The sequence below is a fragment of the Lynx canadensis genome, chromosome A2 (genome assembly GCF_007474595.2).
Source record: "Lynx canadensis isolate LIC74 chromosome A2, mLynCan4.pri.v2, whole genome shotgun sequence".
NCBI lineage: Eukaryota > Metazoa > Chordata > Mammalia > Carnivora > Felidae > Lynx > Lynx canadensis.
Window position 1 is genome coordinate 166,116,690 of NC_044304.2, and position 69,775 is coordinate 166,186,464.

Consider the following 69,775-nt stretch of genomic DNA (forward strand, 5'->3'; position numbering starts at 1 on the left):
CTGGATTTCCCCGAAAACAATGTTCGAAACGCCTGAAGTGTCACCATTATTGGGAGAACTGGTTGAGGAACACAGAGACAATCATTCCAGACGTTTCCGTGGAAGGACGAGCTCCAGGGCATTCACGGCTCTGACAGGTCGCCACAGGACAAGGCTGGCTCGCGCCAGCTCGCTGGGCTCCTTCCTCACCTCGCCCTGCTTCCTGTGCCAGGCCCAGGCCACGGGGCAGAACGCTCCAGGCCACGGTGGTGCCACGTCTCCGACCAGCCGCACGCCTCGGTGATTTGGGCCCGGAACTAGGGAACAGGGCTGTTGCCAAGGGCTCGAGGGGCTGCAGGGAACAGAAGGGAAAGGGAAACCGACAAGACCCGAAGTGGCCCCAGATGCATTGGCAAGACCCTTGGTGGACACCGGCCCAGTGCCGGACACAGAGCCAGGAGCCGGGGGGTGGGGCGGTGTTCACACGTGGGGCCCGGGTGCAGACGATGGCCTGAAATCCTGGAAGGCAGAGCAGCCATAGTGGCGGGCGGCCCGTGCAACAGAACTTCCCGCAACGATGGGAATGTTCTAGATCCACAACGTCCAGGGTGGCAGCCACATGCGGCCCGAGCACCCGAGCAGCGTCCGGGGCGAGTCAGGCTCCTCGACAATCCTGGACTGGGTTGCCCGGTACATTCCATGTCCGTTAACGCAGATCTGAACAGCCACACGTGGCCGGTTGCTCTGTACCCAGCAGGGTCTGGAACGAGGGCGGCACGGGCCCCACAGCCCTTTCCTGGCCGTGGCCCTGAGAGACACATCCCCCCCCCCCACCCTGGACTTGTTCGTCTGCGGCGCGAGGGGATTGGACGAGCTGATCCCTGGGGTCCGCCTGCTTCCTCCCTCAAATATCTGAACACGCTGCTCTGTTCACATTTTAGCATCACCCAAAGCCTCCGAGGGGTCTCCGCTGCTTACCAAACCCTCCTCCCCAGGGGCCCCCTCGTGTTGTCACCCCACCCAGTCCTGGCGGGAGACCCGCCTTGACTCCGAGCCCCGCGGCCTCCTCTGACCCAGAGCGAGCCCCGCTCAGCCGCTGGCGGTGGGGCCCGTGCGTAGCCCCGGCTTGTTGATCCCCGGTGCTGTTTCCGTGCAGCGACGTTGCCACATCGTGGTGGCAGCAAATGACACGCTAGAGCTCCTGTGCGTGCGTGACCCCAGGCAGCAGGGGCAGGTGAGGTGTGGGGCCCCGTCCTCCCCCCGCCCCCCGGCAGAGGCACGGCCCCGGGAAGCTGCCAGGCTTCTCCAAGTCTGGGTCCCGCGGGTCCGGACGAGCAATGCCCCCCCCCCACCCCGGGCTGGATGGGAGCCGAATCCAAGCCGGGCGGGAGCGCCCAGCGGGGGCCAGGGCTCAGCAGGTCCTCAGCCCGTGGGGGCCTCCGTTTCACCCCTAGACGGCGTCCGTTCCTCCGCCCTCCAGCAGCTCACAGCGGATGATGGGAAACCGTTGCCCATCACGGGGGCGGGTAACCCACAAGAAGCGGTATCGCGGATGGTTTTCGTCCCGGGCTCATTTAGTGAACTGGAACCGCGCTTGTGGCGGAATAAAATTGTAAGGATGCTTTCCCCACTATCTCTTCTCTGGATTATCTGTGCCTAATCACCTCTCTTTGCTTTTGTCATCCTTCTCATCGAAGAAAGAGGACAAGGAGGAGGAGGGGGAGGAAGGGGAGGAGGGCGGAGAGAAGGGGGAGGAAGGGGAGGGGAGGAGAGGAGGAAGAGGGGGAGGAGGGGAGGAGCCAGAGGGGAAGAGAGGGGAAGGGGAGAAGGGGGAGGAGAGGAGCAGGGGGAGGACGAAGAGGATGGGAGGAGCCAGAGGGGGAGAGAGGGGAAAGGGAGAAGGGGGAGGGGAGAAGGGGGAAGGGAGAAGGGGGAGGGGAGGAGCAGGGGGAGGATGGGGAGGAGTCAGAGGGGGAGAGAGGGGAAGGAGAGAAGGGGGAGGGGAGAAGGGGGAGGGGAGGAGCAGGGGGAGGATAGGGAAGAGGGGAGGAACCAGAGGGGGAGAGAGGGGAAGGGGAGAAGGGGGAAGGGAGAAGGGGGAGGGGAGAAGGGGGAGGGGAGGAGCAGGGGGAGGATGGGGAGGAGGGGAGGAGTCAGAGGGGGAGAGAGGGGAAGGAGAGAAGGGGGAGGGGAGAAGGGGGAGGGGAGAAGGGGAGGGGAGGAGCAGGGGGAGGATGGGGAGGAGGGGAGGAGTCAGAGGGGGAGAGAGGGGAAGGAGAGAAGGGGGAGGGGAGAAGGGGGAGGGGAGGAGCAGGGGGAGGATAGGGAAGAGGGGAGGAACCAGAGGGGGAGAGAGGGGAAGGGGAGAAGGGGAAAGGGAGAAGGGGGAGGGGAGAAGGGGGAGGGGAGGAGCAGGGGAGGGGACAAGAGGAATGGGGAGGGGAGAGGAGGAAGAGGCGGAGGGGGAAGAGATATGGGGAGGGGACGGGAGCAGGAGGGGGAGGAGGAGAGAGAGGACAAGATGCATGTGGAGGGAGGGGTCCTGGAATAGCCCGTGCGTGCTCCAATTCTGGGGGCAGTGAGACTGGCCGCCGGGGGACACGTGTGGTCCCCGATCCCGTCCCCCGGCCCCAGGCTCCAATAGTCCGCCTGACTGGCTGTTAATGGACGGAAAGTTGCGTCCTCTGTGCCCTCACCCGAAGTTCACGTGTGGAAGCCCTAACCCTGATGTGTGGGTGTTGGGGGGGGCGGTCGTTGGGAGGCAGGTAGGTTTAGGTGAGGTCCTGAGGGTGGGGCCCCCATGACGGCGTCAGTGCCCTTACAACGAGACCCCGGAGAGCCCTCAGCGTCGATCTCTCTCTCTCTCTCTCTCTCTCTCTCTCTCTCTCCCCCTGCCGTGTGAGGACACAGCGAGAAGGGCCTTCTGGAAGCCAGGAGCGAGCCGGAGCCAGAACCCCAGCACGCTGGCACCGGTCTCAGGCTCGCAGCCTCCACGGCTGAGAGAAGCTGCACCGTTCTGTCGGGCCAGCCCCAGCTGACCGAGGCACGCGTTCTGCAGGACGAAGGTCCCCAGATGGAGGGCGGCACGGAGCTCTGCCTCGGGGGGCTGGGGCAAGAGCGGCCAGCACACGGAGCGGGAGGCTGCAGACCCTGGAGGCCCGTGCGGCTCGTCCTGGGGCCTCGGGACGCTCCGGGGGAGCCCCTGCACGGGGGTGTCTCGGGCAGAGAATGACACTTCCGGGGTCTGAGTGCCGGAGGCTCACGGTTCAGTGGGGAGATAGTCTGATAACTCTCCGTCCCGGCCTGGTTTACTGTGCGACCCGCGGCAGTTGGGTGAGAAGTGACCAGAGATCCGCGAGGGAGGCGTGAGTGACAGAGATGGGAACGGGTCCAGGGAGTCCAGACGGAAGCGGAATTATTTAGGGACCAGGCAGGAGGACTCCACCGTGTCCCTTCCCCGCTGCTGGCAGCCCAGGAGGTTGGTTGTTGCCTTTGGGAGGATTTACCAGCCCAAACGAGGCCTGTGTCCCAGGCACACGAGCGCATTCCCGCGTCTGCGGGTGCGTCTAATGGGACTCTACCTGTACCGCTGTTTCGGGCCACGCACCCCGGGCCACGTACTAATTCTTCAGATGCTGTGTTTCCCCACTAATGAAACATAAAGTAATGAAAGAAAAAAAAATAAAGATGCAAAGGTCCTGGAACCATCAAGAAAATTAATTGCTGTTTTGGCCTACGTGACAGAAAAGTCCCACACTTCCTCAAGGTCAGGATTTTAAAAGTATGACAAGGAAACCTGGAGAATTTAGAAAACACGTGCTCCAAATTACCATCAACGGCCGTCACACCAGTGGCTCTCACAGGCCAGGCTGACTCACACCAAGGGACCCCCGTGCTTCTAGACGCATAAAAATATGAGAAGATGATTAACCAGAATAATTAGAAATGCCTGGCAAGGTCAAGGCACCAGGAAAAGTTCTTGTGTGAAAACCCAGGACCCGGGGATTACGGCGAGCGCGATCCGGGACATCTGGCATAGAGTCGTGTGTTTTTGTTGGCACGGGGGGACGGAGAGTGTGAACCCGCGCCCCAGGGAACCACGGCAGAGTGAAATCTGGCACACCCGGGCTCGCCCTCAAAGCCCCGACAAGACGTGAGGCCCTAAGCCACGCTGCCGAGGAAGCAGGCGTCGGCCGATCTGAGCACAGCACACACGCCGGGAGTTCAGAGGAGGAAGAATATCGGGAATTGTGCAACAGGTCCCCTGGGGACTCAGCAGACCATGACGAGGACCCGAACAGCGGGCAGATGTGAAGCGAGCAGGGGACCAGCCAAGAGGCCGTCGTCTGGCACAGGACCGGTGGGGCCACCGCGGGGTCACAGGGACTCCAGCCGTCCCGGGAGAGCCAGGCCGCCTTCCCCACGCGTTCCCAGCACGGCCGGGCTCGGCAGGCTCACCGGGTCCCGCTCCAGCGCTCCCTTTGTGGCCGCGGGCCGGGCCATCTGGGTGTGGGTGGCGGGGAGCCCGGCCGATGCCCTCACCACCTCCCTCTGGGTGCTCTGGGAAAAGTGTCCTCTCCCTGCCCAAGGACTGTGACCATCGTGCGCTTCTCTGCTGTCCCCAGGCCGGTCCTCGCGCCCTCCACGCGCCCCTCTTCACCGGCAGGCACCCCTGCTCTGACATCATCCTCACCCCCACCGGGGTCCAGTCCCCACCCCCGCCGTGGGCCTCTTGGGGAGCCATCCTTCCCGGTAGACAGTAGGGATCTCTTACAGACACGGTGCCTTAATCCAAAAGATGGCCCTCGACGCGGCGAGTCACGGGCACCTAATGGCTCTGCTGGTGGAAACCTACTCTGTGTATTTGCATTATTCTAACTCCGCGTAGTTCCCACGCGGTGTTATAACGGCTTCAGAGGCGCAGCACAGCGACTCTACGCTGCCACGCGTCACGAGGGCGCCCGTGATCCCTTCACCTGCTGAATCGGTTTCAACGTAAGTGGGCTCCTCGGGCTCCTTCGGGTCGCTGGGTCAGACCGGCCCGCCCTCGGCGGTAGACCCGGCTGACCGCAGAATTCGGACAGTTCGCGCTGGAAAACGTCCACCGCGACGGCGCGAGCATTTCATCCTAAGCTTTTCTTCACGCTGTTTTTTTCTGGGTACAAAAGTAATGCGATGGTGTTGTGAGGAATTCAAACACTTGCTATACACTTTTTAAAAAGTTTTTGTGTGGGCGCCTGGGTGGCTCAGTCGGTTGAGCGTCCGACTTCGACTCAGGTCATGATCTCGCGGTTCGCGGGTTCGAGCCCCGCGTCGGGCTCTGTGCTGACGGCTCGGAGCCCGGAGCCCGCTTGGGATTCTGTGTCTCCCGCTCTCTCTGCCCCTCCCCTGCTCGCGCTCTGCCTCTCTCCCAAAAATAAATACACATTTTTAAAACATTGTCCTTTGGATAGATCCTGAGTGCAGTGGTCTCCCCACCAGACTGTACAGAATAATAAAGACGATATATTACAACAACGTCCTCTTTGTAAACCCAGTTTCGATTGTTAGTCTGAGATCATAAATTGTTTTTCATTTTGCAAAACTTCTCAGTATCTGATACAGTAACCATAAACACAAACGCTACTTCTCCAGTTTATTCATCGACGTATAGTTACTTTTTACCCACTTCCTTCAAGCAGGCTTTGATAGATTTTCCAATTCTTAGACCCCCCCCCCCCCAATGGATGGCCTAACATGGGGACTTGTCTGGGAGTTGATAGGCTCCCACACTTTTCCTTTTAGAGGAAAAACCATGGACCCATTTCTAGCCCATGAGATAAAATCGGAAATCTGCTGGTGGCATTTCCAGGAAATCTTTAGTCGTCCTGATGCAAAGGGCCCAATACAGTTCACATAGGCCTTTGACTCCTTGCTTTCCCCAGTTATCACTGCCTTGAACACAGGTGTGATGCCCAGAGCTCTGCAGCCCTGTTGGCACCATGAGGTGACTGACAAGTATCCAGGGGAAAGCGCACGGTCTAAGGACAGCAGAGGGCTGGATGTTCTCCCCTGCCATTCTAGATCATCCACTTAGCTCCACTCAACTCTGTGCCCCAAGACATTAGCCGCTATGGACTGAATCACTGGGCTTCCTTTTCTTCTAGCCTCCAGTTGGGTCCATTCAAAGGGGAAGGTAGGAGTCACCGGCAGAGAGTGGAGGGGGGAGGACATGAGGTCCGTCTCTCGTGCTTCCCCATCCGTGTTGGCAGCGGCTGCTGTTCCCCTTCTGAAGGCCACAGCCTCTCTCCGGGGACCCTCTGAAAGCCGCAGGCCTGTTACAGCTTTCTGCACATTCCGCTGATTACGCCACCAGGCGGGGTGGGCCTCACCCCTTCCTCAAAGTAACTCACCCCTCCATTTAATTCCCCTCCGTCACCCACTTGAGCGTGCCGTCCCTTTCCTGCCGGTGCCCCGAGACAGAGAGACAGAGGATCCAAGCAGGCTCTGAGCTGTCAGCGCAGAGCCCGACGTGGGGCTCAAACTCACAAACCATGAGGTCATGACCAGAGCCGAAGTCAGACGCTTAACCGACTGAACCACCAGGGCGCCCCGTGGCTGGGATGTTTCTTAAAGGAAATTAATGGATCGAAACCTATGAAGCGTCACCAGGAAGTTTGAGAAACTTTGTTGTCTTTCCCTCCCAGACAGACCGTTTCAAGTTTAAGAGTGTTTTCCACTAGTTTTCTTTCCTCTTCTCAAAGCCAGAATGGGCTTTAAATCCGTGAACACCTGGGGAGCATGGGTGGCTCAGTCGGTTGAGCCTCCGACTCTTGATTTCGGCTCAGATCGTGATCCCAGAGGTGTGGGTTCAAGCCCCGTGTTGGGCTTTGCACTGAGCGTGGAGCCTGCTTGGGACTCTCTCCCTCCGCCTCTCCTCTGCTCATGCTCTCACTCTCCCTAAAAGAAAAAAAAATGTAAATCTGTGGACATCAGTTAGAAATGAAATTACAGAAGCTTATCCTATGCCAACAAACATGTTCTGGAACAGCCAGTTTTTGGAAATCAATCAATATTTTCTTTTCCTCAATCAAGAAGACAGTGTGCATCTTAAAAACATGGGTGGTGCCAAAAAACTCAAAATGGATGAAAGACCTAAATGTGAGACAGGAAACCGTCAAAATCCTAGAGGAGAAAACAGGCAACAACCTCTTTGACCTTGGCCACAGCAACTTTTTATTTGACATGTCTCTGAAGGCAAGGGAATTGAAAGCAAAAATGAACTACTGGGACCTCATCAAGATAAACAGTTTCTGCCCAGTGAAAGAAACAATCAACCAGACTAAAAGGCAACTGACCAAATGGGAGAAGATATTTGCAAATGACATCTCAGATAAAGAGTCACTATCCAAAATCTATAAAGAGCTTACCCCACCCAACACCTGAAAAACAAGTAATCCAGTGAAGAAATGGGCAAAAGACATGAATAGACACTTCTCCAAAGAAGACATCCAGATGGCCAACAGACACATGAAAAAATGCTCAATATCACTCATCCTCAGGGAAAGACAAATCAAAACCACAATGAGATACCACCTCACACCTGTCAGAATGGCTAACATTCACATCTCAGGCAACAGCAGCTGTTGGCGAGGATGTGAAGAAACGGGAACCCTCTTGCACTGTTGGTGGGGATGCAGACTGGTGCAGCTGCTCCGGGAAACTGTGGAGGTTCCTCAAAAAATTAAAAATAGATCTGCCCTATGACCCAGCAATAGCACTGCTAGGAATTTACCCAGGGGATACAGGAGTGCTGCGGCATGGGGGCACTTGTACCCCAATGTTTATAGCAGCAATTTCAACAATAGCCAAATCATGGTAAGAGCCTAAATGTCCATCCACTGACACATGGATAAAGAAGATGTGGTTTCTATATACAACGGAATACTACTTGGCGATGAGAAAGAATGAAATATGGCCATTTGCAGCAACGTGGATGGAACTGGAAGGTATTATGCAAAGTGAAATAAGTCAGTCAGAGAAAGACAGATGTGATATGTTTTCACTCACATGCGGATCCTGAGAAACTTAACAGAAGACCATGGGGGAGGGGAAGGGGAAACATAGTCTCAAACAGAGAGGGAGGGAGGCAAACCACAGGAGACTCTTTTCTTTTTTTTAACGTTTATTTATTTTTGAGACAGGGAGAGACAGAGCATGAACAGGGGAGGGGCAGAGAGAGAGGGAGACACAGAATCTGAAACAGGCTCCAGGCTCTGAGCCGTCAGCACAGAGCCCGACGCGGGGCTCGAACTCACAGACCGTGAGATCATGACCTGAGCCGAAGTCGGACGCTCAACCAACCAAGCCACCCAGGCGCCCCGGGAGACTCTTAAATACAGAGAACAAACCGAGGGTGGATGGGGAGGTGGGGGGGAGAGGAAAACGGGTGATGGGCTTTGAGGAGGGCACCTGTTGGGATGAGCACTGGGTATTGTATGGAAGTGATGAACCACGGGAATCTACCCCCAAAACCAAGAGCACCCTGTATACACTGTATGTTAACCAACTTGACAATGAATTATATATATATTTTTTAATGAAATAAAATAAAACAAAGCGTGAGAATCTATGAAGGAATAAAATAAAATCAAATATAAAATAAAATAAAATAATAAAGCATGGGTGTTGCAGCTGAGTCGCTGGCCTCCAGCACCCCCCCGGAAGTCCCCACCCGCCCCTCCTGAGACCGCCAGTCCCCCCCTGCCTGCAACACATCAGCCTGAATCCAAGCGCCCTGCAAGCAGGTGGCACTGAATTTTGAGGTGTCTGTTCACTAATACATCACTGGGTCTCGTACCCTGGGCCTGAAGGCTGCTGGAAGGGGAAGGACAGAAACTCTGTCCCCCATATTGTGGTCCAGCTGGTCCCACCCAACACGGCGGAGGGAAACCCAAGTCCGAGCTCAGGGCGTGGTGGCCATGAGGCACTGGGACGCTTTGAACCTAACTCGCCTGTGTTACGTACTGTGGGGAACCCCTGATGGTGAAGACGCAAACCCAGCTTGCAGAGGGTTTCCAGTGGTGTTGGATAGCACGTGCACGAGAGCCAGGATGGGTGCTGGGGCATCAGGAGAGCCACAAACCGTCTCCTTCTGAGAGCATCACAGTAGGACCGCTGAGCCGAGCCTTAGACAGCAGGGCAATTCTCCCAGCCTTGGTTTAGAAGCACATGCCTTTCATCAATACAAATCAAATCTTAATTTTTGGCTAGTAATCTATTATAGCACGTAGCAAACTGGACATACCCCTATCCTATTTAATAGCTTGTGAGCATTTCTTTTATTATTCTTAACATGATTCCGCTAAGGGGGCTCATTAAGAGCTGGGGCATATCTGCACCCCTGGATGCCTGACGCAGAGTCTGGCCTAGAGGAGGTGCCCCAACATTTGATTACCTTCGATATATAAGCCTATGCTATGTGAGTCATGAGCTGTCCTGACTTCCCACTTCACAAGGAAATAAATTACAGGCAAGGGTTTTTTTATCCTCTCCCAACTTGGTTTACCCACATCTGAGGGAAAAGAGATTCAGGAAAAAGGCAAAGCTGAGAGCAGACAGCACAATGTGTATTTCTGGACGCACATTTTGATTCAAGAGTTTATGCTTACCAAAATAGCACTCAAGTTCACACGGCAGAAGACGATGGAAAAGAAAATGCGAAGGATTATGATGAGGTTTCTCCTAAAAGGTTGCTACTCGAAGTGTGGTCCCCAGACCAGCAACACCAGCTTTGCCTAGGAACTTGCTAGAATGCAGAACCCAAGCCCACCCAGCCCTGTCCGATGAACCCCTGCAGGTCGACGAGGTCCCCAGGTGACGGGAAGGAACACCGAGGTTTAAACAGCCCCATTTTAAAGGACTTCAACTTACAGACTTGCTACCTTATCTTTTTTATTAGTATTATTATAAAGAGAGAGCATGCACGAACAGAAGAGAGAGGCAGAGGGAGAGAGAGAGAGAGAGAGAGAGAGAGAGAGAGAGAGAGAACAGAAGCTGTGGGTATGCATCCACCCCCAAATGTAGCACCCCGGCCATCACGCAAAAGGGTGACGATGCAGACCCCCTTTCTGCCGCCCACTGGCGTCCCCAAGAAAAGCACCTCTGGGACCAAACTCCTGGAAGCTGTCCTGTCTCCAATTGGATGGTCTCCCAGCTTGGAAAGGACAGCACAGGACCAATCGATAATGCTGAGCCGATGATGCAGTAGATTCAGGTCAGGACCAGAGCGGGCAGGAGAGGTAACGCCTGTGGGACACATGCCAGACGCCCGTCCTCCAGCCCCGACTGGAACCATCCAGCGCCTACGAAGCGGCCACACCGGACGGAGTCAATCTGCTTCGCTGTGTTAGAGGAGCTGTGACTTTGCAGCTACATTCTCTTTGGAGAGAAGGCCGTGTGGACGGTGGGGCTGCAGGAGGCGGGCAGGGAGGCGCCGCGGGGGGCTGGGGAGCGGGGAGCCTGCCCCAGACCCCCCACCCCACCCCGGGGGACCATTCGCACCTTCCCCGGGCACGGGGCCAGACGGAGACGGGCTGTCACGAGAGCCGGGGGCCAGACACACTCGCCTCCCCAAAGGGGCTCACCCATGAGCGCGGGGCCCCTCCGGGGACCCGCGTCTGTTTAACACGCTTCACACAGCCCGTGAGAGGAGAGGGCAGTGGGTGATGCAGCAGAGACCCACCTCCGCGGGCGTCGACCTCCGGACACGAACAACACAGTGTTTACTGCTCAAGCACAAGACGAAAAAGTAATTCTCACCCTATTTAGAATCTTTCAATATGTTAGTGTCGTCTAAAGTCACACGTCTCGTTCCTCGAAGCCATTTCTACCTTCTTTTCTCCTGGTGTTGATGCAGAAATGCTTCCAACATCCCAGGCTAGGAATGGGAGGAGAGAGGGAGGGAGGAGAGAGGGAAGCAGACTCCTGGAGCTGGGAGTCGCCTTGGTGTCACCTCGGGATTTCTTGATCATCTCCAGATGTTTGAGGAAGCCGAAGTTCCGGGAAGACCATGACTTCTTCCAGCTCATGTGATGACTGGCTGAGTCAGAACCGGAACTCAGAACCTCTGAGTCAGAGGCCGAACTGCCCTGACACCACACTGCCTGTAAAATCAAACGCGCGCCTGGGTGGCTCAGCCGGTTAAGCGTCCGACTCTCTGTCTCAGCTCAGCTCATGATCTCGAGGTTCGTGAGTTGGAGCCCCGCCTCGGGCTCTGCACTGACGGCACGGAGCCTGCCTGGGATTCTCTCTCTCCCCCTCTCTCTCTGACCCCCCTCTGCTCTCTCTGTCTCTCAAAATAAATACATTTAAAAAATAAATGAATAAATAATACGATTAAATGCGCATGCACACACATACACGCACCCCCTTAGTCATGGACACGTAGAATGTTCTAGGAAGTAAGAGTAACGCACGAACGATGACTCTTGGATGTGTCCAGTGGAGCAACTGAATACAGATAAGTCTTGGTCTTCCTCTGTCTTGCTCTGTTAAATGGGGAAAGTGAGGAGAACTTTAAATTGTATATATCACCCCATTTCCTCTATAAGAATCTCACATCTAGGCACCCGGGTGGCTCAGTCCATTGAGCATCCGACTCCTGATTTCAGCTCAGTTTGTGATCAAGGGTTGTGGGATCATGCCCTGCGTCGGGCTCCATGCTGAGTGTGGAAACTGAGATTCTCTCCCCCACCCATCTCTCTCTCTCTCTCTCTAGAGAGAGAGAGAGAGAGATGGGGGGGCGGGTAGAGAAATCTATGGAAGTAGCAATATTTTAAATAAACAAGCACACTGCATAAGCCGTCATACGACTTTCACTCTCCAAAATAGCATCGAGAGCCTAGAGCTGGTGGTTACAGAACAGTTATGCCGCGTCCCAGGGCGCGACACTCCTGAAACCGTCTAAGACAGTGGCCCCCGCACAGACCCCCAACTGGCCAGGCGAGGGCGGGGATCGTCAGCAACAAAATCAAGCTGTAATAATGTTCTATGAACATGATTTCTTATCGTCGGTCTTACGTATTGAACACCAGGCAAGCACGTGACAAACACAGTCACGAAACGTTGCGTCACTCCACACCAAGAGTTGAAAATTCGGGCTGGCACCATAAACAAGCACCCTGAACTTCTCAGTGTGCCCAAGTAGAGGGCGAGTGGTTGAGTGTGCCAGTAACTGGATGTCCGTTCCCAGGTTACTGCAAGGTACTGCCGGGTCTGTGGCCAACATCGCCGGGGTCATGCGAGGAATGCACGGTCTTGGGCCCCACCCCAGACCCAGGCATCAGAATCTGCACTGTAGCGGGATCCCCTGGGAATCTGCATTCACGTTAAAGCTTGACAGGGAAGGCATTAGATGGGACTTGATAGATATTTGGTGAAAATCTTGTATTTCCTACTCTTTTGCCTTTTCAATGCCACAAGAAAGCAACTGCTGTCAAAAGATGTATATTATCCACAACGGCAATATGAAGCAATTATTAAATGCTTTCTGTATGCATGGCATCGGAGTAGGTTGTTTTTTTTTTTTTTTTTTTTGAGAGGACCTCATTTTATCCCTCCTATGTAGACTGATTGAAATGAACATAACTGGCCGCATGTTCACGCCTGGGAAGGAAATCGTGAAACGTTTCTGGAAGAAGCCTTCACCACATTTCTTTATATTAAAGGGGATTTGAAGCAGAGGAGCCAGCAGAAAGGGAGATTTTTAAAAAAAAATTTTTTTTTAACATTTATTTATTTTTGAGACAGAGAGAGACAGAGCATGAACGGGGGGAGGGCCAGAGAGAGAGGGAGACACAGAATCCGAAGCAGGCTCCAGGCTCTGAGCTGTCAGCACAGAGCCTGATGCGGGGCTCGAACTCACGGACCGTGAGATCGTGACCTGAGCGAAGTCGGACGCTCAACCGACTGAGCCACCCAGGCGCCCCAGGGAGATTTTGAAGGTACAAGTGAAAAAGAGGGTACTGGAGGAATGAGGTGTCTCAAGGAGAGAGAGAGTTTCCACAGCTCCCACCCCAACTCTCAAGTGCGGAGAAACGCTGAGTGGGGAAGTAGGAAAACAGAGGCAAGTAGAGTCAACTACTGCGGTTAATTCGGCAGAGGCGGGGGCGGGACAGGTGGGCGCAGTGGGAGTCCCCCGCCCCCCTCAACCCCCCTCCCCACAGTGGGGGCTGAGCTGTCCTGAGAGCAGGAGTCTGGAGAAGACCCTTGACAGAGAGGTGCTTCCGGAAGATTCAAATCTGCTCCGCGTTGCAAGGACTCAAACCAGACCTGCCTTCTCTGCCTGGAGGGGTTGTGCCCTCTCACGGGAAGCCCATCTACCATATTTCTTCTCGAGACAACTGTCCTCTCCCTCTGCTGCATCATGAACAGCTTTCCTAGAAGCTGGCCTATTGTTCTCATGCCTCTGATGCCTCTATTCTGACGCCATCGGCTGGTACTCGCTGGGTTTTGTGTTAGGCATAACTTCTACAACGGGAACCGTATCCTCACACCTTGCTAATGCATCAAAGGCGTGTGTATGCCTGGCTTCAGATCAAAATTTGTTACCTGTGTTTATTTACAAACCTGCATGTTCACAGTGGAAAGAAAAATTATCGAGGTCAAAAGTGATTCTCAAAAGTGTGATTGCTGCCCTCCAATTTTGTTTGCCTGAATACCTTTAATGCATCAGACCATCAGCCCTCTTGTACACTTGTGAGTGTTCATTTGGGGCGCCTGGGTGGCTCAGTCGGTCAAGCATCCGACTTCAGGCTCAGGTCATGATCTTGCCGTTCGTGGGTTCGAGCCCCGTGTCAGGTTCTGTGCTGACAGCTCAGAGCCTGGAGCCTGCTTCGGATTCTGTGTCTCCTTCTCTACCCCTCCCCTGCTCACTCTCTCTCTCTGTCTCTCTCAAAAATAAATAAACATTAAAAAAAATTTTTTTTAAAAGAGTGTTCATTTAAAAAAATCAGTAAAAAACCTCTTTTCCATTATTTTCAAGTTCTTATAATATTAAAATTAATAAATTTCCCTGGGATTTTGTTGTTAATAGTAATAAATCCACCATGGAGGAGTACAAAAATTATTACCCCAAAAATACAAAACCCCTAATTCAAAGGGGTACATGCACCCCAATGTTAATAGCAGCATTGTTTACAAGAGCGAAACTATAGAAACAGCCCGAGTGTCCACTGACTCATGAATGGATTAAGAAGATGTGGTATAGGGGTGCCTGGGCGGCTCAGTCGGTTAAGCATCCAACACTTGATTTCAGCTCAGGTCATGACCTCACAATTTGTGGTATCGGGCCCCACTTTGGGCTCTGTGTTGAGCATGGAGGCTACTTGGGATTCTCTCTCTTCCCTCTCTCTCTGCTCCTCCCCTGCTTGTACTCTCTCTCTCTCTCTTTCTCAAAATAAATAAATAAACTTAAAAAAATAAAGAATTAAAAAATTAAAAATAAAATGGAATGCTAAAAATCAAGCAACTCTAAAGACAAGAAAGGAAGAAGAGAGGAACAATACCAGCTAAAAAAATTAAGAAAAAGAAACACACGGCAAATAGCAAAATGATAGATCACAAGTCGTATCAATAATTACAATAAATATAGAGGATTAAACTCCCCAAAGAAAAGGCAGAGACCTGCAGAGTGGATTTTAAAAAGGGAGACCCAATGATAAGCTGGGTACAAAAGATGTGTTTTAAATGTGAACACACAGATAGGCTGGAAACAAAAAGGTGGAGAAGGCCCAGACACGATGGGTAAGGCCACAGTCCCTGTACTGACATCATCTCAAAGATGCGGAGGGAGCAGAGAATCACCAGAAAAAGGGGAACATTTCATAATAATAAGAGTCTATTTATCATCAAGCTGTAACAATCATAAAGGCATATGCACCTAATAACAGAGCTTCAAAATACACACGGCAGGGCATAGGACAGAAGACACTTTTCTCGACTCACACCACACACCCTGCAGTTGGCGTGCAAACACACAGCCCCTGCACACATCCTGTACTTAATTGCCCCAAATCAGGAGAAAAACCAGAGATCCTGAGCAGATCAGGCAAACTCAGAAAATCAGAGGAAGCTTTCCATCTCACTGTTCTCACCAGATGCAAAACCTTGCAGGGATCTTAGCCATGCACATTTGGTTGCAAAACATTTTATTGTTTTTTGCTGCTGAGTGGGTCACGTGAGTAAACTGACACCGAGCCCAGGCATAGCCCAGGTCACTCTGAAGGCAGTCCTGTCTCCTTTAGAGGTCGGGGTCATCTGCGGTGAGGTCACAGGGCACCCACACACCCAAATACCTAGTGGCTCTGTTTTCAGTGGGTGTTGCCCTGGGTGTGGGGAAGGGGGAGGCTTATCTCTTTTCTCAACTCTTAATATGTAGAAATTTTACATCCCAATACCTTACAGCAAGAAGGAAATTAGTCCAATACTTAATAATAATTAATAAATTACAATTCATGAAATTCTACTTCTTGCAAAAAGGGAAAAGAATTCCATTAGCTAGATACAATTGTTTGTCATACCGCAAAACTGCATACAGAGCAACAGAAGCTAAATCTTGCACTGATGAAACACAGCTATCCCGTTCATTAATGAACTTGATACACTGTTTTGTCTTCAAAGTGCCAGTAAATATTTCAGATTATAAGCAATTTAAGGGTTTCTTGTGCAACCACAGATTTAAGCTCAGCTCTGATTTAAAACAAAAAAAAATAGGGAAACAGGAAGTGATTGTGAATGAAAAGCAGAACAGGAGCCACGTGACCCATGAGGCACAGAAGATGAACTTCAAAAGACAGTACTGAAGTTTCTCCTAAGGCAGAAGAAGAAAGATGTGCGTACGTATTTAGCTATGAAGGCATTTGTTGAAGCTTTGTTTCTGATGATGAAAACTAGGAGGCTATCTGTGAGTGTCCACTGATAGGATAGGCTAAGAAATTTGTCACACGCACACACACACACACACACACACACACACACACACACCATGTAGCCAGTAAACATCGCGGTGGCCAAATGTTTCTTACCCCAGGTTGATGTTTACCCTGGATTATCGAACCGTCAGGGGCAAGAGGAAAGTGACAAGGCAACAAAGTATTAGGTACAGTACAATCCTAATGATACTTGTCCACAGGTTGACAAGTGTAATTACACGGGTAAAAGATCTGGTCGTGTGCACATACCATGATCATCTCCGAGTCTGGGAACCATAGGTCATTTTTATTTTCTTGTTTTTGCTTCTTCTGACTTGCCTACGTGACCTTCTGGTTACAGTTGGGTCTGCCTGAGATCCCTGCTTTCAACCAAGCGGTACTCTGAAGGGTTGAATTGTGTCCCCCAGAGGATGTGTTCAAGTCCTAACCCCCGGGACCCGTGAACGCGACCTTCTCTGGAAATAGGGTTGTTGCAGGTGGAATTAATAAAGACAAAGTCCTGGGGCACGCGGGTGGGTCCGTCGGTGGAGTGTCCGACTCTTGATAACGGCTCAGGTCGCGATCTCATGGTTCGTGAGTTCCAGCCCCAGGTCGGGCTCTGCGCTGACAGCACAAAGCCTGCTGGGATTCTCTCTTTCTCTCCCTCCCTGTCTCTCTGCCCTCCCCTGCTCACGTGCTCTCTCTCCCTTAAAATAAATGAATAGTGGGGTGGCTCAGTCGGTTGAGCTTCCGACTTCGGCTCAGGCCACGATCACATGGTCTGTAAGTTCGAGCGCCACGCCGGGCTCTGTGCTGACAGCTCGGAGCCCGGAGCCTGCTTCCGATTCTGTGTGTCCCTCTCTCTCTGACCCTCCCCTGTCCATGCTCTGTCTCTCTCTGTCTCAAAAATAAACATTAAAAAAAAAAAACAAAAAACTAAAATAAATAAATAAATAAATAAACCTAAAAAGAAATAAAATAAATATGAGGTCCTGCTGGAGTGGGACCCGTGTGTTATGAGAAGAGGGGAGAAACATGGAAAGAACACACGAGACAGGAGACGGGCATGTGACGACCGGGACAGAGACTGGAGGGAGGGGACTGCGAGAGGTGGCTGGCCAGAACCTAGACAGGCAAGGACGGATTCTCCACTAAAAGTCTTTGGAGCTAGCGTGGCCCCACTGGTACCTTGATTTCTATCAGTTCTACTCTCCACAATCCCATCGTACCTAATACCAGCGCAGTAACAAGAGAAATGCGGCTTTTATCAGGCCCAGAGTTTTCCCAATATCCGTGGATGGCTCAGATTCAGTGCGTCCTAAGCCCCTCACTCACGGTGACGGCCCCTAGGGATACTCAATGCAGTGGCTGCGTCGCCCGGCTCTCCAGGGAAGCCCGCACTCCCACGGCAGCGGCAACGCCACTAGGCCCTGGGGGCATTTTCAGGACCTTCGGTGTCTTTCCGATAACCTCGTGAATGGCCACCGAGCTTGCTGTCCTCAGAAATTTCTGGAAGCTTCTTGCTGGGAGAAGCACAAGAGGAGGTAACAGTGATTCCACCAGGCCCGAGTGGGAGATCGAACTCCCCCGGATTGTTAAGGAAAGACTTGGTGAGGACTACTTAGGGAGGAGCCAGGGGGAAGGGAACAAACCAGGCACAGCCGGGTGTCTACAGACGAACCAAGGGGAAGGTCATGCCCACCGTGGGGTCGATGCAGCTGGGAGGGGGGCTGGAGGGGCCTCCGGAGGGCAAGCCCTCCTCCCCAAAGCAGTCTCCCACAGCGGGCACAGGACACGCAGCGGCCAGGCGGTGGCCGGGCAGGGCAGAGATGGGTCCAGGGGGCAGAGGATGACGACGACCCCAGAGGAATCTTCCTGAAAGAGCCCAACCTAGCAGACGACCCGAGGGAGCCGCGGAAACCCCAGGTCATCCAAGAACGTTCTTGTCACACAGCTCGTGCCTTTTAGCAACTGTGACTATTCAGTGTGCAGAGATAAGTGACACTAGAAGTCAAGTGTGGGGAGCGCGTGGGGGAAAGGACAGTGAATATTCAGAAAAGACACTTGAAAGAGAGAAAGAAGCCTGACAAAGGCCTTCTGTCATCTCTGACGCTCTGCGGTCCCCGGCTGCGGAGGACACGGACGGCATGGCACCAGGCGACAGGCCCCTCTTCCTCCCGGGTCTCTCTCTTCTCTGCTTTGGCTCGCCAGCCCGGGGCCGCGGGACACAGGCCCGACGTGACCACGCGCACACGGGAGAACCAGGCCACGGTCATTTCTACCTCTTTCCGTCTTTCCTCTCACAGTTTTTTTGTTTGTTTGTTTGTTTTTTAATTTTTTTTTTTTTAGTGTTTATTTATTTGAGAGAGAGAGAGAGAGTGACAGAACATGAGCAGGGGAGGGGCAGAGAGAGAGAGGGAGACACAGAATCCGAAGCAGGCTCCAGGCTCCGAGCTGTCAGCACAGAGCCCGACGCGGGGCTCGAACCCACAGACCGTGAGATCGTGACCTGAGCCGAAGTCGGACGCCCAACCGACTGAGCCACCCAGGCGCCCCTCTCTCACAGTTTTTAGTTGGGGCAAATTCCACAAAACATGCAATTTACCACCTTAACCGTTTTAAGGACGCCATTGTGCGGTTATCTGTACACTCACTTGTTGTATAACCACCGCCACCGCCCATCTCCAGAACTTTCCGTCACCCCGGATTGTAACTCTGTCCCCGTTCAACACTAACCCCCGTCCCCCTCCCCCCACCCCCATTGCCCACCCTTCTGCTTTCTGTCCCTGTGAACTCGGTGCCTCTAGGGACCTGTGACGGAGTGATGTGCTCAGTGCTAGTCTCTCTGAAACTGGCTTCTGTCGTGCACAGTGCCCTCGAAGTCCACCCACGCTGTCCCGGTGGACGCGTTTCGTTCTCGTTTGTGGCCAAGTGATACCGCTCTGCGTGCACACGCCACCATCTCTTTGCCCGTCAGCCGTCTCTGAGGGGCTCTGGGCACCTGTGCCCTCGGGCAAATGCCGGGTCTGGGATCCCAGCCCTCTGCCCTCTCTCTGCTGCCATCACGCACTTTGTCCCTTAGGGTCCTGTCCCCGGGTCCCTCCACCCCACCCCAAGCCTGGTTGCCAAACAGCAGTGGTTTCCTCTCCCTCCCTGTCTCCTGTCAACCTTGAACAAGGGCACACAACGAATGCCCCTTTTTCGTCTCGAAAGTTTTGTTGCCAACAACCGCAGGGAAGCTGACAAGGGATAAAAACCAACAAACCAGGGGAAGTGACAAACATCCCCCAGTCCTGCAGGAGCCACTGGCCCCAGCCTACAGCCCTCGGCTCCCTTCCGAAGGTCCTTCCAGCCAGGTCCAGCCAGGGCTTTCCACCTTCTGTTCTGAGAACTGGCTTCTCTGTCCCCACCCCCGTCTCCTGGGCTCAGCCAAGTACAAGACACGATGAGCTGCTTGATAAGCTGTTTCTCCCTGACAGGTCCCGGGCCTGAAGGGCCACGCAGGGGGGACGTGGGCTCTGTGCTCGGTCAGACTCTCCAGGCCACAGGGCCCATCCCAACGGGGCTCAGCCCCTGCCAGCAAGGCACCCTTCGTCCCAGGGACTGAGGGGACAGAAGGCACGGCCAGCCACCACTCTCTACCCCAGAGCCCCCAGATCAAAGCCCCCTCCCATCCTACCAACTCAAGCCACCGTCACTCTGTGGCCCGCTTCCCCACCGAAGCCCAGAGCTGGCCTAGAGGCCGTCTTAACAGAGATACGGCTTACGCTCTATGTAATTCTAACAAAATCTTTATAATTCTCTATGAGGAAGGGGAAGTGACCATGAAAATATTTTCTTGCATGCACAGCCTTGTTGTCTATCAGGGAGAAGTATGAAAAAAAACAAAACAAAAAAACTAGGGCGCCCGGGTGCCTCAGTCGGTTGAACGTCCGACTCTTAATTTCAGCTCAGGTCTAGATCCCAGGGTCATGGGCTGGGGTCCCACACTGGGCTCCGTGCTGAGCACAGAGCCTGCTTGGGATATTCGCTCTCTTTCTCTCTCTTTCTCTTTGCCCTTCTCCCTTGCTCTCTCTCTCTCAAAATAAAATAAAATAAAATAAGACAAAATAAAACAGCTTGAGCTCGAACGTGAACCCCTCATGTGTATTAGGGGTAAACAGAACCGCTATATAGGAGTCCAAAAACAAGGTGACTCAGACGGGAGCTGAGCCCTGTCTCCCCCAGCCACCTGGAGGTGAGTGGGTTGACTTCCCGGGTCACCCCAGGGCCCTACGGCCCTGTATCACCTTGCCCGCATAGTAGAAGCTGGCTCACTTCTCTATGTTCCCAGCTGCAGGAACAAAGAGAATCCAGGAAACCGGTTTGTGTTTAGAGACACGGGCCGGGAGTTGCCCGTGGCACGTCCGTGCACATCCTATCAGCCCAAGTTCAGGCATGGGACCACACCTTGCTGGAAGGGAGCCTGAGAACTGCGGTCTCTACCTGGTGGCCAGGCAGCCAGCCAAGGTTCAGGCGCTCTGTTAGGTTTCTCTGCCTTACGCGTGTTACGACATACACAAGATATCAGCACAGCGATGCCCGTGTAATTCATAAACACACCAATATACTTGGGCGTGTAAGCTAAGATCGGCTCAGCCAAAAGGAACACACGACCGAACAAGGTTTGGAGACACGAACCCACAGGATAAAGGCCAAGCTTCTCAGCCTGTCCCTCCCGCAGGACGTGGCCCAGCTCATCTCTCCCAAATTCTCCAGGCTCGCTCCCAGCACGCTCAGCCCTGCCCGGAAAGTTCTGGCACGTAGCACCACCGTGCATTATTCCATCTGCCTCCTGCCGTGTTTCCGCTTCTCCTCAGCACAGACTCGTCCTTCCAGACCCAGTGCAAACATCCCACCTCCTGAGGAGCTTTTTCTCATCGTCGCACCTCTGTTCCCTAGCATTCTGCGTGAAACTCCATGAGAAAGCCTGCCGCGGTGCCTGGAAACTCTGTCCTCCCCTCGGGCACGGGGAGCAACAGCCTCTACCCTTCTGTTCCCATTCCAACCCCAGAGCCTGTGTCACCTTCCACGGCAACGGGCCTTTGCACATGTCATTAAGGATCTTGGAGGTCTCGAGAGCGGGCGATTGTCCGGTGGGTCCTATGTGGGTGCGAGGGTCCCGAGACGTGACTGAGGCCGGGGGAGCAGAGTCAGACAAGGAGACGTAAGGCGGGAGGCAGAGGCTGGACTGACACTTGGAAGGGGCGGAGAGCCAAGAACAGTAGGTGGTCTCCAGAAGTGGGAAAGGCAGGGAAATGGATTCTCCCGTGGAGCTTCCGGAAGGAGCCGCACGCAGGGACACCTTGATTTCCACTCACTGACACTCATTTCCCACGTCCGACCTCCAGAACGCTAAGATAACACATCTCTGTAATTTGAAGCCACTAAGTTGGGGACAACCTGCCACCGCGGCCCCTGGGAAACTCACACAATGCCGTTCTCTCCTGTGGGTTCCTCCAGGTCACATGCAGGGGCTGAGTCCCCAGTGTGCCCAGCACGGCATATACAGCAGAGGCCCCGAGAGGGGTTGTGAATGACAGCGGTGGGGGGCGGGGGGGGGAAGGGGAGGGGGCTGGAGGTGGAGGGGCAGGTCGAGGGGTCGGGGGAGCAGCCGCTCGCGACTCGGAAGGACCTGGGTTTGAACCCCGCTCTGCCACTCACAGTGCGCGGTAGCTCTGAGCAAGTTTCTTTCGGGACCCCGTTGCTTCACTTGACGTCCCCGATGACGGTCTGGCAGGTGTGTGCGAGGACCAAACAACAGAGGTGATGTCGGGCGTTTGCATTTTGGACGGTAACCAAGGAAAACAGAAAACAGGGCCGTGAGGCACGACGGATGAGCTCGCGAGCTCGCACACGCCCCGCACACGCCTCCGCCCCCGCCACCCGGCTGTGCTTCCTCCTCCGGACCGTCCCCCGCGGGAATCCCACCCGTGCCAGCCCGCTCCCCCGGGACCCCTGCCCTGTAGCCACCCCCCCACCCCGAGTGGGGGTGCCTCCCCTCCTGCCAGCCCCCTGCAGCTGGGAAAGCCCCGCACGGGGGGGGGGGGGGGGGGAGGGGACTCAGCAGAGACCTCCAACCCCTCCCAGGCCCGCCGGCCAGGACGGAGCCCACGGTCAAAGTGTGGGCACGCTCGCGCCTCCACAGCCTCTGGGGGCAGGACTGTCCTTGCCCCTCCTGCTCCTGGCAGCCCTCGGCCTCCCCGGGGCTGGGAGCCGCATCCCTGTGACCTCCGCCTCTGCGGCTTCGTGGCCTTCTCCCGTGTCTCCTCTGTGGCTCCCCTCTCCTTCTAAGGACATCGGACCTGTCGGATTAAGAGCCAAACCTACTCCAGTAGGTCCGAGGTGAGCTCATCTTGACCAGTCACCTGCACAAGGACCAAATTTCCAAACAAGGGTGTATTCTGTGGTCCCGGAAGGGACAGGATGCGGGGGGACGCTAGCCAGCCCGGCGCGCCGGTGTGCCACGGGTGTGCCACGGGTGTGCCACGGCCGTGTCCCGCCCTCCCGCGCAACTGCCTTCGCTCCCCAGGACCCCAGGCCCCCCACCTTCACGTGGCAGGTGTGCCACTGGCTTAAGCAACTTCGTCCTCCACAAACATGACCCATCCGAACCCCGGCCTCTCTGCGCCCCGGCCTCGCCGGCCCCAGTGACTCACCCCACACCACCGCAGCCACCCAATCCTGGGGCCCCGGCACAGACGTTGTCATCGTCTGCAGCTGCTGTCTCCCTCTGAAACCACGCATTCATAAAGCTTCCCGTGGCCTCTTCCACGCCAGGTGCCACCTCCAGTAACAAATTTGTGACTGCTTGGTTTCCATCAGTGGGCGGAACGATGACCCCGCCGGGGTGGAGCCGACCTCCAGGAGAGGCGCCCCCCCCCCCCGGCCCCCGGCCCTACTTCCTTCCGCCCTGCTTGGGCCCCAGGGCCCCCTTCAACCACTAGTCAGGGTCCGGGACTTCCTTGCCACTTTGTCCCAGAAGAGGCCAGTTCTAGATGCCTCAGAGGGCGGGCCTTCTCTTCCCCGCCGGCCCAGGGTGTGGCTCACAATAGTCACACTGCCCCGAGGCCCCTGCGGGATCCCGGCAGAAACCTCAGCCAGGCCGTCCACACTGAAACCCAGACTGCAGTCTCTTCGAACCAGCCCCTCCCTCCCTTGAACCACTCCTCCTCCTCCTCCTCCTCCTCCTCCTCCTCCTCCTCCTCGGGCAAAAACCGGAACTGCCTGAGGGCGACGCCCTGCAGCCCACCCCCCACGCCCACAGCCCACCCAGGACTCCAGTCCTTTCTACCCTACAGGTGGCCTCTGGGTAATTACAGGAAATGCCTACCCAGCCTCCGCAGGACTCTTCCCCCACGTCCTTCCCCTTTATCCGTCTCTCTGCTGGAACCTTCCAGCAGCATTTAAATTTGCTCCCGGCTTCCCCATTTTTGAAACAGAAGAAAGCTCCCTCCGCCTCACGTTCTTGTGCGGCTCCCAGTCTCTTGCCGTCTTGTCTACACTTGCTGCGTCACCTTCCTGGGCTCCAGCTCGCCTCGGGGTTCCCAGCGGCCCCACATCGCCGCACACTTCCGTGGGGCAGTCAGGAGTGGCCTGCCTTCTTTGCCACGGCCGGCCCTCCTTCCTGGAGCTCACGTCCCCGGACTTCTGGAGCTCATATCTTCTTCCCGCCCCTTTGGACCTTCCACCCCCACACGCTTTGCCGCCTCTTTTCCTCCTCTCCCTTCCCAGGGCGGTCGGAGGCTCATTTGGTTTCTCATCCTACACACTCTGCCTTGGTCCCTCGTCCAATGGCTTCGGCCGCCCTACGGATGGTCTCTGATGGATGCGCCCATAACCTGCCGCAGCCAAGAAGGTGGTCTGGGAAGGACGGAAGCATCCTTCTCTATCCTTCGAGGTCTTGCCCCTGGAGTAATAATTAAATTTATGTGAGACAGATCGACAGGACAGAAAACCAGCGTTTTATTACGTGCTCGCAGTGGCCCGCGAATGAAATTGAGACCCAGAGAAATGACCGAGGCGGGCAGTTTTTCTGCTTTTTAGACAAAGAGAGAACGGATCCGTGAGGAATTGACGAGACCAGAAAAGCTTAACTTTGGGAGCTTCCGGTGGTAGTGAGGGATTCTAAACAGATCTGGGCTGGGGAGTAAATTAGTAGAAAGTAACAAGGGTTGTCTATACAGCCTTCTCGGCCCTAAATCTCCCATCGCTGGTCATAAGGGTGCCTCTTCACCTCCTGGGACAGGGAGGGCACCTTTCACATGGGAGATTTGTTTCCCGCTTGCGGGGGGACAAAGGAGGGTCTGAGTGACCTTCCCGCACAGGCAGGGGCACCGGGGCGCGGAGTATTAGAACAAGGAGAGCAGAGGGGTGAACAACGCTGGAGCAAACCTGGGCCCGCTGGAGACAGGAGCAGAGAGCGAACAGCCACACTTCTTCCCCCACAGGACCGGTCCCGCAGAGCAGAGGACGCCCGTGTGGCCCCTGGATGTGTGTACTCGCTTCTTTCCCCCACTCTTGCGGGGGTGACACTCACCAATAAAGTCTTAGCGCGCAAGCCAAGATGTTCCTCGACATCCAAGAACACGGTCCTGCTCTCGGAATCGGGACCGAACCCCTTCACACCCCCTGGGATAATGAGACTCAAACAGGCGAGTAGTGACAGGTGTTGATAAGGATGTGCAGAACGGGGTGGGGTGCCCGGTGGCTCAGGCGGTGAAGCGTCCGGCTTCGTCTCGGCTCATGATCTCACAGTCTATGAGTTCGAGCCCCGCGTCGGGCTCTGTGTTGACGGCTCAGAGCCTGGAGCCTGCTTCATATTGTCTGTCTCCCCTTCTCTCTGCCCCTCCCCTGCTCGCGTTCTCTCAAAAAATAAAATAAAATGTCAAAAAAAATTTTTTTTAATAAATAAATAAAATGAATGGAAAGGATGTGCAGAAATCAGAACCCTCATACTCTGGCGGGAATGTGAACTGGGCAGCTGCTTTGGAAAAGAGTCTAGCAGTTCCGCTAATGATTAAAGACAGGGCCACCACTGGACGCAGCACCTGCACTGCGGGCAGCCTCACCTGGGACAAGGGAAGCGTGCCCCCCCCCGCCCCCCACAGAGACGGTCACGCCCATGGTCGCAGGGGCATTGTTCATCAGAGCCTCAAAGTGAAAACAACGCAATTATCCATCAATTGGCAAATGGATAAACAAAACGGGCATTTCCTCATAACAGGATATTATTCAGCCATAAAAAGGAGTAAAGTACTAACACACGATACAGCATGGGTGAACCTTGAAACATTATGCTGAGTACAAGAAACCAGCCCCCCAAGACCACATGTTATATAATCCCATTCAAATAAACTTCCAGAACAGGAAAAGCTATAGATAGAGACGGAAAGCACATTACTGGTTGCCGAGGGCTGAGGAGAGGAGGCTGGGAGGTGGGGAGGAGGGGTGTAGCGGAGATGTGAGCTACAGCCTGAGTTTCTTTTCGGGTCGAGGAAAATGTTCTAGAATTGACGGTGGTGATGGTCGCACAGATCCGTGAATACAATAAAAGCCTTCGGATTGTGCACTTCACATGGGTACATTGCGTGGTTCGTGAATTATATCTTAATAAAGCTGTATAAAAATGATAACACAGTCTACACTGATCGACTCTGAAAGATGTTCATTATCTCCAAAGTTCTGGTTCCATTATATGCGAAGTGTGATCTTACTCATGTTTGTTTTTTTTTTGAAACACACACACACACACACACACACACACACACACATTTATGCATAGAGAAAAAAATGTGGAAATTCACACCCCCAAATGTTACATTATGTTTAGTCACTGGGATTATGAGGTTTTTAAATATATTCTTGCATACTTTCTGAATGTTTTGCAGGGAGCATGTGATATTTTTCCATTAAAAATAATATACTTAGTCATCTACCCTATTTTTTAAGAGTATTTATTATAAATGGTTACTAGTGTGTTTTTTTCTTTAAAGAAAAAGGCAGCAGATTGCTCACTGCATGACCTCTCAAATATCTGAGACACCATGTCCTCCCTTTCTTCCCATGAGTCTTCTCTGTCCGGAAGAGCTACAGAGGTCTTGTGTCCTGGGTCAGCGATTTGGGAAGAAGGCACTGTGCTACCTTTAGTCCATAAGCGACATAAGTGAGGAGTAACCTCTCCTCACATGATGGCACATCTACACGGATTACCCTCCAGGGATGCCGTTAAGAACCAAATGTTGCCCTCCTGAACACATTTCCCTAAATACTTAAGTCAGAGTAACTGGGGCTAGGGAGAGCAGATCCCGTCATGGTTGAGACACAGCCCTCATTTATTAGAGAAAGGACAACAATAACAACGTCCGTCTGTCGCAGGGGCTGATTGAGTTGCAAATTCTCAAAATACTTGAATATGGTTTCCGATACCAAGGCTGTGGTTTCCAGGACTGCAAATTCACATGCCTCCGATGCCGTTCCCCTAGACTAACTTCATTCGTGGGACCAGACTCCCATGATACATACCCTGGGGATGCAGCGACAAACCCTTTGTGGGATGGAGGCCACACCGACAGCCCTCAGGAGGGACCCAACAGAACGCAGCCCCCAAGCACCCTCCCACGTGGTCTGTGGGCCTCTGCGTGGCTCCGGGAGGCCCCCTGATTCACAAGGACCCAGTAGAGATGGGAGGGAACACAGAGTCAGAGGCTGGGCTGTGCTGACAGCGGCTCAGGTGGACAGAAAGGTGGGCCAAGTGAACAGACTTCAACACACCAATAAGCTCGTGGGACGGAGAGTCCCTTTCCACACAGGAAGCCATAAAATACTTTCATAAAGTTTGTACCTGTCCGGAAGGAGGATGACAACTCAAAATGACACTGGGAAGGTCTGCACGGCCAGGCCGAGTGGCAAGAGGGAAAACGTAAAGAAAACCGAGGGCACCTTACACCCTGGAGGACAGATACACTGAGTTCTGTGCTGTAAGGAATCCGCATATACAGCAGCTCCGCTGGGAAGCAAAGAGCTGTCGCTTCTGCCTCTTGGGCCTTATAGACCCGAATAAGCCAGTTTCTGAAAGCTGGCGAGAAGCTCCGTGCGTTTACCGGCGTTTCCTATCGGAGTCCGTGACATGCCCACATTTCAGGGTCAAGACGGTGGGAGAGACACATCTCCGTGAGGTCCACACGTTGAGTGTATCGGTGCTTCTCAAGGTGCCTGTGTGATGTGTAATGTGTTTCTGTCCTGTTTCTCCCCAGCGCTTGAGGCTGATGGGGGCGGGGCGGGGAGGGGAGAGACGCGCAGGCTTCTGAGGACGGATTGAAGAAGGACGCGACTATTCGGCGTCTGGTTGGATAGGTGTGCCCCCACTGATCCAGCTGACGTCCTGCCGGTGGGCAGCAGAGCAGCCTCTGCTTTTCTTGCTTTGACAAAGTCCCAAGGCTCCTACGACAGGACGCACTTACACAAGGCGCGCTGGAGAAAATGGCCGGGACCCAGATCACAGCGCGCCATGAGGTCAAAAGTGCTGCGAACCTCCGGAAACCGAGTCTATAGTGGGGGCCAGGGCAGACGGAGAGAGGGTGAGAGCCTCCTGCCCTTCCCACGAGAAGACGTGACCACGGAACCCACCCCCCCGTTCCCACCCCCACTTTGTCTGGGTCATGCTCGAGAAATGAAAACAAGTCACATCCCTCACAAATGCCACATCCGGGTTGTGCACGACGGTTTGAAAGCCACTTTGTCATAACGCGTGATGATGACACTTCTTAAAAATGTATGCTCTCGCGGATGTAGATTAGGTTAAGAGGTCACAGCAGCGTGGTATGTTGGACTGGGCGTGGGATACCTACACCACGACCAGGCTGTGTCTGGCCTGCAAGTGAGCCGTGGCCGAAAACCCACTACTGGGGGGGGGGATGGGGGAAGGGGGGGCAACAGTGACCAGCTAACGAGTGGCAAATGTCTTCACGCAGCGCTCCTCAAAACTCTCCCAGGGCAACACCCCTTAAAGTCGAGGAGTGTGACCCCAGCACTGCAAGCACTGCTTTTCCTTGAAGTCTCCTGTTTAATCATTAAAAATGCATGCGAATCCTGCCTCCACCCCCCACCACCAAAACCAGGAACTTTGAGAAACATCAATATCTCAGGAGGCTGTTTCTGGTTTTTTGTTTTGCTGTTGTTGTTGTTGTTTGTTTGTTTTTTTTTTTTTTTTAAGATTCTGGCAGATGGCCACAAGTCCCGATACTGGAGATGGCACACAGTGGAACCTCACACCGCCTGAGCCCGTGCGACGTCGTGGCCATCAGACTTGCTCTCAAGGTCCGAGTTCCTCCCAATCTCTGCTCCTCCGCGGACAGTGCCGCAGACCCGGCTCTTCCCCTACGGTTGCCGAAGATCCCGCGAAACAACAGGACCTCGCTCAACAAGATGTGGGTTTTGTGGGGCCTGATGTGACACACGTTGGCAAGCACGACACAAACACGTACGCACCAACGCGGTAAAGTAATCTACTCTTCAAGAGGAGAGTCAAGAGTTCAGATTTCCTTTTTTTCTTGAATGGTGGTGGCTTGCTTTCGCCGGGTAAGGTAAGGAAAGACGAATGAGATTTTTACCATTTGCATTTTCGTAACAGACGTCACGTGGACCAGAGGTTTGTGGACCGCTCTGCCGCGGGGAAGCGGCGATGCACCTTTAACAGCACGCACGCCTGCGCGCGCGCGCACACACACACACACACACACACACACACACACACACAGCGGAGCAGCGCGCCTCCGAGCCCCGGGGCACTGCACGCACCAGTGCACTCGCCGTAAACTAGCAGGTGTGGTGACCAGCCGGCGCCACGGAAGCCGGCCACACGACAGAGGTCGGAGCATCGTCAGGTGACTCGGCAGGTGCATAGCGATCACCTGTTGCCCGCCCAGTGGAGGGGCCAGGTCAGCAGGGGAGGCTCATCAGTGGGCCACGTCTACGTGACGATCGAGGGCCCAGGTTGTTCAACCGAGGGATGCCGCCCACCCGCTCCGGGCCAGCCCCGCTCTTCCCACCCAGGCCCGGCCGGCGAGTCCCCGAAGCCCCCTCGGTCCGTCAGGCCATCCGCCCGCCGTCCGCGCTCCCGACCCAGCGCCGGGCGCGAGGCGGCGGTGGCGTGTGCTGACGTCATATGGGCCGCCCGCCCCCGATTGGCCGCGGCCGCCTCACCAGACCCCGAGCGGACGGGCGCGCGGGCGGGGCGGGGCGCGCGGAGGCCACGCCCCCAAGCGGCGGGCCGGGCAGGGTCACGTGACCCGCGGCCCCGCCACCGTCGCCCGCCTTAAAAGCTACACCGCGCGCCCCGCGCCCAGGGCCCAACTCCAAGCGGTCCGGGCCGTGGCCACTTTCCACAGCGAGTCCGCGCGCGGGCGCCCCTCGGACAGGTAGGTGGGGCGCGCTGGGGATGCCCCGGGGTCGATGCGGGCCGGCGCCGAGCTCGGGTCGGGAGCCGGGGATCCGGGCGACCCCGGGGCGGGGCTGCACCCCTGACCCCTGCGGGCCGGCTCAGTGCCCCCCTCCGTCCGCCGGCCCCGGGAACTTGGCGCAGCTCGCGGGCGGGGTCCGGGAAACTTTCGGACTGGACGGGCCGGCAGTAGAGGTGCGTGCCCTGCTTCCGCGCAGAGCGGCGCAGCTGCGCCGGACACCTGGCCGCCCCCCTCCCCCGTCGGCGCACCGGCCAGGTGGGCTGAGGGGGGTGGGGGTAGCGTCCCCACCCGGCGGCCGTGAACTTGACGGGGTCCCGCCCCCTCCCCCTGCAGGAACGCCGGCCGGCGCCCGGGGACCGATGCCCAGGCTGGACGACCACTGCTGGAGCTGTTCCTGTGCTCAGGGCGCCAGGCACCGGAGCCTCCCGCGAGCCGGGCCCGGAGGGCTGGCGGCCAAAGTGGGGGACATGCTCGGCCCCGCGGCGCTGGCGGCCCGCCGCGGCCCGGACCCAGACCCCGCGCCGGCTCGCGGGCCTCGGAGCCCCGGGCCGGGGGGGCGCGGCGCTGGCGGCGGCCCCCCCGGCAGCTGGCACCACCACCTGGTGCAGAGAAGCCTGGTGCTGTTCTCGGTGGGGGTCGTGCTGGCCCTGGTGCTCAACTTGCTGCAGGTGCAGCGGAACGTCACCCTGTTCCCCGAGGAGGTCATCGCCACCATCTTCTCCTCGGCCTGGTGGGTGCCCCCCTGCTGTGGGACGGCGGCCGGTGAGTGGAGCGGGGTGGGAGGGGGGAGGTCCGGGGTTTGGGGGGGGGGGAGGTGGGCGCGCAGGGGCGGGGGCCGCGGGGGCGCCGGGCCGGGCTCCCGCCGACCTGGCCCCGGGGCCGCGCGCGGAGCCCGCCGCCCGCCGGGGATTGGCCGCCGCGGAACTGGTGAGCGGCGCGGCCGGGCTGCCATTGGCCGCGCGCGCCAACACGCTACCCGCGGGCCGCCGAAAACAAACCGTCACGTGGGCCGGCGGGCCGGGCGGGGCGCGGGTCAGGTGCGGGGGCGCCCGGCCGCTGTCAGCTGCGGGCGGGCGGGCGGGCGCGCGCGCGCGCCCGGTGCGCTCCCCCGGCCGCGCGCGTAGAAAGACCCGGCCGATCCGGGCCCAGAAGAGCGCTTGGTGCTTCTGTAGTCACGCGGCGCCCGTCGGCCGGCAGACACTCGCCAGGTGCGGGCCGCGGCCTCCGCTGAACCCGCCCCTGCCCTCGGCGCGGCCCGCTCTGGTGCGCAGAGCAAAGGTGCGTCTGCGTGGGGCAGGGCCGCGCAGGTGCGGCGACGGGGGCGCCCCGCTGCTTGCTTTGCAGCCGGGCCGGCGTTCGCGGTCTGCTTATTACTTTGTATCTTCTGCGCTTTGCTTCCTTCGCGCCCGACAACAGCGCTCTCTGCCGGTGCTCCATTTTACAGATGTGAAAACTGAGTCACAGACAGGCTAAGCGACCGGGTCTAAGGGCACGCAGTACAGAGCAGGGCCACTGCTCACGCCTCTGCGCACTGCCTCCCCGCAGTCGGGGTGTGTGTGCGGCGCACTGAGGAAACGGAGCACCTTCTCAGCACGCTCCCTGAAAACCGCCGGAGGGCCCAGGACTGGGAATGGGGAGCTGTGTTCTAGCGAGGGCACATCCCTGGGGGGTACTGCACTTACTCCGCGGGCAGAATGTCTTCATCTTTGTTCTTAGAAAGGTAGGGTCCTGGGACGCCTGCGGGCGCAGTCGGTTAAGTGTCCGACCGACTTGCGCTCAGGTTATGATCTCGAGGTTTGTGACTTCGAGCCCGGCGTCCGGCCCTGCGCTGACAGCTCGGAGCCTGCAGCCTGCTTCTGATTCTGTGTCTCCCTCTGTCTCTGCCCCTACCCTGCTCACACTCTCTCTCTCTCTCAAAAATAAATAAACGTTAAAAAAAAAAAAAAAGAAAGAAACTTAGGATCCTACTTTGCCTTTCTAAACCTTTAAGTAACACAGCTATACTATTTTTTTTTTTAACGTTTATTTACTTTTGAGACAGAGAGAGACAGAGCATGAACAGGGGAGGGTCAGAGAGAGAGAGAGGGAGACACAGGATCTGAACCAGGCTCCAGGCTCCGAGCTGTCAGCACAGAGCCCGACGCGGGGCTCGAACTCACAAGCCGTGAGATCGTGACCTGAGCCTAAGTCGGTCGCTTAACTGACTGAGCCACCCAGGCGCCCCCACAGCTATACTATTAAATATCCTTTTTGAGATACTTACCTAGATGCAGATTGCATTTTTCATGCACATTTGGTACAGCAGTTTGTTTGAATCAAAAATTGGATTCTAAAAGTGAAATGGTTTAGTTTAGGCTTTCTTTGCAATTGCAGCCTCAAGGAATTCCAGGACTACTACCTGAAACACAATTTCTCTTACTACCCCACCCCCCCCCCCCCCCCCCCCATGTTTGTACCTATTTCGCTTTTAACCTTCAAAGGTGAGATTAAATTGTAGCGAAATAAGTTACAGAATCATTTGCATTCCAGTTTTCAAATCTCCGAAACTAGACCTTGAGAAAATGTCGAATGAAATTGAAACCCGAGTTTCTAGAACTGAGCCTCTTGTTTCTCGGTTCAAGAGCCTGAAATACTTGCCTCTTTCATAGGACGCCAGGTGGATGTGCTCCCTGGCTTCCAAGCCTCAGCGTTTCAGTGACTTGACCAGCTGACCTTTGTGTCCCACAGTCGCTCCCGTGGGCCTGGATCCCCAGCAGCCCGCTTTGCTTCTGGCCTGGAGCCCCACACCCTTCCCCCGTCTAAATTCTCTTTATCCGATCCCATGCTTTAAAGTTCCGTGTCTGTAAAAACTCCCTAACTCCTCCCGACCACAGTAAGCTCTTGTAGTTACATAACCCTTATCACTTTACACATGAGAAAACAAACACGAGGATCCGGGTCCCGTCAGAGCCAGTGTGATCCTTTTGTTCTCAAGGACAACAAAAATGCAAAGTTAATCTTAGTTAAAATACTGTGTTCTGTAGCACATACGTTTTCTAGGGAAAGAACCGATTTGAGTAATATGTTAACAATTGCCACGTGGAAATCCTATCACCTTGAAGCTGGCACAGTCTAATACTGTTTTGTTTCGTTTTAACAGCTGTTGTCGGCTTGCTGTACCCGTGCATCGACAGTCACCTTGGGGAACCCCACAAGTTCAAGAGAGAGTGGGCCAGTGTAATGCGCTGCGTAGCGGTTTTCGTTGGCATCAACCACGCCAGTGCTGTATCCTTCAGTGGGTGTGCCGGGTCCAGAGCATTCTCGTGGGTTCCGTGTTGCAGCGTTTGGTGACTTTCAACGAGCGTATCTTACTGTATAGGTCACTTGAATGGTCTCCTTCCAGCTATTTTGTTTTAAAGCGTGCCGCTTGGTTTATACTTAGCGAGAGTTTTCAGAGTTTTCGAAATGGTGCAGGGAGACTGTCAAAATAGTACCAGAAGCAGAGTGGACTTGTTTGTTCTGCCTTCTGTCAGACAGAATCTTCTGGTTCCTTGCAGTTGGTTTTGTAAATTCCCTCGTAGGTTCCTACCTCGCATCTTCCCTTGTGAAGATCTGGTTTCTGTGGCCCAGTGACCGGTGGCTGGGGGTTCCTCTTCTTGGGGCCACTGCTTCCAGAGGTTGGGGAGAACCCCATCTCTGCTTCTCTGCCCCCTCCCTGGCCGTGACCATGAAGTTTCAGGGACCGAAGTGGTGTTCTCTGGAGTAGGAGCCTTTTTTTTGTTTTTTTTTAAGTTTATTTACTTATTTTGAAAGAGTGTGTGTGCATGTGGGAGCGGAGGGGGGGCAGAGAGAGAATCCCAGGCAGGCTCTGTGCTGTCGCACGAGGCTCAGTCTCACCGTGAGATCAGGACTTAGCTGAAATCAAAGTCGGACGCTTAACCGACCGAGCCCCCCGGGTGTCCCCGGAGTAGGGTTCCTAATGGAAGGTCCCCAAACTTCCAGAGTCCACGGGTGGAGTATGTTGCACAGACTTATGTTACGTGTCTGTTGTTAAGTGCATTTTTCAGGAAGATAGGCCATCGAGTACCAGGTCTCAGAAATTTGGGGTTTCTTTAGGAAGCCTAGGTCCTATCTTGAAATTTCAGAGAAAGGTATTTTAGAATTACTGATTCTTAAATCTGCTCTGCCTGTATTTTCTTGAAACGAGTTTCAGGAAGGGGTGTTACAGGCTAGCTTAGCTCTGACAAATCTGTGTTTTCACCACTTGATCAGCAGTGTTGTGATGAAAGGCAGCTAGCTGTGTCTCCATCAGGCGGAAGTGTGATTCTGCTGCCAACTGATGAGGTGTCTTTGAGGCGCCACGAGAGAAGAGTGTTTGCTCCGTTCAAATTGCTAATAAAAACGAAAAACAGAATAGCGCCTCCAGGTGGCTTACCAGCAAAATGCGTTGTTGTGTGCTCAGAATGCCGGCAGCCACGGCGTTCAGAAAGTTTCCGGGTAGGATTATGGGTTTAACCCAGTGATCAGAGAAGGTCCGTCCTCTTGTATCCAGCAGATCTGGACACAGCCTGGGCAGGACTGTCGGATGGAGAATCTCATGCTACGTAATGAAAACACAAACGCGTGTGGGATGTGCAGGGGGTTGTTGTTGTTGGCTTGTATTTGACGGCCTTAGACGTCGCTGAAGTTTCCTTAGCCTCGCGCCTCCAGAAACTGGATTTTGCCAATAACGTGCAGCTCTCCTTGACGTTAGCAGCCCTGTCTCTGGGCCTGTGGTGGACGTTCGACCGGTCGAGAAGCGGCCTCGGGCTTGGGATCACCATCGCCTTCCTGGCCACGCTGATCACTCAGCTGCTGGTGTATAACGGCGTCTATCAGTAAGCACGGGCTCCCGACTCCGCCTTTGTCCGCGAGCTGTCACCTGACTCCCATGAAAAACACCCGCCAGGCCGGGCGGTCAGGGTGTATGCGCACACACGTGGCGTCGATTTAGGCAGGAGAGTCTCAAAGATGCCGCTGCTGTTAAAAACGTGCCGTCTAACCTGGGGGGAAACGCAGCAGTCACGGCAAGCGCAGCATTCCGACGTGGCCCTCCCACGGCGTGTCGTGTCGTGTGCCTCCCCGGTGAAGACAGTCCACCCGGAGGCGAGCCCGGCTCGGGGAGGCCGAGTGCCCGGAGACAGGTCTCCTCCTCTGTTCTTTCTGCAGGTACACGTCCCCGGATTTCCTCTACATCCGCTCCTGGCTGCCCTGTATATTTTTCTCAGGAGGCGTCACCGTGGGCAACATAGGACGCCAGCTGGCTATGGTATGTGAAGCAATCAGCTCTGCTGGCCTGCTGCAGTCGCTTTATGTAATACAGTGTGATTTGTGTTGACGGATGTCTGGTTGGGACTCAAGAACAACAGTTACTAGAATGGCATACTCTTGAAAAAAAGTAGCTAACGGTCCCGAGGCAGTTCCTCGGTATGTGAAGCTTCGGGGATTTGTAAACGCGTGATGAGCCAGGAAGTAACCAGGGTTCCCGGGCAGCCCGTCCTGTTACAGGGCTGTTTGGTGATGGTTCTGAGCTCTCCATGGAAAGCGGCAGAGGAAAGTTACTGAGATGGTAACGTGAGTGGTTGGAAATGAGCCCCTCGCTGACGCCGCGGAGACCCTGCGCCCGGGTCGGGGCCTGGCCCAGCGAACACTGCCGTTCCCAGGACAGGTGGCCCCGGGGCGGCATGGGGGGTGCCCCGCGTCGCCAGAGACCCCCCCCCCCCCCCCCATCACCGGGTAGATGGGCTCCCCCAGCACGGAGCCGTGTCCTGAGAGCCGGAAAGGCAAATGATGTCGGGAATAATTATGGCAGTTCTATTCCGTAGTTAAAAGTTTGCGTTTGAACACTTTAATAAGAGGAAATCAACTTTGGACACGTAAGCGTTCCTTGGCGTTGACTTAGACTCTGGGGCTTAAATAGAATGAACTGAAGGAAACCACGGAGACTTCTGAGGGCCATTGCCCTCAGAGATAAACCCTGGGGCTTGCTCAGAAAAGTTATCTCGGTCCCTCACATGCTATTTTTAAGACAAGGCATTTATTAGTGCTGATACTCACCAGTGGGAGCTGAGTCTAAAGGCTACTCGGCTGGTTCACAAAAATAGAACTAATTTCAAAAAGACAGAATGTGCAGCATGTCCCGCTGGTTCCTGAGTCCATCGTTCCACCCTCTACCCCTGGAGGGTCTGTGGATCCCGCCCCAGAATGAGAACTCAATTAAAATACCGTTTCTGGCACCCGCAGTGAGGATCAGAGGATTTGACGTGTGTGTGTGTGTGTGTGTGTGTGTGTGTGTGTGTGTGTAGATGTACCTATAGACTTCCATCTAGATTTTTGAGTGATTTCTATACTCAACATGGGGCTCGAACTCACAACCCCGAGATCAAGAGTCCCGCGCTCCACCTACTGGGCCAGCCAGGTGCCCCTTGACTGGGTCCTGTTAACACTGGCCGCAGCCCCACATCAGACCTGTGCCCTGGCTCCCTCCCTCCCCTCCCAGCCCCCCTGGCTGCTCTCCCCAGGAGACCCGGGCAGGTCCACCGGTGCTTGTGCTGGTTCTTAGTCCGGTAGCTTCCATAGAGAACCCCTAATAGGGCTTCCAGGACAAAACCGTCCTCACCCAGGGTAACCCTTCACAAAATTAAAATTTAATAACATTCAGTGAATTGTCGTTATTTGAGGCCGACGGTGTTCCGTGTGCGCGAAGACGTTTTTGAACCAGGTTCAGGACGTGAGCGCGTCTTGGGTAGAGGCGGAGGCTTCACACGTGCGCGAGTTGCAAGCGGCTGGAAACGGTGGGAGGAAACTTCTTTCAAAGGAGTCGCGCAAATCGTTACCTTTGAAAATACTACCGCTTGGAGACTGTCTCAGCAAACGATCCTGGGTGGGCCCCTGCAGTCGTTTTGGTGCAAATTTGGAAATTAAGTACAGGTTGTCGGGATGAGCGTAAGACGTGTTCCTGTCGTACGTCGAAACGAGGAAGGGCCACGATCCCTTCCCTCCCGGGTCATCAAATCTCCGCGCCCACCCCGCTCGCTCGCTCGCTGTTTTTTCCACCCGTGAGAACGTAAGTCCTTCCCGCTGGGTCCCGCCCGCAAGGAGGGTGACCGAGACCTCGGGAGCGCGGGGCTCCCTTCCCCGGGACCAGTGGCGCCCCGGCCGCCACCCGCTGATACGGCTCCAGGGCAGGGGCTCAGCCTGGTCCTCGTCCTGTGGGTTTTCAGAGAGCAGGGGGCCGGAATCGTGGGCCCTCTACCCTGGGAGGCAGCACCCCCCCCCGGAGTTGGGGGATGGGGAGAACAGGGTGTGCGGACGGTTAGACGTGGCAGCTTCTGGAGAGAACCGCACGCGGCCTTTTACAGTGCGATTTTTCTGGTCGTGAAAGTTACGACGCGAACGTGACTGTCGTGGTCGGCCCCGGGCGAGGTGTGCAGGGACCCATCCCACGGTCTGTGGAGCACGCCGTGCGTGCGGTCGCGGGGAAGCCTGGTCGCGGCGGCTCCTGGAGACCGGTCGGCTTACTCGGGGCACGACCGTGGCGTGAGGCCGCCTTGGACGTGGAAGGCGGGGTCCTCCCCCCACCGCCCCGGTCTGTCGGCGGGTCCCTGCGTTCCGATTCTCTTGGCCTCCACCCCCAGAGGTGTGTGTGCCAGCCCCTCCCGAAAGCAGCGCATCTTCTACGTCGGTGCTCGGGGAAGGGCCTCCACTCTCCAGCGGCCGGTGCCGTGGGCCCCTGAGCCCGGCAGCCCGCCCCGTCCACTCTGCACCAGGGCGCTGCCCTCTGTGCCCTCTCGGGGGGCACACAGACGGCCTGCTGAGCTCACGCTGCCACGGCATCAACAAGAGAAGCGCGTGAGGCCAAAATTGTGTTCTTTGTGGGAATGGAATCGGGGGTGTCAGAAATCGAACGGTCTCAGGCTGCGTCAGGACCAAAGGGTGAGGTGCGCGCTCCGAATAAACGTTTCCCTGCCTCGCTGTGTTTTCACGGGGCCTCCTTTTTCGGGGGGCTTCTCCCCCCGACCCCCACCCACCCCCCGCCACCGGCAGGAGGTGGTCCCCATGGGCTGGAGGCGTCGAGGGCCTGCGGGTGCCTCCCGCGGCCCGGCCCCGATTCTGCGGCGCCCAGGGCAGCGCGCTCTGTCGATTGAGCCCCCCGGCCGCCCCCGGGGCAGCGCTGAGGCCCGCGCACCCCAGCAGCCTGGGGGAGACGAACCCGTTCTGCAGTTCTGTGTGTCGGGGTCCCCGAGTGGTGAACCTTGGAGCTTTGCTCTTACCGCTCTTGTGGCGTCTTGAAAGGCGACACTGTGACAGGGTGGGCCCTTGCTGGAAGCTTCATCATCGAGGACACAACTACCTTTAAAAGGACAAGTTAAAAGGGGTGCTTTAAAGAGAGAAGATACTTGCACCTACGACCTTAATTATTCTCTCTTCAAAGAAATGAAAAAGTAACAGTTTTCTGTAAAAACAGGCCTACTCTTTGCTCAAAATTCGAAAACTTGTTTCCGCCCTTCAAACCCAGGAAGCTGCTCGATGCGTCAGGGGTGGGACCGGCCCGGCCCCGTCCTTGGGCCCTGCCCGCAGCTCGGTCGAGCTGTCTCTTTCCCACAGGCCTTTGCACTCGAGCTGTTTGCGTGAAAAATGAACCCGGCTTGGTATTTTAGGGGCGGCATCTAAGAAGGAACTCCACCAAGTGGGGCTTTTGTGACGGATGTGCCTCGAGTGAGGAACATGAAGACGGGGGCCCTGCTCAGGCCAGCGCTGCCCACACCTGAGCCAGTGTCACCGGGGGCGCCTGCCCTGTGCATCCCTGCCCCGACTCCATCTGGGTTCTAGAGTCCTCTTCTGTCCTTCCCTGCGGCCCCCTCCCTGAGGAAGAAACGTAATTACCAGAAGGATGGCCACGTCCACAAGCCACAGGTGGGCTTTGCTTGCGGTTCAGTGGTTCACGTGGCTTTTTGTACGTGGTATTTGTTGTCAGCCCGGCGTTGAAAAGGAAATGATGAGTCTGTAGCATAATTTTATAGAAATTTCTATGTATCGCTATTCGTAGCTTCAGGTTTTTTAAAAAGCTAAGGCTTCAAACTGCTTCCAGTAGATGCCTGCTTGCCCCCGGGCTGCCCCGGCCGCGGGCGTTGAACTTGCCTTTCCTGTTTGTGATTGACCCGATCAGCTGCAACACGGATGACTCGGGTGTTCTGTTCGAGGGTGAATTAGCACTCGCTGTGCCACGGGTGTGCGTTTTCGTGGTCGGCTGACTTCACCTTTTATAACAACGGTTTGAAGCAGGACCTGGTGTTAGCCCATTTTGAAGATGGGGAAACGGAGGCTTGGGAAGGTTAACAGCTCGCCCGGCGGGCGCAGGGGTGTGAGGCGGGCTGGGCGGGAGTACGCGCCACACCGCCCTTCTTGCTTCTTGCGCGCTGCTCCCTCCCCGTGGCTCTTCCGTGGGGCGCGGCCCCTCCCGCCCCCGGACACGCTGCTCTCGGGCCGCGCGAGTGCGGTGCCCGTCCCAGGCTGAGCCGTTACCTCTCACCAGCGGTCACTTGTGTTCGTACAGAAATGCCAGACCTAAGTTTAGTCTCCCGTGGGCCGTGGACTCCAGGCCTGTTCTCCGCGTGTCTCGGCGGGAGCATGGGCCTCCTCCCAGCGCGTGGTGGGTCAGCCCCCGGGTTCCCGTGGGTGACGTTTGTTCGGGACCGTCCTCGCGTCTGTGGTTGTCAGTTCGTGATGCTTTCGGGTGACCAGTTGTGAACGGAAGTCGTGCTTCCCTGGGGGAGGAACGAGCACCCCAGAACCCCTGGCGGCCTCCACACCCCCACGGCACTCCCCACGGGTCCGGATACACGCAAGGTCTCAACCTTTTGTAGTTGACTCGTAATGGTCAGCCCTGCGGTCTGGTTGCCAGACGGGGAGGCCGGCGGGCACCCCACACTCAGGGCAAGAAGTGTTCGCTGCGGGTGTGCCCGTGCCCGTCGATAGCTTTGTGGCCTCGGGAACGGCATCGGCCCTGCTCGTCCGTCAGCGGGACGCCCGTCCTCCAGGGAGGAGGCCCCGGCGGGGCCTGGGGGGCGGTGGGCGCCTGCGGGTGAGGGTCCCGTGAGGAAGTGGGGTGCAGAGTGTTTCTGTGTCGAGGGAGGCAGAGTCGTCACTCTGCGTCCTAAAGCAACACCTGTTTCGGGCCCCTGTCTCCCCAGGCGGCGGAGGGGAGAGGAGCAGCGGAGAAGCGGGGGTCCGTGCAGGTGGGGGGCAGAGACCCCCTCACGGGAGCAGACCCATCCTGCACAGAACAGCATGCTCCCTTAGACCTCAGGGAGCCACAGCCCCCGGGCCCCGTCCCACCGGGGCCCGTCCCACCGGCGGCCGCCTCTCTGCGGGTGTGGGCTTGGTCTCCACCCGCACAGCAGCTTCACTGAGGGCTGTCCACGCCCCTGTCACCTGACGGTCCCTGATCCGCCAGGTGGGACGGGTAGCTCCCGGCCGGGGGCAGTGAGGAGGGCCCGGGCCGCTGTCTCCCACACTTCCGTCGCCATCACCTCCTGCGTCAAGGCGGTTTCTCTTGGCCCCTCAGGGTCCACGCGGGGCTCCCTGCAGTGTGCACGCACGTGGTGCTGACCAGCGGCCACTCTTTCTCCACACAGGGTGTTCCCGAGAAGCCACACGGCGACTGAGTCTCAAAAGCCACTGAAGAAAAGCACGATTTGGGAAGAAAACCTGTGACCTTGGATTGTGACAAAGATGATCTTGCTCCTCCGTGATCTGTTTAGATTGGGTGACTGTCCCCGTGACTCCCGGAAAAAGAAGTCCCCTGCTCCAGAGCGGCAAGCGAGGGGAACCGCCGATGTCCAAGCGGACCTGCGCCACACGCCCGTGCCTGCGTCCGCTCCGACGGGGCGGGGGTTCAGGCAGGCACAGCTTCCCGAGTATTCGATCTCATTTATGTTATTAAAAGCAAGTTGCCATATTTCAAAGCCTTGAACTAAAGCCTAATGACCAGCTCTTGGTTTCGTATCCGTGCCCACAAGGGATAGCTTGATGGTGCTTTAACAAAGGTGAAGTGTGGTCTAATAGGAACCGTATTTATCCAAGAGATTTTTTTTTTTAAATAGGGTTGTGTAAAAAGAGAAGCGGCCGGGAGCCCCGGGAGGCCCGCTCCCGCGGTCGCGGCGCGGAGACCCTTCGCGCCCTCGTTCCCCCCGCGGAGCCCTGTGTAGACAATCTCACCGAGCGCAGAAGGCAGCGAAGGCCGCGGCTCTCCACTGTGACCTGCTGGAATTCTCACCTCCGTACTTGCGAAGTTTCATCCCAAATCCACAATCCTCTAAGAGGGAACGCCTGTCTGCCGTGTATTCTTAGCCAGAATTGTCTGTCGTTTCTTTAATCCTCCAGAGCAGAGATGACGATTTTTCCGCAGCCCTATGGAATTTGCAATCTGTGATTGCCTTGTAAAAAGAACCGTGCACATATCACCACGTTGAACATTTGGTGTTTCTAAATACTCAAAGATCTCGGTGAGCACAATGTATTCACTTAATGGCATAGACCATAGTAGACCCGCTTGGCGAGGGTTGGGTCTCACACTTCAAGTGCAATGTATCTGAAAACCAATCTGAGCCTTGTATTCTCTTAAATATTTATTTTCTTTTTTTTAACGTATGAGATGTTAAAGAGGGATTCTCCATTCATTTCAGTGCTGCATGGAGGCAAAATTCAGCAATAATTTCTTTCAGTTATGAAGTTACTCTGTTGTGCCCTCCACTGAGCCCTGGTCCTTTGAAATACTCCAGTTTTGTGGGTTTAGTAGACTTGTAATTTTTACTGACAAATTTACCTTTTTTGTATTTTGCAATTTAAATGTTTTTGTTTTAAATTTTTTGTGAAGCGATTTCATGAAGAGACTCCTTTTGACTAGACGCGGGCAGTCGGCAGGACGGGGGTCGGCGCCCCTGGCGCCTGTGGCCACGTGTGCTTGGCCTCGTCCGCGCGATGGGTGTGTGGTTCCTTTGTTCTGCGAAAAACGCCTTGGAGTAAATTTTAGGTGGCTGTGTAGCTGATTTGTTTTCAAGGAATTTTGTCTAAAAGAAAACGGGGTCATTCCGCACCTCGAAATGACCCCTACGCGTTCTCTGAAAAACCGGAAGTTATTAGGTGAAAGCAGTAATTGAATCTTTAAAGTATACTTGATCATGTACAAACAATAAGTATTTTTTTTCTCTTAAACTGGAAGTAAATCTCTGTTAGAAATAATGTAGCCAAAAAAATGTGAATCCGAAGAATTTTTTTGCCAATACTTTATAGCAAGTATATGAACCAAAGTGATTTGAGTTTGTAAAAATGTAAAATACTATGAACAAAATTTGCACTATCTGAGATATGGACATGTAGTGAGGTTCACATTCGCACTAAGTTTTCAGCGTTGTGTTCTTTTTCCATTCGTTTGTTACTTTTATTAAAGGTTCAAAACCAACCATCGTATTTATGCGTTTTTCTTTAAAGGCGAGGGGGGCTTCTCTGTAGGATGTTAGAAGGCGAAATGGAGAACTGTTTTATAGCTCTTCAAATTCGACTACGTTTCTGTACAGCCTCTTGGGAAAACCCCACTTGAGTGTATTTTCTGTCACGGTGGAAGGCGACGGGCGGTAGTGGCCATGTTCACCCCCCCCCCCCCCCGCCCCTTGCCCTCCTCCCTGACGCGGGGAAAGCCAGGCACCTGCTGTGCCTTCCTCTGCCCTCTCCCAGGAGCGCTGTGCACGGTCTTGGGTGACAGGGCCCCTTCTCCCCGTTCAGATGGGTGTCCAAGGGCCTCTGGGCTCCCAGCAGACAGAGCCCGGGAAGAAGGGGAACGTGCTGAGTGCCCGCCAGCATGGCAGGCCTGTCCCTCCCCACAGAGACTCCAAATGTGCCTGAGTCCGATTTGTGTGGCTCCAACATGGGCTCGGCCACACCGACCCCGTCCATACCTGTGTTTGAGGGGAAGTCCGGGGAGTGGGGCACTTCCTGGACCATCTATCTGGTCAACAAGGGAGGAATCCTGTCGTCCCATTTCATTACGGGCCGGGCACCCAGTCACGCAGATTCCTCGTCCCCACTGTCGGAGGCCCGAGCGAGGCTGGGTGCGGGAACCCGGGACGGGCACGAAGGTGCTGTGTTGACTCAGCTGGTTTTCAGAGTCCCCTATAACCTCACGTAAAGAGTGTTTCTGGAGGTTGAAGACCGGCACCCGACTCAAGTCGCCCAGTGTCCTGGCACTGCCCTGGCCTTGAATTCCAGGCACCCCCACCACCGTGCTGGTAAAAAGGGAAGGGGACTGACTTAAATCTAAACCTGTCTTTTCTCTTTCGTGTGTTAAGATAGACCTAACAACACTCGCTGTACGAGAGTTTCAGCTTTTGTCTTTATATTGTGAACTGTTAATACGGACATTACAATTCGGCTCCAATATATATTATGCGCTGAGACTCTGGCCCACTCCCCACGAAGCTACCGTCAGGCTTGCCCTTGAAAAGGAGGTGGGTTGATGCGCAATAAATTGGCCACGGGAGGGATTTCCTGTTGATCCCTGAGTACGGCCAAAATATGTAGAGAAAGACACACGAAACGTAGCCAATCCCAACCCCTAATCCTGGCGCTCTGTGGATTTTCTTCATGAGATTCACGCCGGAGAGATTTACGCGAGCATTTCTAGAAACACCTGCGAGTGCTGGGCATGAGGTCAGCTGGAAAGAACAAATGGGCAGAGTGCTGCGGGGGCGGGGTCCTGCCGGACTCCTGACTTTGAAGACAAAATGGCCCACGTGACAGGGGGTATTTCTTTTTTTTTTAATGTTTATTTTTGAGAGAGAGAGAGAGAGAGAGAGTGTGTGTGTGTGTGTGTGTGTGTGTGAGCGGGGGAGGGGCAGAGAGAGAGGGAGGCACGGAATCCCAAGCAGGCTCCAGGCTCCGAGCTGCCGGCACAGAGCCCGACGCGGGGCTCGAACTCACGGACCGCGAGATCATGACCTGAGCCCAAGTCAGATGCTCAACCGACTGAGCCGCCCGGGCGCCCCGACGAGTGGTATTTCTTTACCATGTCCGTTTATTGGACACTGAATTTGGCGAAGTGTTTTGGCACCTGTTTTCCTAGTTCGCCACGGCGCCTTATTCCTTCCGATGCACGTTCTCAAGTTCAGGAGCACGGGGAAGACACACGCTCAGTCCACGCAAGGAGTCTTCTCGCTGTGTCTCTGAGAAGCCGTCCGTTTGCGATTGTGCGGTGTAGCGTTTTCATCCTTCAGACCTCGGCCAGCGTCGCCCTCTTCCCACAGCACGTCCATCCCTGGAGCTCCTGGGGCCGCAGGGCCCTGTCCTCGCCAGCCGTGAGCCCGCCAGGGGGAGGCTGCCCCGCCGTCCTGTTCCACGCCTGGCCTGGCCTCGGACACTCGGCCGGAGGAATGTCGAGTAAACGAATTCATTCATTCGCTCGGACCCCCGTCCGCCCACGCGCCGCTGTGCCCGGCCCTTCCCGCGTGGGCTCGCCAACCTGCCAACGCCATCCTGAACTCGCTAGGGTCTCGGTGGCGCTTCCACGAGGGCTCCTCCGAGGCAAGCGGTCACGTCTGCGTGACGAAACGTTGGCTCGCTGCCCTGGGCCGCCGTGTTGCCACGCGCCCCACGTCAGCGAGGGTGGCGGCACCGCGGGCGATTCCTCCCGGCACCGGGCCGGGCTGCGCTGGGCCGTCCACGCCGCCGGCCTCCGCCAGCCACAGCCGGCTGCACTGGCCGGATCGAATGCGGGGCAGCTGTGGCTGCTGACTGAAAGTCGTTAGAGCCCGGAGCCCCCCTTCCCTCCGCTAACCGCACCCCTGCCCGTCCCCCGTGCACACGGACACCCTTACGCCTGGCCTTTTCTGGGCTCCATGCTGTGAGCTTTGGCTCCCGGGAGGCCTGAGGCTGCCCTTCACGTCGTGCCTCGTTGGCCATCTGCCTGCTTTCGTGCCTGCCCTCGTTCTCCCACACGTGGGCCCGGTGCCCCCGGCCAGCCTGAGCAGCTGGCATCACCAGCCCCCGAGGTTCCTGTCAGTCACCTTTGTTGCAAAGACCCAACGAGGGCAGGGCAGGTGTGGGGCTAAGCTGGGAGAAAGCTCTCTGGGTGAGGAGAGTGGCTGTGCCCCTAATGAGCGGCTTCCTCCCTGACTCCTGGTTCCTGCAGCCGGCCTGGGGGGGTGGGGTGCGGAGGGAGGGGTGCGAGCCCTGCTCAGACAGCCTGCTGGAATCAATAGCCCTCCACAAGTCCGGCCTGTCGGGCCGGTTCTGGGGTTTGCGTCCTCCCGCTCCATCACACGTCACTATCCGTCTCCCTCGGACGCCCCGCCAGCTGGCCGAGCCGTCTGGAAAAAGGTCAGCATGCCAACAAGTCACGGGAAAGATCATTTCAGAGTTTCACGCGTCCAAAGGAGGGAGAGTCTGCAGGTTATTTCCCATTATGGGGTTAGCAGCAAGCTTCCAGTCCTTTTAAAAATCCGGGCACACGGAGCAGCCCCGTCTGGGAGCTTCTCATTGAAATTGTTGCATCTTTTAAGAGGCACATACAGGAATTTGCAGGTGTACTGTTGGTCATTTAAAACCATCAGGAATGATAATGACGGTAGGTGTTTTCATAATAGTGAAAGAGGGAGGGAGGTTGTTAAACACCCAGGCACCTGACATTATGAACCCGTCTTTAACGCAAAAAAGCCTCCCTTTTCCCAGCACTTCAGAATGTGACCTTGTTTGGAAAGAGGATCCTTGCGGTCGTGAGCAAGGGAAGACAAGGTCACGATGGTGGGCCCTGATCCAGCAGGACAGGCGTCCTTGCCCAAGGGGGGGGAATCGTAGACGCAGACCAGCGAACAGAGGATGGTCGGGGAAGCACGGAGAGGATGCCGCGTGCTGCCGGGCTCTGCAGCGATGTGTCCACACCCAGGGAGGATGGAGGCTGGGACATGTCCTGCCCCCATGCCTTCGGGGGGACGGCGGTCCCGTGACACGTTGGCCCAGACCCCAGAACCCGAGATACTAACTCTGTTCGTGTCCTGTCTCCTACAACAACGTTGACTTTTCCGGAAGCACAGGAGACCTGCTGGTCTGCATACTTACTTGCCCACTTCATCCAGACTTCTGGGCGTCTCCCAAGCTAGACCCAAAGTCCTTTTGTCTCCAGTACAAGTGTATTGAAATCTCTTCCAAATCATCCGACCCATCCTAAGGTAGGATATTCACGCTGTATTATAGATAGTTGGAAATGACCGTACGATTCACTTTTCGATTGCTGTCATTTGGAACGTGGAGACGCTTCATTTCCCAGGCAGTGGTGGAGAAATGGACGGAGAACCCACAAAGCCAGTCCAGGGCTTGGGAGCCAGACTCTGAAAGGCTGTACACGGTCAGCAAGGAAGAGTTGGCCGGCCTGTGTGGACCTGAGTGGCTCAGATTAAAGTTAGCGCTAACCAGGTAGCGTGTCAACGGCCGGTGTCAGATTGTCCTACTGAGATCCGTCAGTCTCCTCTCTGCAGCTGGCCCTGAGGACGACAGACTCCGGAAAACAAAACAGTGAAAGCTCACGCCCAGGCCCCTCTCCCCCGCCCCCCGGGGAACCTCACCCCAGGCCCAGCCCCGGCTCCGCTCGGCAGCCAGATCCCTGCCCTTCCCAGGGGCCCGAAGACGCGGGGCCCGTGGGAAGACCTGGCTGGAATTCTCTTCTGTTACTGGGAATGCAGTCACACTGGAGGCGGGAATGTCTTAGGAACCATCCACATCTGCCCCTCCGCTGCACAGGTGAGGGGCTGGAAGCCCGAGGGGACACCAAACCTGCCGTGTCCGAGCGTGGCCTCTCCCAGCTCCTCCGTCCAGCCCCAGCTCTTCCTCCCACTGGTGCATCCCAGTGCTAACCTCTGGGCCGGGCGCTGCTCCTATGAGCAGCCGCCGGTGTGGCCAAGCAAGCAGGGACTGCTGTCCCCCGGGCTCCCCGTCGCCCTCCTTCCCCTGCACTGGGACACTCTGTCGTAATAGCGGTGGGGTGTGGGTTATGCTCGTTGGGCTCCCGTTGTGAGCACCGTGTGCCCTAATTCACATCACCGGGCTTCCCCCAAGTAGCCTGTGCCCTCCTGGAACAGAGCCCTGCCCCTCTCCCTAGCCACGTCCCCCACCCCAGGAGCTGAAGCTCTGATCTTGACCTTACTGATGGCAGAAACGTGATTACGGGGAGGCTCGTGCCTTTCTCACCACCCTCCTGGCTCTGAGGATTTCTCCTGGAGCTTCCTGGTGCTATGAGCCTGAGCCCATCCCATGACACAGACCCGTGAGTTCTGCTCCCTCTTCCCGAGGGCCACCCTGTCCCACAGGCTTTGCTCTGCTGTGCCCAGCTGACGTCACTCTGCTCTCTCCTGCAGTGGAGATGAGGAAAGGCAGACCAGGATATTGGCTCTAAGACCAGGTTCAAGTGCAGGGCTGCACCCCTTCCTAGCTACACACACTTGGCTGATGAACTTTCAGCGTCCCACTCTCCTTATCTGTAAAATGGGCACAATAATAGTACCTATCTCATGGAGTTGTTATAGCCTGGCAAGAGTATGAGCTAAATAAATGTTAACTACTGTCAGCATCGCCATCATCACCACCATCACCATCATCACCACCATCGCCACCACCTCTATCACCATCACTACCTTCACCACCCTCACCACCGTGACATCATCACCATCACCACCATCACCATCATCACCATCACCACCATCACCACCATCACCATCATCACCACCATCACCATCACCACCATCACCATCATCATCACCATCACCACCATCACCACCATCACCACCATCACCATCACCACCATCGCCACCATCACCATCACCATCATCACTACCACCATCATCATCACCATCACCATCATCATCACCATCACCACCATCACCATCATCACCATCACCACCATCGCCACCATCACCATCGCCATCATTGCCACCATCACCACCATAGCCACCATCGCCATCACCACCATCGCCATCATTGCCACCATCACCATCATCACCATCGCCATCATCACCACCATCGCCACCATCGCCACCATCGCCACCATCACCACCATCACCATCATCACCACCACCATCATCACCATCACCACCATCACCATCATCACCATAGCCACCATCGCCATCACCACCATCACCACCATCGCCATCATCACCACCATCGCCACCATCACCATCATCGCCACCATCATCATCACCACCATCACCACCATTACCACCATCACCATCATCACCACCACCATCACCACCACCTCTACCACCATCACTACCCTCACCACCCTCACCGCCATGACATCATCATCACCACCACCACCATCATCATCTCTTTACTCCTTTTGTTTGCTCTACTCTGCTTTGCCTGGCTACTATGGCCATCTATAGAGAAGCCCACCAGGAGAATTTTATAGCCTACTTTACAGGACCCTACTTCTGATTTCTAGAATTTCAATCCTGAAGCATAAATGCACAAAAATAGAAATAACAAATTTTACCTGGAGAAGTAAAAATAATAATCCTTCTTAAGATGGAGAAGTGGACAGAGTTTCAGCACTCGTAAGCAAGCATTTATCTTTAACTAGTTAGCTAACCAACTATCATCTCTCTCCCTACCTATTCCTCTAAACCTTATAAATATTAAACCTTATTTTTCTGGTTAAAAAAAACTGTAATAGTAATATCCTTTCCTTCTGAAAATGCCATATAGAAATGGATAAAAAAAATTAGAATTCTCTCCTCCCACTTTTACTTCCAGGAGTAAGTACAATGTGGTGTGTATACTTCCAGGTCTTTTCTGATACACACAAATAGTTAGAATAATACATATAGTGGGGTACCTGTAGCTCTGTCCCCATTAAACACTAACTCCCATCCTGCACCCTCAGCCCCTGGCGCCTGCCATCCTATTTTGTGTCTTAAATCTGATTACTCTAGGTACCTCATATAAAGGGAATCACATGTCCTTCTATGACTGGCTTATTTCACTCAGCATAATTACCTCAAGGTTCATCTATGCTGTCGCAGGGGTCACAATGTCCTTCCTTTTGAAGGCTGAGTAACGTTCCATTGCTTGAATGGACCACATTTTGTTTATCCATTTGGCAAACGCCCGTTGATGGACGCTTGGGTTGCTTCCAACGCTTGGCTATCAAGAAGAACGCTGCTATGAGGGTGTTGTGTAAAGATCGCATTGAGACCCTGCTTTCAATTCTTTTGAGTATATACCCAGAAGCAGGATTGCTGGATCATATGGTAGTTCTTTTTAAAATTTTTATGAGACATCTCTACACTGTTTTCCGCCATTTTACAATCCTACGAGCGGTGCAGAAGGGTTCCAACTTCTCACATCCTTGCCAACACTTGTTATTTTCTGTTTGTTACTTCGATAGAAGCCATCCTAAGCAGATGTGAAGGAATATTTCACTGTGGTTCTGATTTGCATTTCTCTGACTTCAGTGAGGTTAATGCTTATTGGCCATCTGTATACCATCTTTGGAAAAATGTGTACTCAATTCCTTTGCCCATTCTTGAATTGGGTTCATTTTTGATGTTGAATAGTAGAAGTACTCTTTATTCTGAGTATTATCCCCGTATCAGGTATATAATTTGTAAATACTTCCTCCCATTTTTAGGCTGCCTTTCCACTCTGTTGGTTGTGTTTTCTCCTATACAAAAGTTTTTGAGTTTGATGTCGTCCTATTTGTCTACTTTTGCATTTGTTGCCTGTGTGTCTCGTGTCATATCCGAGAGACCACCGCCAAGCCCAATGACGTGAAGCTTTCCCCCTGTTTTTGTCTGGGAGTTTTTTAGTTTGGGGTCTTGCATTTAGGCCTTTCATCCACTTTAAGTTAATTTTTGTATGTGACGTAAGATAATGGTCCAACTTCATTCTTTCGCATGTGGATGTCCAGTTTTCCCAGCACCGCTTGTTGAAGAGCCTGTCCTTTCCCCCTTGAGTGGTTTGGTACTTATGTTGAAGATCATTTGACCACATACACAGGGGTTTATCTCTGGACTCTATTGTGTTCCGTTGATGTGTGTGTCAGTCTCCATGCCACACCACACTGTTTTGATTACCGTAGCTTTGTAATACATTTGACATCGGGAAGTGTGGGTCCTCCAACTTTGTTCTTCCTTCCTTCCGAATCATTTTTCTGGGTCCTCCAACTTTGTTCTTCCTTCCTTCCAAATCATTTTTCCTCTCTGGGGTCCCTTGAGATTCCACTTGGATTTTAAGATGACTTTTTTCAATATCTGCAAAAAAAAAAAAAAAAAAAGCCATTGTGTTTTCACAGAGATTGGGTCGAGTCTGTAGATCACTCTAGGTGGTACTGACACCTTACGTCTGCCAATCCCTGAACACAGGATGTTGAAAACTATGCTTTTTACCCAACGGGATATCAGGAATATATTTTGATATCAGTTATACAAATCATTCATCCATTCATCCATCGAGTGTTTTGTAAGTGCCTTTCGTGTCCCAGGAACTGTTCTAGGCACTTGAGCAAAACAAAGGCCCCCCCTCCTTCAAGTGTCCTTTCCAGCTGGGGACAACAGACACTGAGCACCAGACTAGTAAACAAACAAATGATACAGTATGCTAGAAGATGGCAAGTGCTATGGGGAAGAAATCAACACAAAGAGGATTAGGAGTGAGGCTGGAAGGTTCACTCACTTCCAGTGAGTGAGGTTGCAATTTTGAGTAGGATGTCTGAAATAAAAACCTCACCACGGGGAGACCTGGGTGGCTCAGTCGGTCAAGCATCCAGGTCATGATCTCACGGCTCATGAGATCGGACCCCGTGTCAGGTTCCGTGCTGATGGTGCAGAGCCTCCTTGGGCTTCTCTCTCTCCCTCTCTCTGCCCCTCCCCCCTCAAAATAAATAAATAAGCTCTAAAAGCAAACAGACACACACCTCACTTGGAAGCCGGCTTAGCTCACACTCCCTAGAAAACAAAAGCCAAGGAGAGGCATAAGTGCTAGCACCTTCCTGGAGGTGTAACCCCTGGGAGACAGTAGTGAGGACAGGAAGGGTGGAGAGGTGGGTGCGGGCGCCCAGAGAGCTAACCAAGCCGCCCCGGGGCTGCTGAGGCTTTGTCACGGGCCGTGGAGAGGAACGCTGGGTTTTTAGCCACGGGGGAGACCTCCGGGCAGGTTGTATGGAAAAGCCATGCCTGGCCTGGACGACGGGCACTGGAGAGAGCACACAGCTGCCTGCTCTGCGCCCCCTCCATTAACTGAAGTTTGCAGCTATCCCCCGTCTCCGGGCCGTGTCCCTTAGCTACCTTGTCAGCTGCGGCGGGAACCAGGTCCCACGGCCTTGAACTTGGTGCTTCATCCGAGCCCAGAAAGGGCAGTGGGAACCAGAGACTCAAGGCGTAGCTGGCCAACCTCAGGCACTGGGGGGACCCCCTGGCCATTTCAGAAGCCGGGTAAGGGATCTGAGAGAAGGCGAGGTTGACAGAGTCCCGTCTGATGCAGACGATTTACCACATTCCCCTTAGAGCACTCTCTCTCTTTTTAACAGCCACACGCCCTTTTATCGAAAAGATTTTAAGCTACTGGGGCACCTGGGTGGCTCGGTCAGTTAAGCATCCGCCTTTGCCTCAGGTCGTGATCTCGCGGTTCGTGAGTTCGAGCCCCACATTGGGCGCACTGCTGTCCGCACAGAGCCCACTTCAGACCTTCTGTCCTCTCTCTCTGCCCCTCTCTTGCCCTCTCACTCTCTCTCAAAAATAAACTTTTTTTTTTTTAATCTGAAACAAACAAAAGAATAGATTTTAAGCTATTTCAGTTTCCCCCTCTGGAGAGCATAAGGTCATCTCCAACTTTCACCATCATAACCAGCGGTCAGGCAGACACGCCTGTCCAGTCGTCCTCGTGACCTTGCCTGAGTATTTCTGTTGCCGGAGTTCCAAAAGCGAAACATCGGGATTTATGGCGTGTGCGTATCTGGCCGCTTGTTAGAGGCTGTGGAGGTCCCTTCAGTGCTGTGGTGCCTGATCGCATTCTCACGGCTGACAGTCTCACGCCTGGGCCTTTACCCGTTGGCCAATCTGCAGGTAGAAATGGTTTCTCGTTTTTATCTTGCGTTTCTCCAGTGAGACCGGGCGGCTCTCAGGGCGGTTTTAACCATTTGTGTCTTCTCTTGTGAGTTTTCTTTTTTTTTTAACGTTTATTTATTTTTGAGACAGAGAGAGACAGAGCATGAACGGGGGAGGGTCAGAGAGAGAGGGAGACACAGAATCTGAAACAGGCTCCAGGCTCTGAGCGGTCAGCACAGAGCCCGACGCGGGGCTCGAACTCATGAGCTGCGAGATCATGACCTGAGCCGAAGTCGGCTACTTAACCGACTGAGCCACCCAGGTGCCCCTTCTCTTGTGAGTTTTCTACAAGGTTTTTGGGGTTTTTTGTTTGTTTGGTTGGAGTTTTTAGTTTCTTTAACGTTTACTTGTTTATTGTTTTTAAAGTTTATTTATTTACTTTGAAAGAGAGAGAGAGAGCTGGGAAGGGGAAGAGAGACTGAGAGAGAGAGAGAGAGAGAGAAGCCCAAACAGGCACTGTTGGTGCAGAGCTCCATGCAGGGCTTGAACTCATGAACCGTGAGATCATGACGGGAGCCGAAAGCTAGAGTTGGACGCTTAACCAACTGAGCCACCCATGCACCCCGACATTTATTTATTTTTGAGAGACAGAGCGCGATTAGGGGAGGAGCAGGGAGAGAGAGGGAGACACAATCCAAAGCAGGCTCCAGGCTCCGAGCTGTCAGCACAGAGCCTGATGCGGGACCCGAACTCACCGACCACCAGATTGTGACCTGAGCTGAAGTCGGACGCTTAACTGACTGAGCCCCCCAGGCGCTCCCAAGGTTTTTGTTTTTTAATTGTTACCGTTTTCTCACTTCTAGGGCCTCTTTGTATGTGAGGAAAGTTAGGTCTTTGTCTTTTCTGTGCAACCCATGCTAGTAATAGCCCTCCTCACCCTGCAGTATCTGGGTTGGAGTGACAAGTCGTATCCAGTGTGGCGCCCTCTCTGGGTTCCTGAGTCTTTTTTTTACAAAGGTCAAGTGTGGTAAAGATGGGCCAGAATAGATTGTGTGAAAGTTGCCTGAAGCGGCCGGGCCCTGTCCGATGTCCTCCAAAAGAGGCTGTTCTCAGTTTTTAGAGCAATCCCCAGGATGGACCCTTCCGCTGTGTGAACACAACACATTATTCTGTCACTTAGCCCAGAAATCAATAAAGTTTCCTGAGCCAGTGAACAAATGAGTGGGGGAACCGAGCAATCGGATGTTCCTGTTGGATTAGGTATTTTGTTGAAGGTGAAATGGTGGAAACAGACCCGGGAGAAATTCGATCTGAGCCGAGAGCCTAGAATCAACCAGCGCGTGGCACCATCTGATGGCCCTCCCGGTCCCCTCCTCCTAAGGGCGGTGAGCATCACAGCACGGCCGTCATCCATTGGCCCATTGAGGCTTCCTGCGTCAGCCCACTGTTGTCCCACAGCCGATGAACTGGGGTTGTTCCCACAGCCGGAGGAGGAAACGGGGCACGGAGCCCCCTCCCCACTAAACGCCAGGGACGCCTTCCCCCCTTTCCAAACATGTCCCCACATCAAAGTCGCAGGGACTGAAGCGCGGGGTGCCGGCCTCACTCGCCGTCCCTGCCTGGCACAGCCCCCTCCACAGCCAGTGCCCGAACCCCAACAATAGCCTGGGCCTGGGCCTCACCTGCCTGCCCCCCCCAGACACCGGGGGGAGCGGAGGGGAGCCTGCTTGACCAAAGATCAGCCTTCTGGAAACCACTTCTCGCTACCGTGGGGACCCCCGTCGGGAAAGCACCCCACCTTGGTTCAAAGACCTTCCCACGGTCGCCAGACGTTTCCTCCTGATGTGGGCTTGTGGCCAGCGCGTCCTGCACGTGGGGCGTTTCCTGGAACAGACGTGGCTGTGCTTGTGGCGAGGGCTGCTTCTGTCCCCAGGTTCCACGCCACTCCCACCCCCCACCCCCCCCTTCTAGAATGAACCGCTGTGGCCCGGGCCACGCCTTCCACAGACACATGCTCCCTACACTCGGGGGCGCCGTCCCTGCTGGGGCTGGGATGGGGAGGCCCTTTGTGTGCCCGCCTTGGTTCCCGGTGGCGCCTGGTCACGTTCTCCAAGTGGCGCCCGCGCCCCCTGGTGGCCACTGCGGCACCTGCGTCCTCCCGGGCGCGCGCCCTCCTCAGCGGCCAAGGGGGCCGGGGGTGTGTCCCGCCAGGCCAACCCGGTGGCAGTTCGCCTGTCGGTACCCTGTTCTCTTTGTTAAACAGGCAAACACGACAGAGCTTTAGACAATCTGTTCGCTGGGGTCACGGGGGACTGGGATTTGGGGCCAGTTCTCCAGATTGCTGAAAATGACAGTGTGGGAAGGGTGCCACGTCGGTGGCCGAAACGTCGACAACCAGAAGGGAGAGTCCCTGATGCTGTGGAAGCAGCCACCGGGTCCCCCCGGACCCCTCCCCAGTCACCTTACGGTCGGCTGGTGGTTTAACTGGCGGCTCACGGCCCGTTGGCAGACTGCCTCATCAGGGGTTTCCGGGACTCAGTCTCCCCCCGCCCCCCAGTGCTCGGGGAGGAAAACGGGTCTGGATCCCCCGGCGGATCAGTGCGGCGGGCATTGTCAGGGCTCGGGTACGGGAGGAAGGGGCAGCAGGGCTCCGGCCGGGTGCGCACACCTGCCTTCCCGTCTCTGGCTCCCAAACCCGTCTGTCTGACCCGGCGGGGAACTGGGGCCTCCGGTGACCCCCGGCTGTTCCTGCCTGCTGTTGAGACCTGGCAGCGGAACGGGACGCTCGAGCAGGACCGTCTGAAGCCAGCAAGGTGAGAGCCTTCACCCCCGGGGCCCAGGCAAAACGGTAACAGAGGCCACGGCCTCTGCCGAAATGAATTTCTAAATGAGGCGCTTTGGTCGCAGGCACATTACTGAAGAAAGATACACTTTTCCCCCTCATTCATGGGCATAAACGGCTGGAAGCCAGATCAGTGGGGGGAAGGCACAGAGGAGAGGCTGGGAATTCTTTCCACGCACAGACGTCCAGGAGCCGTCGTCCCTCGATGCCTGAGGGACGTGATGACACCGCTCTGCCCTCCGGCACCAGCCTGGCTTGTCACCCCACAGCTTTGCCCTTTGTGGCCGAGGACAGATCTGTGGGCTGGAGAGGCTGACAGCCGGGCCGAGCCCCACTCGAAGGGGGTGGCCCTTAGCCGTTTGGGGGCCACAGACGCCGCTGAGGACAGGAAGGGCTCTCTGAGAGAAGGAACGGGGGTCCCGCGATGCTGCCCCCAGGCCACAGAGGGCAGCCTGAGGCCCCTGCAAGCCACGTCGCCCCAGGCAAGCCCTGCTGTCCCCCGTGTCCCTTGCTGCAGGTATAACCGGGTATCAGAGAGACTGTCTCTGCAGATGTGCATCCCGAAAGGTCCAGAGTGGGCTTCTGGCCAGAGGCACGGCTGTGTGGGCCGCCCCTCGAGGCCCAGAGCCCCAGCAGTCTGTGGCCGGATCGAGACCGGAGCTGAGACGCAGAAGAGGGGGAGCTGGTCCGGGGGCTGCCTTAGGGCATCTCCCCAGCCCGAACATGTCCCCTTCCGGCCCCACCAGGCCGGCGGCCCTGCCTTCTTCCCTGGGTGCTGTCTCCCTCCGGAGCACACCGCCAGCTGAGCCAGGCATCCAGCCGGGGTCTCGAGCGCGGGCACAGGGCCTGCGGGGACCTCAGGCGCCCCGGACAGCTGCTCTCGACTGTCGCCCACCCCCCAGGGACACGCTGCTGGCAGCTGGAGGGACAGCCTCCCACAAAGCCCGACGGCCCCCACCACAAGGGACGACTCGCCCCCGACTGGCCCTCATGTGCGGCCAGGAGCCCGTCCAGCCCTCCGTGCCTGCGTCCCTGGGGCTCCCACACTGAGTTTCACCCACTGGTGCCGTGTTCTGATACGTATACCTTTTTAAAGGTGTCAAAGGCGGGGGGCGGTGCCTGGGTGGCTCAGTCGGTTGAGCGTCCGACTTTGGCTCAGGTCATATCTCGCGGTTTGTGAGTTCGAGCCCTACGCTGGGCTCTGTACTGACAGCTCGGAGCCTGGAGCCTGCTTCGGATTCTGTGTCTCCCTCTCTCTCTGCCCTTCCCCAGCTCGTCCTCTCTCTCGCTCTCAAAAATGAATAAACCTTAAAAAAAAAAAAAAGTAACGCGTTGGGCAGCTTATAACAGAATAGCAGCCCTCCACCCCACCCCCACCACTTGGAATTTCTGTGCTGACACAGCTATCTCTTCTGGCTGTTGTTTCTAGAGCCTTCCTCATGCGGATGAATACTGTGAATAGCTACCCCGTTGGTTCCTATGGGGAACCGTGGTTTAACCCTGTCATACACCCCCCCACACACCGATCCCGGATGCTTACGATAGTATATGGTTGTGTTAATATTGTTCATAGCTCGCTCCCTTATGCGGTAAGATGTTTCTTTGCTGGTGCAATTTTTTTTAAGTTTACTTTTATTTATTTTGAGAGACAGAGAGAGTGAGCCGGGGAGGGGGCAGAGAGAGGGAGAGAGAGAATCCCAAGCAGGTGCTGCACTGTCAGCGTAGAGCCCGGTGCAGGGCTGGAACTCGAGAACCAGGCGCGGAAAGCAAGAGTCAGACGCTTAATCGACTGAGCCTCCCAGGCGCCCCTGGTGCCAAGTGTTACTTTCCCTGATGTGGATGACGGTCTTTCCCCTCTAAGTTAGCTTCTACAGGGCTTGTTTGCCCCCGCGGGACCTGTGGGGACTATAAAATCCCCCCCACCCCCAGCCGGCACTGGTTGTCCTTCCTCCGGGCACCCCGCCCCCATCCTGGGCGGCCCTCCTCCTCCCCCCACCCCGTCCCCCCTGGGACACCCCTCCATGGCCCTCTGGCGTCATTTCCTCCCCTGCTCTATTGTTGTGGGCTTACTCCTTTTCCACCACAAGTGAAAAATACAAAGAATGATAAAATGGCACTTGTTGTCCCCACCCTATTAAAAGATAAAACCTTGCAACAGTTAACTTCCCGTGGATTCCCCCTCCTGCTCGCCTCTCCCCAGCTCCCCTCAACTTGGACAGAACCCTTCCTGTGGGTCGAACTGTGTCCCCCCCAAAAAAGATCTGTTGGACTCCTAACCCCCAGTGCCTGCGAATGTGACCTTCCTTGGAAAGTTAAGACGAGGTCACACGGGAGCAGGGTGGCCCTAATCCCGTGCGACTGGCGTCCTCATAAGAAGGGGAGTGTGGACACCGACAGGAATGGGGGGTGGGGGCGGGGGCGTTCTCTACCACAAGCCCGGGGACCAGGGGCCGCCACACTCGGGTGGGGGGGGGGCGGTGGCTTGAGCACGTGTTTTCTGGCAACTGCAGCGGATCTCGGGCCGCGGGGAGGCCTGAGAGACGATGCATTTCTGCTGCTCAAGCCCCTGGTTTGTGATCTGGCGGCCTTACCCCCAGCTGGGCATCCGCTCTTCGGTCTTGATCCTCACACGCCCTCGGGAATGTGCTGGTGTGTGAGCCCCATATCATGTGGGGGGCGGGGCGGCCCGGTGCCTGAGATGCAGGTGGGGTGGCCAGGCGGCCCGGGGGACAGCCCGCGGTGGGGGCCTCTCCCTCGCACCCCAGTGGAAGGGACGAGCTCTCTCTCGTCCGTCCCGACACCAGCCCTGGGGCCGGAGGGAAGCTCAGTGCCAAGGAGTGACCATAGGACACACAGGCGTCCCCTCACAGGTGGACACGCGGCTCCTCTCTGTGCCTGCTCCGTGCCCGTGGCCATGGCAGACACCACACTTTGTCCCCGGGAGCCTCTCTTCCTTTCAGAACCTTCCAGAACACCCAGGCTGCACCAGGACTCCCTGCGGAAGACCTCACTTCCCAGCCTCCCTCGCAGCCACGCGGAGCCATGTGAGCAAACGTGGGCCAGCGCGGTGACTTGAGAAGCTTCTGGGCCAGGTGGTTTACAGGACATCATCCCGCAGGGACACAGGGACACAGACGTGACGGGGGCGGGGGCGGGGGGGTGGATCTCACCGTGCAGGCCAGACCCCGACCGGCAGGAAGTGTCATCACCCTGCACCATGGAGGGAGCCTTTCAAGGGGAGCAGGGAGCCCGTCCAACCTCCGGAGGAGAAGAGGGGCTCCCGGCTCGGAAAACGCACTCCGTGTCTACCCACAGCAGCCCCGGGGGCAGAAAGCAGCGATCTGCTGGTGGGGGGCCTATGGCTTTTTATTTGTAACCTGAACAACTGCGATGAAAGCTTTCAACACAGAAGAAAGGCCAAGCTACCCATTGTTTTTTCATGACAGGAGTCTGAATTACAGACCGGAGCAGGTGCACAATTATCATTTAATTTGTCCCCATCCCGTTTCTTAGGTTGCAAGGACTCTCCCGGGCCCTGGGGGGAACGGGTTTGAAGCCTCCGAGCTACCAGTCATTCTAAGGCTTTTAACAATTTGAAAGCGACGAAGGGGGGCAGAAACAAGCCACCAGCGAAGCATGAGCGCATTTCACTCACGGGACAAGGCATCACGGAGTGTCACTTAAATAGTGTTTTCTCGACACTCAAATGCAGATTCTGTCTTTCTCCAGACCGAAAGCCCTCTCGCCCAGAGACGCACAGACGATGTCCAGGCGTAAACGAGTCCTCGACTTTTGGAAACGACCAGGAGCCGGTGGCATGTTCGTCCCCCCTCCCCCCCAGGACACCCTGCTGAGTTTCTGCGTGGCTGGCTGGGCGCCGGGTCAGCCCAGGGCTGGGCACGACGGGCCACATCGCTCGTGCTAGGCGAGCCATTGGGTAGATGTGATCTCCTTAGCTGCTCACAGGGGAGTCGGGATAAGAACCCAGGAATCAGATCCCCATCCTTGGAGGTGGGTGTAGACCCGCCAAGTGCAGGGAAGTAGCAGGGGTCCTGGATTCGCGGGACGGAAGCAAGACCCGCGTCATGAGCCCCTCGGAGACCTGGAACAGAAGGGGGACCCCACCTGGAGCACGTACATCCCCCCCCCCCTTGGGTTGTGCGCGTGCATTTTGTGTGGAAGGCAGCCCCCGCCTTTTATTAGATTTTAATCAAGAATGATCCTGTTAAATATGTAAGATTGCCTTTTGAGGATGATATTCTTAAAGAACCATGTGATGAAGAGAAAAAGACGGGGAAGCATGAATTTTTAAAATTCATTCCTGGTATATAATAATTCCGAGAGGCTCTCGCTGCTGCTCTGCCGTGAGGAGAGTGTCTCTCACGTGGCCAATTACTCCCGTCCCTCCGGCCCCAGGACCCCCATCCCAATCGCCCATCGCAGCTCTGTTTACAGAAGGTAACACCATTGGACCCACCAGCAAGGCAACACAGGTTTCAGAAAGGTCTGACTTGTTCTGTGCGCACTCCACGGATCCGTCCTCTGGCCGCGTTGAACGGGTCCTCCCCTTTGGCTTGGGAAGGCCCAGTCGGAGCGCACGCGCACCGACACGCGCACGCGCACGCACGTTCAGGCGCTTCCTCTGAGCCCGTGCTGCCTCCGGGGAGACCAATAGCACAGAAAGGCAAGAATCCAAGGTCTGAGGACTCCCGCTCCTGGTCTGGGGACCCAGGACAGCCCCGGCTCCGCCTCTCCCGCTGGGTAGGCAGGGCCTCCGATGCCCCTGTTAGCGACCACCTGTGGCCACAGAGGCGAAGATGGGTTATAGGAGTATGGGACCCCCGGGATGGGCCCCCCATCAACCCACCGTCACCTGACGGCGCTCTTCCCACACCCTCACCCTCCCCCTGCAAACCTCCGCTGCTCTAGATGCCACTCCCCCCGCAGCTGGCCAACAGGGTCCCTACCGAGGTGTGGGCAGGTGCCTAGGACGTGAGCCGATGCTGATCAGACAGGGTTCCTGAGAAGAGTTCTCAAGAACGGAGGAAGGTTCCGGCGAAGATGCACTCGTCTCCCAAGGAGGAGTCGGGGCTGGTGGAGACTGAGGTCTGGAGGATCTGCTCCCCAAGGCTGCCCGGTGCCCAGGCGCCTCCCGCGTGCTGCCTCGCTGCGCGTCCTAGCGGTCACTTTGTCCTCCGGGGCGAGTGGCCTACCACCAGCCACAGGGGAATGGAAAGAGGGCAGGACCCCTTCCACTTACTACCCCCGTCCCACCCTCCCCGACCTCACCTAATCCAGAGGAGACCGGGAACTCTTCCTGTGTCCGGAGGGACAGTTAACCGTCTCTACCACGCCGAGCGAGAACCTCTGTAGCCCTTCTTCGTGGTTGATCCTACGCCATAAGACACAGTTGAGAAAAGAAAAGCTAGGGCCTGTCTGCACTCGAACCCGGGACTCGGAAAGGGAAAGCCTTCAGGACCTCCCTACGCCAAATGATGGGGTCAGCATTGGGGTCAGACCTCAAGGACAGCCCAGGAAAGGGAAGGGACCTTGTAGGTGGAGGCGCAGGGGCCCAGCCCCCAGCCCCTCCTCCCGACACCTGAGACACATGACCCTGAGAGGCAGGTGGCTGTGCTCCTGGGCCAGGCCAGACAACCTTGGGTGGCCCTGAGGGACAGGGGGCAAGAAAGAGAGGAACGGGGGGGATGTCTTCACAGCGGCTGTTGATTTTCTTTTTTTTTTTTAATTTTTTTAACGTTTATTTATTTATTTATTTTTTCAACGTTTATTTATTTTTGGGACAGAGAGAGACAGAGCATGAACGGGGGAGGGGCAGAGAGAGAGGGAGACACAGAATCGGAAGCAGGCTCCAGGCTCCGAGCCGTCAGCCCAGAGCCCGACGCGGGGCTCGAACTCACGGACCGCGAGATCGTGACCTGAGCTGAAGTCGGACGCTTAAACGACTGAGCCACCCAGGCGCCCCTGGCTGTTGATTTTCAACAGAGGTCCGTGCGCCCCTCGCTCAGGACGCTGCAGCTGCCTGGCCCCATGCCCTTCCAGAGAAGTCTTTTCTTTCTTCCCTCCTGGGAAGGGTGGGGCCAGAGACGCCACAGGCCATTTGCAGCCGTCCAGGGAAGGTTCAAGGGCCCGGGGTGATTTACCAAGAGGTGATTCGGATTAACAACTATTTTCGAAGCTGCTGCATCTGGGTTCTCCAGAGAATCAGGACCAAGAAGGTGTGTAAGGAGGGACCTTTACTTAAGAAATGGGCTCGTTTGGGGCGCCTGGGTGGCTCAGTCGGTTAAACGTCTGACTTCAGCTCAGGTCACGACCTCGCAGGTGGTGAGTTCGAGCCCCACGTCGGGCTCTGTGCTGACAGCCCGGACCCTGGAGCCTGCTTCGGATTCTGTGTCTCCCTCGCTCTCTGCCCCTCCCCCACTCACACTCTTGTCTCTCTCAAAAATAAATAAACATTAAAAAAAAATAGAAAAGAAATGGGCTCACTTGACTGTAGGGGCTGTAAGTTCAGGTGAGATTTGGTGTCCCCATCTCGAGGCCAAGTTCTGAAAGGCGGCAGGCTTGGAAACAGGATGAGTATGTTAGTCTCAAGGCAGAATTCCCTCTTCGCCAGGAAAGCCGTCTTTGCGCTTAAGGCCTTCAACTGATTGGATAAGGCCCACCCATGTTCTGGGGGGTAATTTCCTTCCCCAAAGTCTACTGATTAAATGTTAATCACAGCTACAAAATACCGTCACAGCAGCATCCAGGCTGGTGTCGGACTCAATGCCGGGGCACCAGAGGCTGGCCCCGAGGACACAGACCACCGACAACCGTAACCTCAGGCACTTTCCTCCTCTATCCCCCAGACTTACACAAATGCTCCTTACAGTTTTACTCTGCTTTGTTTTGAAGGAACCCAGAACGCTTCCCTAAAAACAGGGCCCTCCGGTGGGCAAAACTCCATCACTGAGCCGGGGATCTGGACCAGGTTGGCCCCGGGGTGAGTGACTGTGGTTCTCCCGTCTCTGAAGGGTTTTCAAAACACAAAGAAAGCACGCGAGCAGAGACCCCGCGTGGCCTCAAAGCCGAATTCACTCTGTTTATCATCAGGCCCTTTGTAGAACGCGTTCGCCCACCTGGCTCGAAGCATCTCTAATTTCCTGTCTCCGTGGAACGCGCTCTGGCAGCGGCTAGTTTCTGGACGGTGTAGATTGGCTCCCAGTGACAGCCTCTATCCCTCCTCACTTAGCCTAGAGCAACTCGGTTAAAATTAAACGTACTTCACCTCTTTACCTTGGTCTTCTCTGTCTCTCCTGACGGAAGTTAAGCCCCAGGGGTCTTATCCCTCTTGCCAACCTGCGGGGTAGTTTCTGCATCTACATCTAGAACGGGACCGGGTTTCTCATAATAGTGCTACTAATACTTGTTGAATGGACGAAGGCTTCCGTAAATAGATACTCTAAGCAACTCTGCCGTCTTTGAAATTCTGTAGTTAGAGAGGACACCTTCAACTTGAAGCAAATAGGGGGATGGTCCTCGGCTAGAAGGCAAACGCCCCAGGCACGTGGGCAGCGCACGCAAAGCTTCCTGCCCGAAGGAATGTAAGTGATATCAGCCGGGTAGCCATTTACACATTAGTATAAACAAGCTTTCTATCGTAGTCATGGAAGGACATTTCAAGGACAGAAAAGAAAGGCAGAATCAGAACACTGGGTATGTGAGTAGGTCAAGGAGAGGGGACGCTGACAGGGAAGAGGCGGACCAGAAGGGGAGGCCAAGGACACTGAAGACAAACCGTCCCATCTTCCCCAGGAGTTGGCCCAGACAACCACTCTCAAACCTGTCAGTGGGCAAAGCCCGCTTGGTTATTAGGTCACAAAAATGGAAACCATGTGCACTGTTGATTTGCTCCCAGACCATTTCCCCCCGATGCTGTAAAACTGGACCCTCCCAAAGTGTTCCAGAACACCAGACGCCGAGGAATCAGTAGGAGCTACGTAGGGAGAGATTCCGGGGGAAATGCCTGGTTAAATGAAACCACACAGGTTTATCATCTCAGGACTTGTCAGAGCCTTTATTATGCTTACACGAGTATCTTCACCTCTGGGAGGAGGCTCCAGACGGTGGGATGCCCGACTGTTTCTTCACGGAACCCCCTCGTCCGTTCTGCATGGCACAGACTGACATTCCCAGGAACACCATTTGGGAAACACGGACCCCGAGGTTCGGACCACGTGGGAAGTTCTGCCTGGTGCTCCCGGGAGGCATGTCACTTCCGGAGGCAATCAGGCACAGGGACACCTACGCGTAGCCTGGCTCCGAGTGACGGTCCCCATCGTTTTTATAAAGAGGCTCCGGGCCCTGGTCCACAAAAGCTAAAGAAGGGCCACGCTCTGCCTCACTTACCTCTGCCCACAGCTCCTGCCTTCCAAGAGGAAGAGAGAAAGGGGAACAGACGAGTGGTCTAGGGGCAGGAAAAGGAAGATGGGGAGGGGACAGGGAGGCTGGTGCGGGGGTGGCACCCCTCTGCGCCCTCCGCAGCTCTCAGCGGACCCACTCCCCCCGCCCCTCCCGTGGCAGCCGGGCCACGGAGGGACCAGGAGGGACCAGGAGGGACCGGGGCTGGACGCGGCGTGCACGGCCCTGTCCTCCTGGCCTCAGGGCTGTGCTGTCACTGCACGGACAGAAGCCCTTTTCCACCACGGGTTTCCGGGCAGATGCGCGGCCGGGCCCCGCGTGGCCCCCCGGAAGGGAGCCCGGCACGTTGCAAAGCTGTGTTCCCCCCTTCAAGGTCACGGGCCCCAGCTCCTTCCTGCTCTAAGCAAACACCTACGGACCGCGGGGGGAGGGCTGGGCAGCAGGCAACGGCAGATGGGTAGCAGTGTCCTGTCCTCGGGCGCCCGGTGACACGCAAGGACCCCCGTGGTCTCTGAACCGTGGGCACGGAGCGCCCCCGTGGAGCTCTGCCGCTCCCCTGCAGGCGGAGCTTTGCAGATAAAGCACAAGCCGCGGACAGAGCTCACACGCCTGGCCTCTTCCCTGCGATCCCTCCACCTGACCTCGGGTCCCCCCCCAACCCCGAGCCAGCTCTTCCGGGCCTCGGACCCCCTCCCTCCCCGGGGAGGCAGGCGCACCTGCGTGGCTGGGTGACCCAGGCGGCTGGCGGGCAATCCCGCGTCGTCCCTGCTCGGATGTGGGGCTTGTCAAGAGGAAGGACAGACGAGCGTTGCGGGAGCGGGTCCGTGCTGTTTTCCGTACAGCGTGTGCTCTTTCTGCCCCGGGGCAGCCATCGCAAACCAGCCACTCCACGGCCACAGAGCCACACGCCCCTGTCTGGCCTGCGAGCCCCCGGAGGCGACCCTCTTCTGCCGTCATCACCCCAGAGCTTGGAGCCCACTGGAACGCTTCGAACCAGCCCTGCTGGCCTTTCCCTCGGGAACCCCGAAGCCCTGCCTCCCTCCTGCCCCTCTGCCCACCCGCCCCACCCCGCCCCTGCGTCCCCCTGGCCCCGCGAGGCACGTGGCCACCCCTCGGGGTCCTGGGAGTGTAGGCAGCGGCTTCTTTCCAGGCCTGGCTCTCATCCCCTCCCTCGGCCTTCGCCACACCCCAGCCCACACGGAAGCTTCTGGAACACGCAACTGCCCAGGCGGATGTTCTTGGGTGGGGGCTGGGACCAGACGGAAGGAAAGGGCGGAGGGAGCTTCCCGCACCCTCACAGCCCAGCACACCCTGGTCCCGCGTGGGCCCTGCCGGCCCCCCTCGTCAGGGCAGACGGACGAGGACACACGGGCATCGGGAACGGCACCGTGGCATCGCAGCGGGAGGGGGGCTCCTGTGTCCCCGGCCTGGCTGCCGCCCGGCCTGCCACGCCCCACCCCCCTCCTCCTGCGGAGTCTGCAGAAACAGGGTCCCACAGGCCGGGGGCTTGAGCGGCAGAAGTGGACTCTCTCCCAGCCTTAGATCCCGGCTAAGCTGGCACCTGCAGGGGAGGCCCCCTGCCTCTTCGGGCCTCCGGGGGAGCCTGCAGGCCTCCCTGGTCCCCGCTTGTGGATGCTCGGCCCGGCCTCCGCCTCCATCGTTATGTGGCCTTCCTCTCTGGATGTCTCTGTGTCCTCCTCTCCTCCAGTCAACGTCTACAGGGCCACCCTGCTCCAGGATGACCAACGACAGGTGCAAAGACCCCTGAGGGTCTGGGAAGGACGTGACGGGGCGGGCACTGTCGCCCCAGTACAACCGTTGTCTGTTCAAGCCCCCCCCCCCACCACAGTCCTCTCCCCTCCTCTAAGGGAGGGGCAGGCTAGAGACCCCCAAAGTGTGACGTGGGGCAAGGCTGCGTCCTCTGGGGCCGGAGCCAGCGGGAGCCAAACCACAAGCCGGGGAGGCCCGTCCCGCTCTCTTCTCGGCGCCTGGTCTGGGACGCGAGACGCTGAAGCGAGTGCGTCCCCTCCAGACCCCAGGTTCTCGGCACACCGCTCAGACCACCCAGGGGTGGGGACCGCTCATCACGAGTCCTGAAAGTCAGATGAAGTCAGACGCTCCAGGGTTACTGCACAACACAGCCTTCCCGTGGCCCTTCAGGCCCTTCAGGAAGTGCGGACGCCAAGGTTGGGGGGGGGGGGGTGTGCTGAGAGTCTGCAGCTGAGGCCGCAGGTGCTCCCGGGGAGGAGCGGGGACACCGGCTCATCCTGGGTCCGCCCGAGGGGCCACCAGGGGAAAAGAGACCCACACGTGGCTGGCACAGGTGATAACACAGATCGGGTGCTCTCACCCCACGGCTGTGGGTGTTTCTCTACCCCTCGTCCGGCCACTCGTGACACGTGACCGAGGGAGGGCCTGCCCTCAGGATGCCCCGCTCCCGGGGGTCATCGGAACTGGGCCGGCTGTAGGGGAAAAGCCTGCTGGACACGCAGCCTCCAGGTGCCGCGGAGACCCTGCGCGCCTCAAAACAACGGGGGGCGCCTCCGGGACCTGGGCCAACACTGCATCTATAGGCCACGTTCCGATTTGGACGCTGCAAGGAGGGTGCACTTAGCCAGCTCTGCAGCAAAGCCATCCACTCGGTGTGGGGACGGTCGTGGGGGAGGGGGTCAGCAGAGGCGGGCAGGGCTGGGTAGTGCTTCCTCGGCCGAGCGTCACTACCCGGGGAGCTGGTTCCCGTCTGGAACGGCGGCCCACACCTCGGTCCCCATCTTCTCTGGTCAGGCACCCTCTCAAAGGATTTGATTTTCTCTGAAGGAAAACCCATTTGCCACCTGAAAGGTGGCAAAGCGCTCGGCACCCACACTTCAAAGGCTCCCCGGCCCCCAGCCCTGCAGGTGTCCTTCCCCTTTCGTTTAAACTTCAATTTTGCGGCAGCTGTGGATGAGGCCAATGTCAGGAGGGTTGTTTTTGAGGCAAGGTCGTTGGAGGCTGGGGGAATGTGACCCCAGGAGCAGGACGGCTGGGAGAGACGCTCACGAGTGCCCGTTTCCTGTAGAGCACAGGCCACACGGGGGCCGCAGACGAGTAACAGCCGCGACTCGGGGGCCACGCCATCTTGGGGTTCAGAGACCCCCAGCCCCTGCTTCACCCGGGAGCGGCTGTGCCCCTCCTCAGAGGAGTCTGCAAAAAAGGCTCATGACAGTGAAATCCAGACCTGCCCGTGTGTCTTCCGGTCTCAGATGGTCTGGTTAAAACAAACACCAGCAGCATCCATCCGTTTATGGGGTCTGGGGTAAAGGAAAACTCGCAGGAAGCGGGTAATTTCCCCAAACTCCATCAGGCTGTCCGTGCCCCCAGCCCCCGAAATGTGGAAGCCGGGAACCCCGACATGAGTGTGGTTTTGTTCCAGAGACAACAGGGGCACAGTGTCAAGCCGGGCAGGTGAGGTAGGCTCCCTTAAGAACAAAGCCTCTCCACTTTAATATTATTTTCCCTACTTTGGAGGGAATCATCTGATCCGTTACTAAACATACTTCCCGAGCTCTCGTCGCAGCGTATTAAACAGGCGTGGCTGTTTCTGGATGGGTTGGGGGACATTCACTTAAGGGGGCCGGTGACAGCTTCACTCCAGCTGTGTTTCTGCCGCCCTGTGGGAAGACAGGAGGTTCGGGGACAAGGGTCGCCAGTGGGAACAGGTGTTTAGGCCGAAGAATCCCAAAGAGGCTGGCGTTGCTGCCCGGATGGTGGACAGAAGCAGATGGACGGAGGCCAGGTCGCCAGCGGGGATTAAGTCTCATTAGATCAAAGCTAAGGACGGGGGGGGGGGGGGGGGGGGGGGGTGGGGTGGGGCCCAGGGTCAGCATCGGGAATCTCTCCCGGCAGGGGTTACGGGACAAATGGCATGTGGGGCCAGCTGCGCTCTTTGATTTGGGAACATTGGAGGCTTCCTCCAGCTCACCCTCAGGGCGGGGACCAGGAGGCTCCGAGGATGAAAGGCCGGGTCCCAGCAGCCAGGTGGGTGGCCGGACCTCCGTTGCCTCCTCCTTCCCCGTCCGCTGTCCTCTCGCGACAGTGGATGGTGGGCAGGACGGGCCTCTCTTTGTGAAGGTGACGCTGTGCAGGGCCAGACCGTCTGGAGACAAAGCCTCCATCGCTTACCTGGGGGCGCGTCCCTTGGGCAGGTCACCAAACCTCACGGTGCCTCGGCTTTCTCCTCTGTAAAATGGGAAGAATGAGGCTGGAGCCTATCCCCCAGGCTCGCTGTGAGGCTGCATTCCTGAGGCGGCAGGCACGGTGATCGCTGCTCAGGGAGTGCTCCCCAAGTACGCCTGATATCAGCTGCCGGGGCTCCCCTCTTCCCCGCCCGTGGCTGACCTCCGACGGTGGATGGTCAGTCGATCATTTCATCTGGCGAGGCCCTGGGGAAACCCCGCCCCCACCTTGCACCTGCCCTCCCGAGGCTTCTTACCTGCAAAGGTGATGCAGCTTTGGACCGGAAGTGGTGGGAGGTGGGACTCGTTCCCCGGCCAGAGCCCCTCTCTGCCCCCCGGAGGATGTGGTCCTAAGGGGTCAGGAGAGCAGGTGCAGAGGTGGCGAGAACGGCAGAGGCTTGCGCGAGGCAGTACGGTCTGCTCAGACCCCTGGAAGTCTAAAAAGGGCCTTCCACGGGATGTTCTAGAGCATGACTGTCCTGTGCATGTGCGTTTAGATACATCTGCCTCGCCTGTCGTTCTCTCACTGGCCCAGCTCAGCACAGGTGAGGAGGCGTCTTCACATGCTGGGCACTGGATCCAGGCTCGAAGCTGAGGGAAGCCGTCCACAGGAAGTGGACAGTAAAAATGGGGGAGGGAGTTGAGCAGCTTTTTCGCCATAGTGTGGAAGGTTCTAGATAGGCCTATCGGTGCCCCATTTATCCAAGCAGTAACTAGGAAACTATGCTGGAGGCCGCCTTCCTTGAGTTAAAGCACACAGATCGTGGGGTGCCTGGATGGCTCAGTCCGTTGAGCGTCCGACTTCGGCTCAGGTCGTGATCTCATGGTTCGTGGGTTCGAGCCCCGAGTTGGGCTCTGCACTGACAGCACGGAGCCTACTTGGGATTCTCTCCCTCTCCTCTGCCTCTCCCGCCCACTCATGCACATTCTCATTCTCTCTCTCTCTCTCTCTCTTTCTCTCTCTCAAAATAAATATATAAACTTAAAAAAAAAAAAAACACAGGGGTGCCTGGGTGGCTTACTCGGTTAAGTGTTCAACTTTGGCTCAGGTCACGATCTCGCAGTTCGTGGGTTCGAGCCCCACGTCAGATTCTGTGCTGAGAGCTCAGAGCCTGGAGCCCGCTTTGGATTCTGTGTCTCCCTCTCTCTCTCTCTGCCCCTCCCCCACTTGTGCTCTGTCTCTGTCTCTCAAAATAAAATAAAAACATTAAAGACAACCACACATAGTGGGGCAAGCTCTGGGGGGCTACAGGGCCCATGCACCTGCATATCCCTCGGCGCACTTAAAACCATGTTTGGCTCATAGCAGGTGCTTGATAAAATTTGCTGAGCACTGGTGCCCAGAGATCTTGGATTCCAGCATTGTCTCTCCCAAAGGACTCGACCCCACCTCCTCCTAGTCAGCTCCGTGACTCATCCACTCACATCGGAAATTTGAAACACGGTCCCTGATCACTTCAGCGGGTTAAAATTCATCCCAGCGCAAAGCGCTCTCTTATCTGACAACGGCCCCCCTGCTCCGAAGGGCACGGCCACAGCAAGTGCACGGGGCAGAATCCAACACGCGCTTGGCCATTTGGGCCACAAGGAAGCAAAACACGTCCCGCCCCACACCACTAAGAGCAAACGTCATGCGTTGAGATATTTACGCATTTCTGAAGAAACGTATAAATGAGTATTTGCTCATCCCTTTTTAGTCTAGGCTTCTTCGCTCCGGGGTGAAGGGAGTAAGGTCGGCTAATCATCATTTTACAGGCCAGTCATTTGAGACCCCCCCCTCCCCAAACCCGGCGCAGAGCGGGCTCCGCACGGGCACACTAAAGGGGTCGGCAGACTGTGTCAGTTCTCAAGGCAGATCTGGGTCAAATTCTGACCAACTTACTAGCTGTGTGGCCTTGAAAAAGTTGTTGCCCTGTTTGTGCCTCAGTTTCCTCACTGGATGGGATAAATGGACCTGCCTCACTGAGTCGTTGGAAAAGATTAGCCACAATAATCCAGGAAGAGCGCTGAAAGCCACCTGGCCCGTCCCGTGGTTATTGTGACAAAGGAGGCCCTGGCTACCCGGCGGGCCACGGCCCGCCCTCCGCCTGGGGGCCGTGAGGCCGACTTCCATGGTCACAGGAATTATTCCCGGGCCCCTCAACTCTCGCCGAAGGTCCTGTTTTGCACGCAGCTGGGTATTTTTTGCTAAGATTCTGCAAGCATCCAGGCAGGCTCCAGGGAAGGGTCTAGGGTCCCAAGAGAAAAGCGTCAGGATCCGAGGAGCTGCCCCCTAAGCTCTCCGCAGGGTTCCGCCGGCAGCCCTGAAACGTGCAGAAGAATGTGGGGACCCCATCCAACCTGTGACAGTCCCTGGCTAGATTTCCGCTCTTTGTCAGCCGAACAAAGGCGCGTCTCCCCGCTCCCTGCACCCGGGAACTAGACCACCGTGAGCGGAGGAAAAGGAAACATAATCTGGCTGCGGTTGTTGGCGGAGAGTTCAAGAACAAACTCCCCTTTGTGTCTTCTGGCTCCGTGCAGGAGAGTGATAAAGCCAGCCAGGGGAACAGGAAAACAATTTCTTGACTCGCTCTGTCGCCTAGCTCCCTTTTCCAGGACGAGCTGCTGGAGCAGCGCTGGGCGTGGGCTGGGTGCGCCCTTCTCCCCTGGGGCGTGGAGGCCGCCAGGGCGCGGCGCAGCGGGTGGGGGCGGGACGGGATCTGGGGGCCTGGAGAGCGTCGCTCCCCCGCCGCCGCCGTATGGGGCGCAGCCCGGAGGCCAGGCCCGCCCT

At 56.2% G+C, this 69,775-nt stretch overlaps 1 protein-coding gene and 1 long non-coding RNA gene across 6 annotated transcripts; one reads left to right on the top strand and one right to left on the bottom strand.

Moving 5' to 3' along the window:
• Window positions 1-8,688: 8,688 nt before the first annotated feature.
• LOC115509426 lies at window positions 8,689-23,595 on the bottom strand. 4 transcript variants are annotated; one of them, XR_004343325.1, is made up of 5 exons: window positions 23,302-23,595; window positions 11,386-11,507; window positions 10,780-11,123; window positions 10,121-10,398; window positions 8,689-9,193 (listed from the first exon to the last, which is right to left on the bottom strand). It is a non-coding gene; the product is annotated as an uncharacterized LOC115509426 (long non-coding RNA). The 4 variants fall into 4 exon arrangements; XR_003967331.1 differs by lacking the exon at window positions 8,689-9,193 and having other exon boundaries at window positions 9,567-10,398; window positions 23,433-23,593; XR_003967329.1 differs by lacking the exon at window positions 8,689-9,193 and having other exon boundaries at window positions 9,567-10,398; window positions 23,302-23,592.
• Window positions 23,596-29,275: 5,680 nt separating this feature from the next.
• INSIG1 (insulin induced gene 1) lies at window positions 29,276-41,912 on the top strand. Of its 2 annotated transcripts, XM_030308885.1 has the most exons (6): window positions 29,276-29,386; window positions 29,762-30,190; window positions 32,568-32,692; window positions 34,118-34,284; window positions 34,616-34,715; window positions 40,084-41,912. In XM_030308885.1, the coding sequence occupies exons 2-6, from the start codon at window positions 29,788-29,790 to the stop codon at window positions 40,111-40,113; spliced, it is 825 nt and encodes a 274-aa protein (XP_030164745.1). In that variant the 5' UTR covers window positions 29,276-29,386; window positions 29,762-29,787; the 3' UTR covers window positions 40,114-41,912. The 2 variants fall into 2 exon arrangements, with proteins under 2 accessions (XP_030164745.1, XP_030164746.1); XM_030308886.1 differs by lacking the exons at window positions 29,276-29,386; window positions 29,762-30,190 and adding an exon at window positions 30,546-30,706.
• The last annotated feature ends 27,863 nt before the right edge of the window (window positions 41,913-69,775 follow it).

Excerpts from the sequence above, each read along its gene's own strand:
- INSIG1 (XM_030308885.1), top strand. The coding sequence starts at position 29,788 with ATGCCCAGGCTGGACGACCACTGCTGGAGCTGTTCCTGTGCTCAGGGC. Across the intron at positions 32,693-34,117 it reads GCATCAACCACGCCAGTGCT|AAACTGGATTTTGCCAATAA; the intron begins GTATCCTTCAGT and ends TCGCGCCTCCAG. Across the intron at positions 34,285-34,615 it reads GTGTATAACGGCGTCTATCA|GTACACGTCCCCGGATTTCC; the intron begins GTAAGCACGGGC and ends TTCTTTCTGCAG.